Here is a 72089-nt window from a genome sequence, read left to right on the forward strand (position 1 = left end):
CGAGACTCATGATAAGCTCGAACCTCGAAGTGAGAGGTGTATTTTCATCGGCTACCCACAAAAATCCTTTGGTTACCTCTTCTACAGACCTAGTGAGAATGTGGTCTTTGTAGCTAGGAAGGCTTTCTTTCGAGAGAGAGAGAGAGTTCATAAGCCAAGGAGACAGTGGGAGGCAAGTTGACCTTGAAGAAATTCAAGAGTCAAGTGGTGAAGAAACTTCAAACCCTAGCACTCAACTTGAGGAGGAAACTTCTGTTGAGCCAATTGACAAGTCTGTACCTCTGAGGCGTTCCACAAGGGTTAGGAATGCACTTGAGCATTACTATGGATTCCATATTACTGCGGAAGGTGATACAATTATCAGTGATGAGACACTGATAGGTCTGGATGAACCTAACAGTTACGCGGAAGCCATGACAGGCCCTGAGTCAGCCAAGTGGAAAGAGGCAATGGACAGCGAGATACAGTCCATGTATGACAATCAAGTTTGGAACTTGGTTGAGAATGTACCAGGTCGTAAGACTGTAGGGTGCAAATGGATCTTCAAGAAGAAGACCGACATGGATGGTAATGTACACACTTATAAGGCACGACTGGTTGCAAAGGGTTTCTCACAAACTCCGGGAGTTGATTATGATGAGACCTTTTCTCCAGTGGCCAAGATTAAGTCTATTAGGGTTCTGTTAGCCATAGCCGCATTTCATGACTATGAAATATGGCAAATGGATGTCAAAACCGCTTTCTTTAATGGAAAGTTGGCTGAGGATGTTTACATGAGTCAGCCAGAGGGTTTTGTCAACACAGAGTACCCTAATAGAGTGTGTAAGCTTGAGAAATCCATTTATGGGTTAAAGCAAACACCTCGCAGATGGAATCTTTGCTTTGATGAGAAAGTCAAGGAATTTGGCTTTTCTAGGAGTGAAGATGAATCTTGTGTATATGTCAAGGCTAGTGGGAGTATAGTTAGCTTTTTGGTATTGTATGTGGATGACATACTACTCATAGGAAATGACATCCCAACTCTGCAGGAAGTTAAGTCCTGGCTTGGGAAGTGTTTCTCTATGAAGGACCTAGGAGAAGCTGCCTATATTCTAGGGATAAGGATCTTGAGAGACCGGAGTAAAAGACTAATTGGACTTAGTCAGAGTACTTACTTGGATAAGGTGTTGAAGAGATTCGGCATGCAGGACTCCAAGAAAGGAGAGTTACCCATCCAGAGTAATACCAGATTGAGTAAGACACAAAGCCCTAGTACTGAGGCTGAGATAGCAGAAATGAGTCGAATACCTTATGCTTCGGCTGTAGGATCGATCATGTATGATATGACGTGTACTCGACCTGATGTAGCCTTTGCTTTGAGCATGGTTAGCAGGTATCAGGGGAACCCTGGCAAGGCACACTGGACTGCGGTAAAGAATATCCTCAAGTACCTACGGAGGACTAAGGACTGGGTCCTTACCCTCGGTGGGAGTGAAGACTTGAGAGGTGTAGGGTATAGTGATGCTAGCTTTCAGACTGATAGGGATAATTTCCGCTCTCAGTCAGGCTGGGTCTTTACCTTAAATGGAGGAGCAATTTCTTGGAAGAGTTCCAAGCAAGAGACAGTGGCTGATTCAACTTGCGAATCAGAGTATATAGCAGCTAGCGAGGCAGCAAAGGAGGCGATATGGTTGAAGAACTTCATTGGAGACCTTGGAGTTGTACCAGCTATTAAAGAGCCAATGGAAATTTTCTGTGATAGTGAAAGTGCAGTTGCCTTAGCCAAGGAACCAAGGGATCACGGGAGATCCAGACACATCGACAGAAAATACCATTTCATCAGACATCGAATAGAAGAAGGACTCCTCGTGGCAAAGAGGGTATCATCGGATGAGAATCCAGCAGATCCCCTCACGAAGGGACTGACTCGGGTTAAGCATCTCCAGCATGCTCGGAGCATAGGGCTGAAGGATGATATTAGATTTAGTAGTTAGATAACCTTGAAATTTGTAAAGTGTAATTGACATTAGATGATGAATAAAAGGTGTTTTATTTATGAGTAAAGTGTTGCTATCTCTTGTCGATCGTTTACTATATTTCTTTTGCATGTTTTGACTTCCAGAATAATTATGTTTGGTATATCATATTATTCGAACCTCCACAGTCGGTCATATGTCGGAAGTAGGTATGAATCAAGACTGTCATGATTGGTTGCAGAGGTCTAAGTTGTTGGACATGGCTACAACACTCATGAGTGCTCATAAGTTCTGAGCATTGGACTCAACCCACGCTCACAGGAATCACTTCATGGAATTTATCTTGAGTGATCGTGAGACGGTAATATCATATAAGTCTTCAAACCTAGAGATATGATTTGTTACCTATGAGTTGGTTATGCATTGATTGTACGTTAACGCATTGGTAACTCGATGTTATAAAACGTGATTTTGTGTATAATTCAATGAGTGGTAGAACAAACATATGAGTCGAAGTTTATTTGTTCCTTCTTGGATTAGAAGCTGATATCTGGGCCCCTCGATGATTTTGTTTTGACCTATGTATCGGGCCCGGTCAGAACTAAGTTGATGTGTTCAATTAAGTTCTTTGTCAAACAAATCGGAAATCGGGAAACAAACTGCTGGACAATAAGTAAGACATTGTTCCATGTATTTGTCCGGCTGATATCTAGAACAGAGGATTATATGATCACTTATCTTAAATGGCGTATCATCATCTTCTCAGTTCCGAGAGACCTTGAAAGAGCTACGATTGCCGATCGGTTCCTGAAGTATTGCAGTTATAATTATTAGACTTATCCAAGTGGGAGACTGTTGGATAAGGTGTCTAAGTCCATAACTATTTCTGGTATGTACTTGACCCGACCCGGCATGGTCCATTTGGGTTGCATGGCACCATGCAATTGGATAAACTAAAATGAGAGAAATAACACTTATGGTTTATTAATATATTATAAGTTCTAATATATTAATAATATTATTTAATTAGTTTGATCAAGAATTAATTTAGAATTAATTAAGTGATCAAAAGATAACTAATTAAATATATGGGTAGATTATGTAAATCTTCCATATCTTATATAGTGGGCTAAGAGGCTCCATGGATTATCAAGTTGGGTTCCACCCATAGGATGCTCCATGGGAGTTACAAACCCATGGGTCATGGAAATGAAGAGTCATGCCACATTAGGGTTTACATGGTGTAACCCTAGATGTGACACACTATATAAGCAACATGTTCTCCACCAAAATCGGCGACACTAAGAAACAAGAGGGCTAGAGCCGATTTTGCAAGTGTAAGATTCTCTCAAAGTTTACTCCTTTGCATTTGGTGTTGTGTGAAGCATTTGAGGCATCACACTTCGGGTGCTAGGTTCACAAGGTTTCAAGGATCATAATCAACAACAAGGTAAGTTATTCTATCTTTCATTCAAGTTAAAAAATGTTCCCCATGTATGCTAGATAGGAATATAACCTTGGAATTCAACTTTGCATGATTATTAGACAAACATAGATCCAAGGTTATTAGGGTTGCATGTACACTTAGGAAGTGTTAGAATGCTTAAAACCCATCATAGTGGGCTTGGGAAGCCTACATAGTGTTGGGCCTTAGTTTTGGGCCTTAGATATGGACCAAGTTGGTTTAGGGGTCGAATGGTCATTTTACCCCGGAAGGGTTATTGTATTGGACTAAGTGATGTTTGGTATTGGTAGTCGGGAAGCCGAAGGGTCAGCAGTTCGGGAATTGCCGGTTAGCAGCCAGAGGAGTATCGGCAGGGTTCAGCAGTGTGAGGTGAGTCTCCTCACTGTGTACATGGGTCAACGGCCACAATGTCGGCCCATTATGTTTGTGTATAGTAGGAAGACTCGGGGGTTAGCCGTAGGCATTATTATGATATATGTTCCGGATTACGATCCGTTGTCGGGCGAGACCCGAGGAATGTAGTATGCTAGTTATACTTGTTGTCTGTGTGATACTTGTATGTTCCTGGTAGGGAGGTGAGTGTGGGCGAGGTCCCGTATGTCATCACTATCCGAGTATGGACGGGGTTTCGTATCTCATTAGTAGCAGAGCAGGGGCGAGGCCCGAGTTAGGAGGGAGGTGAGTGTGGGCGGGGGCCCGTATCTCACTCTCAGCAGGAGCGTGGACGGGGTTCCACGACTCATCAGTAACAGGACAGGGGCGAGGCCCAAGTTAGGCGAGGCCTTAGAACAGGAGCATAGTAGAGTATGTTTAGCTATTTGTTATGTGTTATGTTATATGTTTGTATGTGTTTAGAGGGCGAGGCCCAGAGACAGGCGGGGCCTAAGAGAAACAGACTTGTATACCGAGCGGGGCTCGAAGCCAGGCTGGGTCGGGCGGGGCCCGATGTTGCGGGCGAGGCCCAGTGTTTGCAGTATGTCGATATGTGTGGTATGTGGTAGGTTGGGGAACTCACTAAGCTTCATTCTTACGGTTTTCAGTTTTGGTCTCAGGTACTTCCGGTAACAGAGGGAGGAGCTCGGGGTGATTGCATGGCACACACCGTATTTGTTTAGCCTGGGATGTTTTACTCTGATATAAAAAGAATATGTTTTGGGATTTTACTCTGATTGGATATAACACTTTTGTTTATGAATGTAATGGTTGATAACTATGCTTTTATTAATGATTTAAAAAGAAATTTTTGGATCGTATTTTTAAGGATGTTACAAGTTGGTATCAGAGCCTTGGTTTGAGGGATTCGGATACACTCTCGGGTGTGTCTGAACTCAAATTCAGGACTTAGTATGAAAATTTTCAAAAGTAAAATCATTTTATAAAAGAGGTTTAAAAAGAGAAAAAGAGAAAAGGGTGTGGTGCATGCAATCAGTCGAGTTCAAGTAAGTTCTCCCAAATTACCCATACAAGTTTGTGTTATGCTATGTTAGAACTGCATGCTAGATTAGGACTAAGGATCTAGGAGGATGCCTTATGTACCTGTTAAATGTGTATGAGCTTTATGTGTTGCATGTTAGCACAGACTCCTGAGTAGGGAATATAGCAGTATGATTGGATTATGTGGTTAGATTTTCCTTTTGTCTGAATGCTACTTGCTTTGTGCTTTGTGGGACTCTGAGTGATGGGAGTTAGCCATTAGGTGAACACGTTAAGTCACATGCGATCAGGGTTGAATAATCTCAGAGTTCTGGATTTGGCCCTATTGCGCAGCTCTCGTCTGAGTCTAACCGTTGTAGGGACGAGTCCTTTACTCGAAGGATTATCTGAGCCTCGTCATATGTGATGGTATTCAGGTAGTGGCTAATTGGCATTACGAGGATACCTTCAGTAGCTGAGGATTGGGTGCGGGTTGGAGGTTAGCCTAGGGCAAGCCTAGGATGAGGGTAGTGTTGGGAGCAATAGTAGTAGTAAGGGACTTGGTGGAGTCAATGCAATTCTTGAGGAAAGTACGGATAGATGTGGAAGGTAGTAGGGGCCCATACTACTGAAAGCAGAGGATCTGTACTCGATTCAAGAAGGGCCGAGATAAAACCAGGGAACTTGTAGTGCATGTGTGGTCCCTCGGTAGTGATGTGTATTTTGATGGTTGTTATGGTATGTTTTCAGAATGGTGACGTTGCGTGAGAGACCAGTGGGCAGATCAGGCACCGGAGAGGGATCAGGCTTAGGTTTAGGAGCCGAGCAGCTCGAGGAGCGGACGAGAGAGTTTATTTCAGCTGAGGTTTCGCGCAGTATTCTAGACCAGACTCCTGTGATCTTTGGTTCGGTCAAGGAGGGTGTTTTGGAGCTTCTGAATGAGAAGTTGGGAGCTTTTCGTACTGAGATAATGGCCATGATGGGGGCGCGTTCGCTGACTTTCCAAGAGTTTAGAGCTTGTGGAGCTCCGGATTACCATGGGGCCAAGTGTTGGGTTTTGAGCATTCTAACACTCCTATGGTGTACATGCAACCCTATAAACCTTGGATCTATGTTTTCTCTATTATACATGCAAATATTAACTATTCCAAGGTTTCATCCTAACTAGCATATTATGAAGCACCTATACTACAAAGTTCTAGTTAGATGACATACCTTTTGATGTAGCTTGATGTCTTCAAGCTTTAAGAGCTTAGCCCCAATAGTGTGGAAGCCTCAAATGGAATCACAAATCACCAAAACACCTTGGAAGAACTTGAGAGAATATGTATGCACACTAAAATCGGCCCACTCTTATTTTCACACACTTGTCAATTTTGTGAGCCAAGGACCCCTTTATATATTATGGAGGATTAGGGTTACATCCATGTAAACCCTAATACCCATGACCTTTCATTTACATAGGATCCATGGGTTAAAAGCTCCATGGACCATCCATGAAAGCTTAGCCCAACCTAAATGAACTTGGCCCATTCCATATATATAAGAGTCCATATTTAATTAGTTCTTTTTTATCACTTAATTAATTCTAAATTAATTCTTGATCAATACTAATTAAATAATATGATTCCATATTAATATATTAGAACTCATAATATATTAATATAAATCATAAATATACTATTCTCAAAAGACTATCCATATAAATTGTGCCGGTGAAGTGCAACCCAAATGGACCATGCCGGGTCGGGTCAAGTACATACCAAATATAGTTATGGACTTAGACATTAATCCAACACCAAGGACCCCATCGCTAGCAGCAGGTGGTTGGCCGATGTCGCCAACGCTTTCCGTACGAGCCGATGTCCCGAGGGGGACAAGGTCCGACTTGCCTCCTGTCTTCTGAAGGACAGAGCACGGGATTGGTGGGAGGAGGTTGGTCATGCTATTGGGGATGATGCCACGTTGGACGCGATGACATGGAGTGACTTCTCGACCAGGTTCAGGGCCGAGTTTGCACCAGTGATTGAGGTGCAACAGTTAGCACGAGAGTTTCAGGATTTGCGGCAGACAACAGAGTCAGTGACGGAGATCACCGCCAAGTTCAGGGAGAGGGCTCTTCTTGTTCTGCAGTATGTCGCAGACGAGGAGATGAAAAAGGCCCGATATCACGAGATGCTGAGGAGTGACATCAGGGAGTTTGTGAGCAGGTACAGCTGCAAGACGCTGGAGGATATGATTGCTCGATCCAGGGAGAGGGAGATCGATCTGGAGCACCTCAGGAAGAGGAAGTCAGAGGAGGTTCAGGTAGTTGCAGGTTCAGGCAAGAGACCCAAGGGATCGGATGTGAGATCGAGGGATTATCAGGACCGCAGTCGTTGTGGCAAGTGTGGCAGGACGCATGAGGGTGCATGCAGGAGTAGCAGTGGTGGGGAATCGGGCTGCTTCAAGTGCGGCCAGACTGGTCATTTCAGCAGGGATTGCACTGCTACCACCACTCAGGGATCAAACCTGATATGTTTCCATTGCAGTCAAAGGGGCCACAAGAAGGCCCAGTGTCCGAGTTTGCTTCCAGCAGGACAGGTGATGGCACTTGCCCCTGTAACCATGAGGATCACCGATGGCCGTCAGGGCCGAGCAGAGGCGCCTGCGGTGGGGAGCAGGGCTTTTCAGCTGTCTACAGTGGAGACGCGTGCAGCACCGGACGTTGCAGGTGTGTACCTTTTTCCTTCCTGTCATTTTTATTCATGATTATATCGTTATAGTACTGCATCTACGTTAGTGAATGTATGTTAGAATTTTATTTTTGTTCGTGTTCGGATCATATGTCATCTGCATACCATGGATTTTCGGGCGATAGATCATAGTGGTACCCCTTTTGAACCGGTTCTCAGGATGTAGTCACTGTAACAGGTGTGAGTGGGGTTCGGGAAGTGTTCTGTTAGTCTTCAAGAGCGGTTCGGATTTGATGCTAGTGAGTTTTGGATCACTAGCAGCAGTAAGCGTCGGATTATTAAAAGACTTGTCATGGGATAATAGGAAGGATCAGGAATCCTTTCCAAGCTGTGAGTTGTAAGTATGTAGCAGGATCAAAGTGGGGGAGAACCCTCCAAGTATTCAGGAGCAGTAGCATGCTAAATCTGGAGGAGTTAGTGACCTTCGAGAAGAAAGGGAAAACACTCCGAGGGGCTGTGTAGGTAGAGGAGTGCATGAGTTGGGAGTTTGGGAAACTTCCCAACGTTGAGTTTGTATAATCATGTTAGCTGAGGGTTGGTTTGGGAAACCAGGTCGGAGGATCGCCAGCAGAACTCAAGTGAGTCGGGATATAGATTATGCGAACGTCTGGCATGGGATGCTTCCGGATTAGTAGTCAGTGGCAGAGACATCATGGAGAGTGTGGTAAGACTGCGGGATAGCCGCAACATTCGTTAGTAGCCAGTTAGAGGAGTATGGGCGAAGGCTCGTATCTCCTAAGTCGGAGGAGTGTGGGCGAGGGCCCGTATCTCCTAGTTAGCATAGTTTAGGCGAGGCCCGTGTCTCCTAGTTAGCAGGATAGAAATCAGGAAAGGATAGCTCGTTGAGATATAGTATGGAGTTGGCCTGCATAGCCCTAGAGAGGTGAGACCTTGGGAGAGGCCGCTCCAAGATATAGTGGGTGAGACCCGTGGGCGAGGCCCGTATGTTGGTAGCAGTGCAGGTGGGACCTGGTAGAGACCTTAGGGTCAAGATAGAGGATCGAGGATCCCAGGACTTGTAGAGCCAGAGTGGCAGGTTAGATGGAACAGTTTAGATAGTCGAAGTTTCCTTCGGGAGTCGCTGAGAGCGACTGAGCGATTGAGCTTAGGTTCGGTAACCGGTGGGAGTCCGGTAACACAGTTAATGGTAGAATAGTTGGGGACCAGGGTGGTCTCGGTTCATCCGGAAGGCGGATAAGAGACAGAAGAGCCTTCAGTCAGGGGCAGTAATGATAAGAGAAGTTGTCGTGGGACAGCTAGTTGACCGAGAAGTGCTACGCCTCTCACAGCAGGGTTAAATAATCTCAGAGGGAAGGGTTTGACCCTGTTGCGCATCTCTCGTATGAGTCTAACCGTTGCAGGGATGAATCTTTTACTCGAAGGATTATCTGATCTATTCGTTGGGATAGGATGTCAGCACCAGAACATAGTAAGAGGAAGCATTCAGTGGGTGTCAGTGAAGTGACCAGCACTGGGAATGGATGGAGGTGTAGTTACAGCAAAGGTATGTCCTTCACAGAAATAGAGAAGGTAGTTGTTAGGTAAATTTGCCTTGGGAAGGCCAGTAGACGCGCAAGGAAAAGGGGTGAACCCCTAGGATGTCCAACATGGGTACTCGGGGAGTACCGAAAGGAAGGTCAGTTGGATAAGAGCCATGTTCTCAGGATGGTTGGTGATTAGAGTGCTCTCGAGGTCGTATCGGCAAGGATTAGTCCTGTCAGGATGACCGGGCGGAAGGTCAATGGAAGTGGTTCTTCGGGGATCGGACCCAGCAGGTGATGCATGCTTCGGGAAGGAATTGGTAAGTACATTACAGGATAGTGGTCATAGCGCACTTCGAGGACGAAGTCTAGTTTAAGTGGGGGAGAGTTGTAATGCCCTGTTCTGAAAGTATTCGTTTATGGATTTCAGAGCCCGAGATTAGGGGCGTTTCAGTATTTTATGGGCTTTGAGTTTTAGGCGAGGAGGTTTCGGCCGGGATATGTTTCTAGAAGCGTAGGGATTCTCACCACCTTTTCATGGATATAAAGTTCGTCGGAAACGGACTTAGAGTGAAGGAGTTATAGCACTTTGAAGTTATTGACATTAATGGTCCCTTAATGGAAGAAGTTGGCAAGAAGGACAATGCATGCAAAGTGGAAGGTACGTGCGTACGCCCAGCGTAAGCTGGGTTACGCCCAACGTATAAAGGGAAATGGTCGCGGGTGCCTTTGGCGTACGCCCAGCGTACAGGATGTATGCCCAGCGTACGTCCAGAGTCCAGAAACCCTAAATTTAGGGTGTACCACTATATAAAGAACATTATACCCTCAATATTCAGCATCCATTCCACCCTAAAGAGCTGCTACGAAACCCTAAACCCTCTTGAGTGTTCTTAGAGCTTGTAAGGCCATTTTGGAGTGCATATTAGTGTTCTTGGAGAGGAGTGATCATCTTGGAGTCTCATTGATTAAGGAGGAGCTTTTAGATCCAAGTTCTCCAGCTCAGTTACAAACCTCAGAAGGTACAAAGCTTCCATCTTTCCTTATAGAAGTTTAGATCTAGGTCTATGGAGCTTTGGCCCTTTTTAGGTCCAAAGAATGGACCTTTATGATGAAAGCTAGTGTTTGAGCTTAGGGTTGCTACCCTCAGAGCTAAAAAGGTCCCATAAGCAATAAAGTCTCCATCTTGGACGTCTTAATGAGTTCATGCATGAGATCTAGCCCTCTTTATGGAAAAAGAAGGTCATTTTGGGAGTTTGGACTTGTGTGGGCCAAGTTAAGTCACAAAGTCAGTGACTTTATGAATTAAGACATGGAAAAGGACCAGGATATGTAATTGTAGCCTCTGGAGTGGAGGAATAAGCACTTAATGGAAAAAGGACTTAACAGGGGGGTTACGCTGAGCGTACGTGCAGGTACGCCCAGCGTACTCACCATTGGGCATGTATGCTTAGCGTATGCAGATGTACGCCCCGCGTAATCTGTCTGTATGGGCCATGTGTTATTGGGCCTCGGTTTGGACCATGCTTTGGGTTCTTGGGCCTTAGTGGGCCATCAGTAGTCAGATAATATGGGCCAAGGAAATAGTTGGGCTTAGAGTAAGGCCCAATAGAGGGAATGGGCCCAATTTAGCAAATTGGGCCATTAGTGGGCCACTAGTGGGCTTGGGAAGCCTACATAGTGTTGGGCCTTAGTTTTGGGCCTTAGATATGGACCAAGTTGGTTTAGGGGTAGAATGGTCATTTTACCCCGGAAGGGTTATTGTTTTGGACTAAGTGATGTTTGGTATTGGTAGTCGGGAAGCCGAAGGGTCAGCAGTTCGGGAATTGTCAGTCAGCAGCCAGAGGAGTATCAGCAGGGTTCAGCGGTGTGAGGTGAGTCTCCTCACTGTGTGCATGGGTCTACGGCCACAATGCCGGCCCATTATGTTTGTGTATAGTAGGAAGACCCAGGGGTTAGCCCTAGGCATTATTATGATATATGTTCGGATTACGATCTGATGCCGGGCGAGACTCGAGGAATGTAGTATGCTAGTTATACTTGTTGTCTGTGTGATACTTGTATGTGCCTGGTAGGGAGGTGAGTGTGGGCGAGGTCCCGTATCTCATCACTATCCGAGTATGGACGGGGTTCCGTATCTCATTAGTAGCAGAGCAGGGGCGAGGCCCGAGTTAGGAGGGAGGTGAGTGTGGGTGGGGGCCCGTATCTCACTATTAGCAGGAGCGTGGACGGGGTTCCACGACTCATCAGTAACAGGACAGGGGCGAGGCCCAAGTTAGGCGAGGCCTTAGAACAGGAGTATAGTAGAGTATGTTTAGCTATTTGTTATGTGCTATGTTATGTGTTTGTATGTGTTTAGAGGGCGAGGCCCAGAGACAGGCGGGGCCTAAGAGAAACAGATCTGTATACCGAGCGGGGCTCGAAGCCAGGCAGGGCCTGGGGTCGGGCGGGGCCCGATGTAGCGGGCGAGGCCCAGTGTTTGCAGTATGTGGATATGTGTGGTATGTGGTAGGTTGGGAAACTCACTAAACTTCGTGCTTACGGTTTTCAGTTTTGGTTTCAGGTACTTCCGGTAACGGAGGGAGGAGCTCGGGGTGATCGCATGACACACACCGTATTTGTTTAGCCTGGGATGTTTTACTCTGATATAAAAAGAATATGTTTTGGGATTTTACTCTGATTGGATATAACACTTTTGTTTATGAATGTAATGATTGATAACTATGCTTTTATTAATGATTTAAAAAGAAATTTTTGGATCGTATTTTTAAGGATGTTACATAAACGTTTATTAGAAAACTTGGAAATAGAAATAGAATTATGTTTATTTAAAACACGTAATAATGAAGATCTTGGGTGACCCAAACAATGACGTCATAGATCTTGGGATAAAGCAATGAAGGTAGAAGGACTGGTAACTAAGGTGGATGGCAAGGAAAGTGGATAAAGCTCTCCGGTGTTGTCAGAGGATAGGAATCCGCGTCCGGTAATCCTTCACAAGAAAACCAAAATGGTCAAATTCAATAGAAATCAGGTTATTTGTGGTAAGACGACGGACAGATAGTAGGTTTTTGATAAGTTTTAGTGCATGAAGAATATTGTTGAGTTTTAAATGTGGATACGGTGATTTAAGGGTTGTATGACCGGTGCCATGGATTGGTATTTGGAAACTGTTACCAACAACTATATGGTTTCATATGCTATTATTAACATAATTTGAGATGTTACTTGTAGTGTTGGACATGTGATTGGTGTCTCCTGAGTCAAGATACCATTGTTGGTCTGGATTTAGAGTCATGATGTGCATTGCCTGTTCAATGTTGGTGGGCGTGTATGAATAGTCTGAAGCGATATATGTCTAACAAGGCAATGCACCGATGATCCCTGTTGGTGGTGTGCCACGGTGTGGGGGCGGTTTGTGGGTAAAGTTGGATATGGAACAGGTGGTGAAGTCCAATTCATCCAGGGTTGTGGATGAAAGTTGTTGTCCCGTAATTGTAGCTAGAGAAATTACGTCTGTGACCACGCTCCCGACCACCCCTGATAGCGTTGCATTTGCGATCATAGTGATCAGAATAGCCATGGTTCCCTGCCCGATTTTGCAGATTAGGATCTCTTCGTTCGCACCGTGTGATTGTACCTGGACAGGAACCATAATGGTGACCGGCGGTGGAGTGGCACAGTGTTGTCGATGGTAAGAGCAGTGGCCGCCGAGTGTTAGTTGGCTTTTCTTGTCTCCTCCGGAATTAATTTTGACCTTGTAGTATAGAATTCAGGGAGTGGTGTAGATTGTTGTAGGAGAGTTGCAATATTTTCATAATTGTCATTCAAACCAGCGATGAGTCGTAGAACCAACCAATCACTAGTGACAGCCGTGACAGGAGCATCAACATTTGCAAGTTGATCTGAGAGATTTTTTAGTTCTTGTGCTGACATATTTGGAAAAGAATCCAGCTTGATGGTTTAAAGTTTTGTTCTAGATAAAGAGCCCTTGTGGGTTTGTTGTCAGTGAAGATGGTTTCCAAAGCTTGCCAAGCTTTTTCTACAGTAGTATTTGGGGTGAGAATTGTGATTGGTAGATCATTGGAAATTGTACTGTAGATCCATTGGATCTATTGTACATCCAATGTAAAACGATTGAATCAAGTCTCTTCCATAGTGTTGTATCCGCTGCTACACATTTGTCTTTCTCTTTCTCTGTAGGTTTTAGTGGAGTTGCTTCGGAAAGAATGATGTGGTCGATAACATCATAAGCACGACAATGGGTTTTGAATAGTTCTACCCAGGAGGTGTAGTGTCCGTTTTCCATCTCCAAGACAATGGGGATGAAATTCTTGATATTGGGTACTGTCAGAGAGCTGACAAGATGAAGAGAGGCCATGGAGATTGTTAAAGAAGTAGGGGAGAAAGAGATCGTGATAATGTAATACAAGGGAGTAAGAGGGTCACCGATTGATTGAAGGAGGGGGAGGAGACGTCGGTTGTGTCTTGAAGAAGCAGGAGTAAAGAAAAGCCAAACCAACCCTACTGCCATGCATGCTATTTACAAAGATGGGGATGACACACATCCCATTGGTAACAAACAGGGGTCTCGGCAAGAAGCAGGAGGATCACAGGGAGCTCGTCGAAATACCTCACGAGGTGGCAATAATGTGGGTGGTCGAGGACGCTCAAACAATAGAAGTGGAGGAAGAGGAAGGAACAATCACAGAGGTGGAGGCTCTTCCCCGCAGTACCCTTCACAGATGAGTCGTCAACCTCAATGGCCATGGCCTTGGGGTACATGGTCCATCCCTCCGTGTTCGTTCCCTACTGCACCATGGATGAGACCAAACAGTAGCTCACATCAAGGAGTCCTTGGTCAGGGTCCAAAGTCACAACAGGCATACACTGCTACTGGTACATCTCAGTCAAACTCTCCGCAGCCACCATCCCTCACTGACATTGAATCTGCAATGTACACTCTGGGATTGAATCCACCAGATCCTAACTGGTATATGGATACAGGAGCTTCCTCCCATATGACATCAGGTACAGGTAATCTCACATCTTATTTTAATTTGAGCAACAAACAAAATATCATTGTTGGAAATGGCAAGTTAGTTCCAATTCATGGTTATGGGCATTCTACTCTTAAACATCCTCATTCTCAGTTCACCTTGAAAAACGTCCTCCATGTTCCCCAAATTGTAAAAAATCTTGTTTCTGTAAGAAAATTTGTCAATGATAATCACGTGTCTGTTGAATTTGACCCATGGGGCTTTTCTGTGAAGGAATTACAGACGGGAGTCCAACTAATGAGATGTGACAGTCAAGAGGAACTCTATCCGGTCACCACTAGAGCTGCTCCTCATTCTGCTTTTTCTGCTTTCGCTCCAAGCCTATGGCATGCTCGCTTAGGCCATCCAGGAGCTCCAGATTTTCAATTTCTTAGATCAAATAATGACATTCAGTGTAATGCTCTTGATAATAAACGTTTATGTCCTTCTTGTCAATCTGGGAAGAATGTTAAATTACCATTTGTTTCATCTACTTCATACACTGTTATGCCATTTGATATTATTCATGCTGATATTTGGACTTCACCTGTTGTGAGTTCCATGGGTCATCGATTTTACCTTGTGATGGTAGATGATTTTACCAACTTTACCTGGTCATTTCCTTTAGCCAAAAAATCCCAAGTCATATCTGTGTTTAAAACTTTTCATGCCTTTGTTGAAACACAATTTACTTGCAAAATAAAATCCTTACAGTGTGACAACGGGGGTGAGTTCAATAACTCTTTGTTTATGGAGTTTTGTAAAACAAATGGGATTGTGTTTCGGTTCTCGTGTCCTCGTACATCACCACAGAATGGAAAAGCAGAACGTAAACTGAGAACACTAAATAATGTGGTGAGAACTCTGTTAACTCATGCTTCTATTCCACCATCGTTTTGGCCTCATGCCTTGCAACATGCCACATATTTACACAATATTTTGCCAACCAAAATTCTAAATAATAAATCTCCCTTAAAATGCCTTTATCAAAAGGATCCCTCATATTTAGAACTTAAGGTTTTTGGTTGCTTGTGTTTTCCTCTATTTCCATCTACTACCATTCACAAACTCCAACCCAGGTCTTCACCATGTGTATTTCTGGGACATCCGATCTCACAACGTGGCTATAAGTGTTTTGATATGTCAACAAACAAAATAATTGTCAGTAGACGTGTCATGTTTGATGAGACCAAATTTCCTTTTTCTTCACTTCATAGAACATCATCTAATTCTTATTCATTTCTGGATGATGACATTTCTCCATATGTGTATCAAGATGAACACATGGTCTCATCTTCTCCTGGTGTTTTCCAGCCTACCAACTCTCCACCAGCGTGTACCCCACCTGTTTCACCATCTCCTACACCTCCTAATTCACCTCAGGAAATCCCTCTCACACCTCCAATTCCTCCATCTACTCGACCTGTCACACGAAGTCAACATGGAATTTTTAAACCCAAAATTCCCTTTAATATGTCCACTTCGGTCTCTCGTTCACCTTTACCAAAAAATCCTCTTATTGCCCTTCGTGATGTGAATTGGAAACATGCTATGGAAGATGAGTTTAATGCTCTAATGAAAAATAAGACGTGGGAACTTGTACCACGACCACCAAATGTTAATATTATCAGGTCTATGTGGATTTTTGCTCATAAAGAGCGTTCTGACGGTTCACTTGAGAGGCATAAAGCCCGTCTTGTAGGTGATGGAAAAACACAACAAGTTGGCATTGATTGTGGGGACACATTTAGTCCAGTGGTGAAGCCTGCGACTATCAGAACTGTGCTGGGTATTGCTTTATCCAAATCTTGGTCTATTCACCAATTAGATGTAAAAAATGCTTTTTTACATGGAGAACTGAATGAGACCATCTATATGCATCAACCATTGGGGTTTAGAGACAAGTCACATCCAGATTACGTCTGTCTATTGAAGAAGTCCCTATATGGGCTCAAACAAGCCCCACGGGCTTGGTATACACGCTTTGCCAATTATGTTCAGAAAATGGGATTTGTACACAGTGTGTCAGATCACTCCTTATTTATTTATAAGAATGGAGCAGACATGGCATACCTGTTGATATACGTCGATGATATCATTCTAACAACATCATCTGATAATCTACGGGCATCTATTATCTCACAACTCAATTCTGAATTTGCTATGAAAGATTTGGGTCCATTAAGCTATTTCTTGGGAATTTCTGTCCACCGCCATCAACAGGGTCTTTTTTTATCTCAACGGAAATATGCAGCTGAAATTATTGACTGTGCAGGTATGTCGACTTGCAAACCAACTGCTACACCGGTTGATACCAAACCCAAGCTTAGCGCCTCGTCTAGCCCTCCATATGTTGATCCGTCTCATTATAGGAGTTTGGCAGGAGCCCTTCAATACCTAACGTTTACTAGACCTGATATCACGTATGCAGTCCAACAAGTATGCTTATTCATGCATGATCCCCGTAATGAACACATGAATGCTTTAAAACGCATTCTCAGATATGTTCAAGGGACTTTGGAGTTTGGTTTACACATTTATCCCTCCTCCTGTTCATCTCTTGTCTCCTTCACAGACGCTGATTGGGGAGGATGTCCTGATACAAGGCGGTCCACCTCCGGGTATTGTGTGTATCTTGGCAATAACTTGCTATCGTGGTCCGCTAAACGTCAACCTACATTGTCTCTATCCAGCACAGAGGCAGAGTATAGGGGCGTAGCCAATGTAGTTTCTGAATCTTGTTGGCTGCGAAATTTGTTAATGGAACTACATTGTCCAATTCAGAAGGCTACCATTGTTTATTGTGACAATGTAAGTGCAATATATTTAACCGGGAATCCAGTTCAACATCAACGGACGAAACATATTGAGCTGGACATACATTTTGTGAGAGAAAAGGTGGCGAAAGGACAAGTTCGTGTGCTACATATCCCATCTAGACATCAGATTGCAGATATTTTTACCAAAGGGTTACCATTAGTTCTTTTTGAAGATTTCCGAGCCAGTCTCAACATACGTGCACCTCCAGTTTCGACTGTGGGGGTGTGTTAGATATCGAAGATATTTTGTATTTATTAGTATATAATCTTTGTATATTTAGAGATAATTATGATTGATTAGGTATCCCTTAATTTGAGGAACTTCCATTCTGGATTGGATCCTGGTGTTGTATATGTACTGAGGTTTTCTAATGAGAAAAGGGAGCGTTTCCGTTTTCAGGCTGCTAGGATTGTGAGGGTCAAATATCGTTCTCAGATACCATAAGAGAATTGGCCAAAGAATCTCCGTAATCTCATTAGTCATCACTATAAATAGTTACATAGTGGATACAAATATTAACAGATGACTACCCTGACTACTAGATAATATACATAACTGATACAAAGGTTTCCTAGTCTAATAAGATATAAACTACAATCATAGACCAAGGTCTTTTACAGTGAGGTCACATCTAAAATGAAAACATTTAATTGACCAACAAACTGCAACAGTTTTCATACACATGTTACATTGTTACATATTACATACACTGGCTACTGAAACACAATATATAACAACACTACAAGTCTACACTACCACACATTAGTCCAATTAAAACATACAGGGTCTTTTAAACCAAGAGTTTTAGAATCCTACACTTCATTTTCATCTTCCACGTCATCATCATCATCAACATCAACATCAACATCATCTTGTTGAAAAATCCACTGCTCAAGTTCATCAACCTCCTCATAATCATGCATATAAATATCATCCAAATTATCCCACTTATCAGTCCCAAGCTCTTCCCCACGTGTCATCAAATGCAAAAACGGTCTATTCAAACCCAACGACTCAACCAGCTCATGATTCATAGCCGCCGCCACCCCCAACCACCTCAACCCAGGAAAATACGGTCTCTTCAACCACTGAAAACCAAGCTTCGAAATCCCACCACAGTTATAAATATCCAACGACCTCAAACTACTCCCATGCCACCTGTCACCATCTGCCATCGTCATCGACGCCAACGCCATCACCGCCATGTCACCGATGAGCGGACACTGTCGCATCCTTAGGTCAACAAGCGGAATCCGATTCTTCACAAGCAAAAGCACACCCGCATTCGTAAGATCCGGTAAATTAGACAAATCCAACTCCCGTAATCCCCGATTCGACCCATTGTTAAAAAGAGAAGAAATACACCTACATGTCAACCTCTTACACCCTCTAATTGATAACTTAACCAAAGTGCTATTTTCACCTTTATTTAAATACGACAAACCCACGTCGCTCACATCTGTTCCATCTAACAACAAAGTTTTAAGCTTCGGAAGTTTGCTAATGGATTCAACCGCTTTATCACCGATGTTTCTAGAGTCTCTAAAGTCAAGCACACTGAGATCCGTATTAAGTGCTAATTGTAAAACGGCTGAATTCGTTAAGAGGTTACAACATCTTAAGCTCACGAGAGTCAACGCGAGGGAAGTGGCGTACATGTCGTGGAAAACAAGATCGGTCATGCGGGTCCCGTTGAAGACTTTGAGTTTGTATAGGTTTTTGCACGCGTGGAGTAAAGTTTTGAAACCGGTATCGGTGACCTGGCAGAACCCCGCGAGACATATCGCTTCGATGCTTGTACATCTGTCAGCCATGAATAAAATGCCTTGATCTGTAACTCGTCTGAAGAAAGTTGGATTGAATTCTTGGCTACGGATAAGTGAGAGGTGTTTTAATCTTCCGTGTTTGTCGAGTAACTGAAGGCCTTCGTCTGTAAGGTCGAATGTGAGTCCGGGTTCTACAATGGGTTGATCGCGAAGGTCTAAATGGGTTAAGTGGATGAGAGCTGATGAGATTATGTTGATCATGGTGTTGGAAATGTAATCGACTGAAAGGGAGAGTTTATGGATGTTTGGAAATATGGGAGGGGGGATGTTAATGTTATGATTTGGTTGATGATGTGGCGATGTTGTTGGGGTTAGCAACTCGGTTACCATTAACTGAGTTATGTATCCGATTTGAAGGTAAGTGAGTTTTGTGGAAGCTAAAGTCCATACACGTGCGAAATCGGGACGCCGAAATATTGAGACATCAAACATTAAAATAAGTTCCTGAGAAAAGAAATATAAAAGTTGAAGGAAATAAATATATTGATTAAAATGGAGCTAACTTAATGGTCCCATAAGTGTGATGTTTTTATTGCATTTAAGAAGTGACTTTGGTGATGAATTTGAAACCTTACTTCCAATTGAGTGCAACCCCTGAGTAACTCTTCTAGGTCACAAACATCATGTAAGTGTCCTCGATTATCAGCTATAGAACTCACATACAGAGACCTGGAGAGGATGTTATTAATGCTGCTAATTAATTGTGTAAACTTGAAATTTTTTTATCAATAAACATGTTTAGATTCTGTAGGATCTAGCATATGAATTTGAGTCTATATTATATTGGTGGTTTGTTTACGAAGTTAATCTGACGATAACTTATCTAAAAGGCAAAACAGTTTATGTAAATGTTGAAAAAGAAAATTAGTTTTATGATCTCAAAAGTCAAAATCTACATCTTTTAGTCATGGATTAACCTCTTTGTTTGGGATTTGGTAGTAGTAATCTGGATCCCGTTGTAAAATATAATTTGGAAGTCATTTAAACAGCTATAATAAGAAAGAACAATAAAAAAATTGAACATCAAAAACCTCATCTCTAACTATCTATGTTACACATAGAGGAAGTAATAGAGAATTGAGAGGGATTACAGTGAACCATTTGCCAGAAAATGTGTTCATCAAATTATTCTGAAAGATTTTACTTTCAGTTTGGAAGATGGAATTAGTCCTCTTTCGTGTGAGGGAAATAAGGATTTGCGTATAATTGACGATAATTCAAACTATATTTGGATTATTACAGGTTCGTATAGCGAAAACCTAGAAAAACATATTTCGGATCAGAGAAACCTAATTTTTGTGGAATCAAACATAGTCGTATACATGATGACTTAAGGAAATAGACAACAACCTTAGGTGTTTGCATCGTGCTCCGACCTCAGAAAGAAGCCTCCCGCTAAATTTGAAGCAATTCCGAAGCGACAGTTCAAGCAATCCAGGCTGAAGAAGATAATCGATCGAAGATTCATTCAGCCTCCTACAGTCTAGTTTTAGGCTTCGAAGCGAAGCGTTCGGTAGCAACAACCCTCGTAAACGATCAATTGGGGGTGCAATTTCCTGGGGAAACATATTGGTTCCCGAAAAAAAAAATCAATCAATCAATCAAAGTGAAGATTAAAGGCAGATCATTTAAAAAAAAAAAAAAAGTTTCTATCGTTATGTATATCAACAGAATCAATATATTACCATCAATGCTGCAATTTCCTTTTTCTATAAACGAAATAACAGTTATTTTACAATTTAATGGGATAGAAGTTCATTACGAGAAGGTGGAAATTTGGGAGGAATTTGAAAATTTCTTGAGCGCAAACGCGAAAGCTTTGGCAAGTGAGGGAGATGGCGCAGATCGAAGATACATCAAGTTTCGTCATTATTGTGGCGACGACTTCCGACGAGAGTTGATCGAGACACATTTTTCCACCGTTCTGCTCCGCCGGCGATTTGTTCTTCACTTTCACCCTCCGATTCGAGGATTCCGCCATTTTATGCCACTCACACACAGATCCTTATCTTCGGCTGAAAATCAGGTGGGAGGAAGGGATTTAGGACAATAACTGCATCGGATCTAAAAAGTGATTTCATATATAGATGTTTTGAAGAAAAAAACCAGATATATTGCGTGTGCGTGTATTTTGACTATTTTCTTATTTTTTGTTTTACTTTGTTTGTTTTGTTAATTCCCAAAACGATAATACTATGGATTAAATATAGGGGAAAATACAAATCTAGTAATAATCCTTAATTACTTATCAAAAAATAGCAAAAAAAAACCACTTAGCCAAAAATAGCCCACAATAGAGTAGTCAACCTACAGTTGACTACTATTTTCCGCAGTCGACTCCTCTTTTCCCCTAAGACTACTCTTTTCCCCTAATGGGCTACTGTTTCACGGGTCCGTTTATTTATTAGTCCAAACAGTGGCGGACCTTAGTGGGACATTTGGGGTCCCGGGCCACTGCTCAATTACCGGCTCGCAGTGTATTTTTTTTTTTTTTTCTATTAGGTGCACCCGCTTGAAGTACAAGGGACACCCCTACTAAAACAGTCTGCGTCCGCCACTGAGTCCAAAGTATATAATGTAAAAAATTTCAGATTAGGTCATTTTTTTCTATTTTTTTGTTGGTTTGGCTACTTTTTTCTCTCAATTGAGCACCCGAAGAACAACCAGGTTTGTCTACTTTTCATCAAAATTTTACCGTGTTTGTGATTAGGAGTATGTTTTGTATATGGGGTTAAGTTTTATTTGAAAAAAATCGAAAAAATATATATATAAAACTGTAGGTTTCATACGAAACCTACGGTGTACAAGTGCCCAATGCACAGTTTGTGCAGTGTCAACTTGTACACCTACGGTTTCGTATGAACCGTACGGAATTTTTTTTTTTTACAAAACAGTAGATTAAACCCCAAAACCGTAGCTTTTTTGACAAAACAGTAGATTAAACCCCAAAACAGTAGACTTTTAAAAAAAAAAAAAAAAACATATTTTTTTCCCAAAACCGTAGGCTACGGTTTGGGAAACCGTAGCTAAACTGAGAGGAAACCGTAGGTTTTAAAAAACCTACGGTTTTGTTTCTTAGAAATGAAAAAAAAAATTTATACAAAACACGAAACGTAGACGAATTGGCGAAACAGTAGACGAATATAGAAACCTATGGTTTCGTGGGCTATATTTGGACATTTACTAATTTTTGGCTAAAAATTGCTAATCACTTCCTTAATTTGGCTAGATTAGTAATTACCCCTTAAATATACCACTACAATTATTAAAAAAAATTAAGCTAATCTTTTTTTTTTTAAGTTAACATTTTTATTAAAATTGTAATCGTTTTTGCCAATGTCCTAAAAACTCGCTATGGCCTCATCAAGTGGTATAATGACAATTGAATTCATATATAATAATTTGCTTATGACATTGACATTTATTCGGTAATTTTTCTTGTATATCCAATGATATGTTTGGATAGTTGAATAAATGTCATAAGCCAATTATTGTGTATGAATTCAATTATTGTATATGAATTATCTAAATTATACCGATAAAAAAATTCGTACTGATAATATTAAAGATAATTGATCGACTAAAGTTGTTAACGTGGTTAAATATTGAGCACCGTGACTTCAACATTTGGGATTAAGATTGAGAATTTTGGAATCAAGATTGAGTATTTGGGTTAGAGTTGAGCATTTGGCCTAATGCGTTCCGGGTCTCTAAAACATGACTAAATACATTCAATTGGATGTGTTGGTGGAGCTGAATGCGCTCCAAACTTAGCTAAATGTAATCATTGTCATGAAGAATGTATTGGGTTGATCAATGGGTGTCCATGAATGTGCTCAAGGAAGAGAATGCGCTCTAGGCTCTGCTAAAGGTCATCTATCATCATGAAAGATACATGAGATTAATCATGGAAGCTCATGGATGCATTGCATACATGAAAGATGTGTTTCTAGGTGCATGGCGTCTTGTGATTGGTTGACATCCATTTGAACCTATGAATGGATGGGTTTGACTTATCGGGCTATAAATAGGGGTTGCTAGTTAGAATTCATAGATGATCTTTTGTGGTCTTCACATAGTCTTTGTGAGGTCTTTGGTCCGTCTTTGATTGTATTGTTACTTTGTTTGAGCTCATGAATAAGAATAATTGTGGTCGTAGGTCACACTGAAAGAACCACATTATATATTATGATTGTGTGTGCTTTCTCATTTACTTCATGGCAATCATTCTTAGTTCTTGGAACCAAAATCTCAATTAAGAAACATATAAACGTCGCTTCTAGATGCCTTCGTCAGCTGGACTTTAATAATAACACAAACAATGTTGAATATGATGGAACCAAATACATTGATATTTGAAATATTTATTTGATCAAAATGATTTCATTGTTAACAACAAACAACGATTTATACAAGAGATTTATAAGTAAATGATGAACGGACCGGACTAATTTCCGCTAAGACACTATTTCTACAAACAAAAAAAAAAAAAAACAACATAAGCATGCTCTTGTATCTGAATTAAAATGTTTATATTAATTTAGTGAATATTTGTTTTTCGGGAATTAACAACATTTGATGTGTAAAGTAGTAGTATACTATAAAGTATAAACCATATACTACATAATTATGCATGATGCATCATACAATGTATATATCATATAGTGCATACTATATATTATATATTATGTTATATTTATTACATATTAACGAATACTTTTACTGATGTGGACTATACATTACATGACTCTAAAGATTGGCATAGTGGGAAATACTTGCATCCTTGGTTTAAAAAGTTACACGTCTATTATCAACTTCCATCAACTAATTTCTCAAAATTTTCAAATACCCTGATAATTCAGAAAAAAGACCATACACTGCATTCCGTTTTCCACAGGTTTTCCCTATTTTATCATCATCAATATACATTTTGAGCATCTTAATAAAACTATTGTTGCTTCATGATGGTGTTGTTGAGCTTTTCCACTATACTCAAAAGCGTAGCATTCCCTTCACAAGCTTCCCTCAATACCATAAACCTCCTTTCTATCTCAGGGAGTAACAACAAATCTTCTGCTTGATCCAGTTTTTGATAACTTGTTGCCTTTGTATATTGTATTAGTTTGACCATCATACCCTATAATAAATATCATTTACACAACATATATAAATTTATAACCATACCCCTCAAAATTTATAAAATAAAAAACTAAAACATACCTCATGCTCTGATTTACGTGAATAGTCACGAAGGATAGATTTGGCCAACTTATTTCGCAATGAAACTTTATCACCAACATGATCACCAAATATGAAATACGATAAATGGTGAATAACCAATGTGAATGAAACTGAATTTCTTGTTACTGATTTATCAAGAGCTCCACAAACCCATGATTTCACATATGCTTCCAGAATCATTTCATCATCCTGTGTACATAAATAAAACTATATTATACATTTTGGAACTTCAATTTAATTGCATAAAAAACTAAACAAAAAAAATCTTACTTACCTCGGGAGGTTCTAAGTAACCTTCCTCTTGGGATAAACATTTCTCTAATGGTGGCAAAAGCTCAAGAGCTCTAATATTTGATAATGCATTCCAAGTAGAAAGTCGAATTTGCCCTCCAACACATCTATGCAAATACATTGAAATTTGTCTCCCATATAACAAATTACCATATGATGCTCCAGCAAAATTCTCCACAAGAGTTTCTATAAATGTGGTGTAACTATCGTGTATCTCCTGGTCAAACTTCAAAAAGTCAACGCTATTCTTTGACCCGATTTCAGAAATTTTTTTATCAAGAATTTTCCCGTAAGACTCCTGTAAAGTGCTGTAAACATCCCTAGTTTTCTCCTCTTCTAAAAGATCCAACCCCGCGAATAAAGTTACAGATAAAACATGAAGTTTCCAAATGACGGGAACGCCCTTGATGGAATTTGAAGAAACGTGATTGGATATTGCTTCAAGACCTAAAAGAAAGAAAAGCCCGGATCTTGCACCTTCAGGGAAGGTAGGTTTGACCGGAAGGTTGACCAAGTCAACGGTGCAGATCGGACTGAGGAACCAATGATTGGGAAGTGGTAGCCGTTGATGAGCCCATTCGGTTACCATAGTTGACTGAATCGATTGGTCAACGTCTTCCTGAATGGTGTCGAGTGAAAATCTGGTCTTTTTGGAACTCGGATCGCTGGGTTTGACTTTTGATTTTGACTTTGACTTTTTTATATTCAGCCATCTGTTCTTATAATGAGAGATTAAATTCTCACTAAATGTTAACAACTCCTCTTCAGTATACTCCCACTCAAATGTTTTTTGATCAAGGGAATTACGAATACTGACATCAAGAAACTTGAGATTTGATGGTTGTAGTAAAGTATCAAGTGTTTTGTCCATTATACCCCTGTCCCTGGGTCCCACGAGTAAAAGTAAGTCAAAAAGACAACTTATTCTCTCCACTGTAACTTCATTTGTGGGGTTTTTAAAATATATCTCAACTAACTGTAAAACCAATCTTGCGTCCATTTGGGCAACCAAAATGTTTGAGGACCAAAAACCACCGCCAGCTGCCCCCCATCCGACACCGACACCTGGCGCGGGCCCGCCTCTTCCGAACATTTCAACAGATTGTGAGAGTTGACCAGCAGAAGAAGTCAACTTCATGAAAGTTGTCATCTCAGATGTACAACACTCAAGTATGCCATCAGTAAGAATTTTCTCATGGATTGTTATATTGTCATGCTCGATTGAGGAAACTTTGATCTCAATGTTGTTTAGGTTAATCAACTTATTGATTAAGACAACAACGCTTATTAACCCATTAAGGCAACACACAGAGGCTAATGATGTTTCTTGGTCGCTTTCATGTCTACATTGACTCAGAAAGTCAAAGAAGGAATCTTTGTTGACTTTGTTAAAGCTCAAAAGCTCATTCTTGATTATGTGTAGTCCAATCTTTGGGACAAAATCGGGTAGCCATGGAAGCTTCTTAGAGTTATCTTCAGGAAACACACTTTTGAGAACACCAAAAAGCATGTGGAAAACAGCCGAAATCACCCATAACATGGGAGTCAACCCTTCTTTTTTTAGGGACAAAAAGGTAAACAACTCCGGATTACTTTTTAGTGATACCCATTTAAGTGCCAAATCAATCATGGGACCCACATTGCTCCAACTCCAAGTCTCTGAATGATCAATCTTTTTTAAGTAAAAATTTGGGAGTGTTCTTGTTAAAGCCTCCAGGACCATATATGCTTCGTTAGTGATGGAAAGGAATTCATGAATGACGTTTTTGCCCCTCAATTTCTCAAATGAGGGAACGTCTAACCAAATGAAAAGGGCAGGGAACATGTCCGCAAAATAAGATGCACAATACCCGTACTGTAAGCAGACCTTCCAAAACCTTAGCTGTTCAATGAGCAAAGTTGACCAAATTTTGACCTTTTCGGTTTCTTTATTCATCCAGTCATCAATACCCAAAGCACAACGATACAAATGCCACGTCAGCTTCTGGAAAGTTCCATTGTCTACAAATTCCTTACACCTCCCGGATTGAGCCAATACCTTTTAACATAACAAGATTTTTTTTAAAAAAAGTTATATAATTTAAAGAAACAGATTTTGTGATTTTTAAGATGATTACTGATTACATACCTTTATAAGTGTAACGGATTTTATCTTTATAAAGTCAACTCCCATTTGGTTAGCTGTAGTGAATCTGTGGACAATAAGTTGAACTAATCTCTCACACTTCATGATTGCATCTGCACATGTAGGGGAATGCCTTGCTATTGCAACCAGTATGGAAATTAGGGTTTCTTCCAAAGCTGTTGAAGGATCAGACTGAAAACCATAACATAGTATCAAGAATGCAGATATATCTTACGAGTCAAAAGTCAAAGAATGTTTGACCGAAAATTCAAACTTACCTCAAATAGATAGCGAATTCTTAGAAGGATACCCATTCTAACTAACCCTGCTAAAATATCCTGTGTAGCAACCACAATGTCATCTTTTATTGTGTATTCTTCTTCTTCATCATCCTCCTCATCCCTCATAATTTTATTAAAAGGAAAAATATTTGAGGGTTTAGTGTTGTATTTCCAAAATCCACCATGAAGAAAACCAACATCAATTTTGGGTCTACTTCTAAAGATGGGACCCGTATAGATGTCCTTTTCATAAATTCCTGTTTTCTGAAAGCAAATTGAATGTTGTTAGCAATCAAGAGAGAAAATAGTCAAAGATAAGTTGACTTAAGTAACTTTACCTCAGAGATATTAAAAAAGTGCTCATTGAAATCATAGCTAAGAACACACTGAGTGACTCTTGCACATGCGATAACCACAGAATTATGGTTGTCATCAAGACACATCCTACAAGTATACAAAAAGGAGAAAGGTGAAGTTTGACTTTTGAGGTCAAACATATCAAAAATCAACTCAATAATAGAAAGTTTAGGATTCACCTGAGTGATAAAGCAAGTTCAGGTTCTGGGCCTAGTGCAAAAGCCCAAACAGCCTCCCAGTCAACAATATTATTCTGATTACCAATTTTCAAAGTTGACCCTGTTTGGTTTCTGCAAATATTATCTTGTGCTTTATAAAGAACAGATGCAAGAAGATGCAATGCAAGAGCCCGTTGTCCAGGGACCTAATATGAAAATATCATGAGAACCAAGAAGAATTATATGAGTTCATATTGTGTGATCAAGATTCATTAAACAGACAATTACTCCATATTTCCCTAATATGTAAATATCACAAATGAAAAAGAAGAATATTAAGAGTTTATTATAATTTATAATTAACAAAACATACCACGCTTCTAGTGAGAGCTAGTGCTTCTTTAATGGTGTAACCAATAGCACTAGGGTCACCCTCAGTTCTAAGAAAGTCACGTTCTGCAGCATTTTCACTTCCATAAATACCCTTAGCAGATTCATTACCTACAACATGATTTGGAAACAGAACAAAAAAAAATAGTCATTAACAACTAAGCACATCTACACAAAGAAAAGAATTCACCAAAAAAAAATCTAGTTACTATTACCTGGTGCCTGACCATAATCATTTAGAACATCACCATCTAAAGAAAACCTTAAATCCCTTGCAGCTTCAACATTTGTGCTCCATGCATCCCATAAACTGCTGGCATTTGACTTACTTTCTAATCCAGTTTTTGAATGATTAGGATTTGTTTTTATCATCTTTTGAGCATTATCAGTCTCTGAGATGACTGATTCTTTCTGATTCTTGGCATCAATGGAGGCAATAGCAGAGGTAGAACTTTTCTTACTCATTTTATCTTGTCCCCTTTTTTGCAATATCTTTATCAATGCAGGATCCATCTTCTTCATTATTTCAGCTTGAGCCTCTGTAATTTCATCAGTGGACATCTTCTCCAACCTTGCACGATTTTCAGCATCAATCTCACTCTCCATACTTGTAGAACCATGAGATGTTGGCATACTTAACTCCCCTACATTCATCATAATCTCATCTTTGGATTCTACCTTTACTTTTCTTGATATGTCCTTTGACTTGATGCTTGACTGTGTACCATTGTCAAGATTACTTTCGACAGCATCAATACCAACATTGCCTGCTTTTTGCTTGTGGCTCTTTGGTACATCTGAATTTATGTTACCTGATTCCTTTTTTGGATCACTTGGTTTTGCACTACCATTATACTTGTGTTGTTTCTTGATAGTATTATCATCATTTGTGAGTTCTTGCCATTGTTTAAGATCCAAACCTTTTTTTTGTTTCCTTTGAATGGGTTTAGCATTAGCAGCAAGCAGATTAAAGTTTGTATGATCTTCATCTTCTCCGTCATCTTCCTCATCTTTATCATGGATGCTTGAACTGCTAGTCCTTGGAGCCCAATGCTTAGAATAATAAACTTTGTATCAGTTTACCACACCAAAAGTTTCTTAGTAAGAGATAAAAAGGGTCCAATGACAAAGAACTGAAGAAAAACTTGATGTTACGCTTGATTGTGTGTTTATTAGTGGCAAAACCTTTTAAAAACGAAGATGAAAAAAAGGTAGCAGGATGCTAGATGTTGATGCACTGAACTCTGCTTTTATGTGCTATAAACAAGAACACATTACTATTTAGATTTTAAAGTGACATATATTTGAGATGATTATCACGTAAAAAGTTTTAACCCAAACATAGTGCACATTAGAAATCCATACAGAATCAATCATATACTGAAGTTACTTTAGTTACATATAAACACAAAAATAAATCAAAAGAAGTAACCGGTTCTATATTTTCATTTGAAAATGCAACTTATCTGAGAGAATATGAAAACAAACTGAACGAAGTGGAAAAAAAAAAAAAAAAAAAAAATGGAGAAATGGAAATCATCTTACAGGTCCGTGAGAGCGGTGTCGAGCAACCGGAAACGGAAGAACAGTGACTTGAGGTTGTGACACCTGCGTGCTGAAACCTTTTTCAACTATACCACCTATTATGCTTGATGCAACATCTTTTTCACCGATTTGGAGGCCAAAACTCTTCTTCTTCTGGCTAGAAGTTGAGTTTTCCCCATTTCTGTCTGATTTCTTCATTTTTTTTTCAAATATATGTGAGAAACAGTATGGCTTTGTGTAATTATAACGTACAGATTGAGCTTTAATAGAAGAGAAATAATGAGCGGCGCTACTGGCGGAGAATGGGGACGACAACAATCACTCCAGTCGGGGTCCGGCGAGGGTTTTGACTAAACGAGATTACGAGAAGGGAATTAAAGGTCTTTCTTATAGCTTTCCTTTGAGTGAATTACAAATCTCGTCCCTGTAATTGTTTCCAACCTACATATTTCATCCTTAATTGTATATTTTTCCATTTTTTTCAAATATATGGGAGAAACAATATGGTTTTGTGTAATAACGTATAGAAGGAGCCTTAATAGATGAGAAATAATGAACGGAGCTGCTAGCTAAACATTAAAATATCATATTTCTCTAATTTAATTTCAAGCTATCATATTTATCCATCATAAACTTTCAAAATACTCCTATATTTGTCCAAATTTTTATTATTAATATTTTTAAATATTTTATAATTAATTTAAATCATTATATACCCCTCTTATCAATTGACTGGCTAAGGAGATAGGGGATTTCTTATTCAAAAAAAAAATGCATCACGAATATTTTTCTTTGTTGTGGCTTCTTTTTTGGTTGAAGATAATCATGAAGTGTTTCAAGAAATTGAAGGTTCATCTGATTTTGATGAATCAACCGATTTATTTGAAACTCTTTTAATTTTGTTGTTGGTATGGTTATTCACAATTAAATTTTCGAACTCTGACCGGGGAACTAACTGCAAATAATTATGTAAATATTTAGACCTTTAATTTGTTGTTGTTATGATCATTCACATTTAATTTGTTGTTGGTATGATCATTCACAATTAAATTGACATTTAATTTAGTGAAAATTATTGATGAATTTGACGTTTAATTTGGAAGTTGAACTCTAATCGTAGGAATTAACTGCAAGTAGTTAGCATTATAGTTAATACTAAATTGAGAGTTAGATTTAGTTTTGTATGACTAGTAATGGGGTTTTTGTTTAGAATCAAAATATCAAACAAAGTTCATATAATGGAATTTCTAATTGTTTAAAATTAAAAGGGCGTATAATTCCAAATAACACCAATTAGCGTCAGGATAATGAAAATTCCAATTAAAAATCTTTCAAATAAGGTTAGTAAGTGGTTGTTTGAGATTACTTCTCAAAATAGCTTATTAGCTTTTTGAAAAGCTAAAAAAGTGTTTATGTATTTAAAAGTTGCTTTTGAAACAGTTTTTTAAAGCTTTTTGTATAAGCAAAATATGATTCAAACTACAAGACAACTTTAATTGTACCTAATTCTATACAAATTTATAAACTTCAAATTACATAACCTATCAATTGATAAAAAAAGGGTATAATAGTCAATTTATAATAAATAAGGATATAATTATAAAATGTTTAAAAATATTAAAAATAATTATTCGAGCAAATATGATATTTTGAAAGTTTATAAATGAGAAATATGATATATAAACATTAAGTTGGTCAAATATGATATTTTAATGTTTAATAATTGTATATATGAAATTCTTTCTAAAATAAAAATACTATTAAGATCTTGACATTTTACGGTTTTTTGACGTATAAAATAACTAAATAAGATAGGGTGTGTTCGGCAAAACTAGTTGGTAGCATTTTATTAAATGTTACGTGAGATAGCTTTTAGATTTGGAGTGTTTTGTTTAAACTAAACGCTAAAAGTTTGTAGTGTCAAATGATGTTTTTTGTTCAAAGCGTTTGTCATATGCTAGCAGCTATAAGCTCACAAGCGCTCCATGACTAACATGTAACGCCCGCAGATCCGGTCTAGTCAATTTAGAGACGATGAGCATCAAAAATGAGTTTTTGATGGAAGATTATTTAGAAGGATTAATCTTAACCATGTTGTAGTATATGTTACAAGGATTCCGTACATATAAAGAAGGTCGAAATTCGAGTTATAATGAATAAGTTATGGCCCGTCGAAGTTTTACGGCAAAACCGGCACGGCACCGGGAGACGTAAATAGTGAATTTACGGTAGAAGACTTTTTAGCCTTAGTGATCTAAACAAAATTTGTAGTATACGTTAAACAGAAAACATACAAAAAAATAACGCTCAAATCTGACTTCGTATAAAGAAGTTATGAATTTTCTAAGATTTGGCATAGTAGTGCACAACCCGAAACTCGAATTTTAGTTCGAGCGGATTTTGGCCTACGCGACCTAAATGAGAGTTGAATATCTCATTAATAGGAACTCAAAGGTAAAAATACAGACGAAAACGGAGTCCGTATGTAGAAGTTATAAATTTTACGCGGACATTTAACAGTATAATCTTCTCCTACTGTTAAATTTAAGATCGGTCGAGAATTAGCCGACGGAATCTAAATGAAAGTTTTAGATCGTGTTTTTACCTACGCGTGGATATAAAGAATGTCGAGAGTAGAGCTCGTATGTTAAAGATATGGACGAAACTTGGTCCCTACTCTTCGAGCGCGATAAATTCGATACAGTTTAGTAAGTCTGAGATAGAATGAGAATTAGCTGACGGCGTCTAAATGAAAGTTGTATTACTCGTAAATACCAACGCGTGGATATAAAGAACATAAAAAATGGAGTTCGTATGAACGAGTTACAAATTATAATAGCATATTTACGTATTAAAATAAAGTATAAATCATATATACGTACACACATATATACAAATGCATATATCATTAGAAAGGTATCGACGATGCAGTTATTATAAGACTAGTGTTGAGTACTTTCGATATTAGTTTAGTACAAATATCGTTAAATCTATTTAAAATAGTATTAGGAATGAGTGTTTAGTCGTTTATATAACTATAAGGTCATTAAGTAATTATGGAGGGTAGTTTTTGTAAATTCAATTACTATAAATAAGAGGCTTGGGCTCTCATATTTCTTGCACCATTCTCTTGATTCAAGAGTCTTTCTCTTCTTATCCCCCGAGCATTTCGGTCCCTCGTGATTCGACTTCTCTTTCTGTAGTTTTAGTATAGTAAGGTGAGCGCTGAAGCGCTGCACGAATCTTTCCTAGAAAGATTCAGCGACGAAGTTCTGCCCCTGCAGAGCCCGACTCCTAGCTAAAACCCTCTTGTAAGTAAGTTATGCTTACCCTATTTTAATATAACTTATATTTAAAATTAGTATTGTTATTATGAACTTATAATAAATATTTGAGCTATTATTATGACTTATATAAATGTCGTTATAATATCTTTTTAACTACTTGTGGTACGGGGAATCTGATTTAAAGGGCCGCATAGGGTTGTTGGATTTCAGAAGTGCTATATGCTAAAATGGTCCTGCCCTCTGGTGTTTTATGTCTGGCCCGTGTCTGTACATAGTGGTTGAAAAATATTGTTTAAACGCTTATATAATAATAATAATAATAATAATAATAATAATAATAATAATAAGACTAATAATTAGTCACGGTAAATATTAGACTAAAATCTGGTGGTATTAATACTAGGTTTCGTCGAAGGAAATTATTTTTAAGAGGCGAAGTGTTGTCTGAGTTCGGAATCGCCACCTTAACAAGTGAGTGCATAGTTACTTTCATCTTACACATAGATATGAAGTATTTTATATAAACTACGTGCTATGTGTGTATATTATCTGTATACTTGCTATTTATGTCGGATGAACGATTTTATACAAGTTTTATATGATTTAAACCGTATATGTATTTATATCTACATACTATGTTAGGTAACACATGGGTAGATGAAATATGAGTTGGACGATAAGTTGAGAGGTAATATAGACCATGAGGTAAGGGTGAGAGGTGGACGATGTGAGAAGCCTTTTTCCCAATGCTAGCCCCGTCATCTAGCAGAGTATGGATGACAACCACGGACTATTTTAGACAGTCCAGTGGAACACTAGCAGGCTCGCAACCTGTAGGTGTTGTGAACGATGTGTTCACCGGTGTACTTTAAAAACCCACTGACCTGTATCGCGAGTGGATTCTCGAAAACGATATTGTCAATAAAACCCTGGCAGATGCGCCTAAAGGACTCTACCGGCAGAAGCGCCTAATAGAGAACCTCATAACCTCGGCAGATGCGCCTAAATGACTATATTGGCAGATGCGCCCCATAAAGAATGTCACAATTTTGGCAGCTGCGCCTAAGTGATAATATTAGCAGTTGTGTTTGACAGATGTGTCATTAGCAACGATGGATTTCGTGCCTATTCCTTAAGATATTCCTTAGGAATGAATAAACGAGGAATAGTTGATTCTTAGGGTAGATCCTTAAGAGTAAATAAGATAATGAGGATGGGTAATTGGGTTGATTGATTGTTTGATGATTAAACATAATGATTATATTATTGTGGGTTGAAAACCCTATGTACTCACCAGGTTTCCCAACCTGACCCACTCAAGCTTATTTGTATCACATGTGTCGATATGAAGCTACTTTACACTGAGAGATTAAAAGAGATGTAGATCACTAGTGTAAATGAATGTAAGTTCTGTTTATGCTTATGTTTCTGTATTGACGATGACATCCCAATGTTTTGAAAATGAATAAAAATACATTTCTTCGGAAATGCTTTGATAACGAATTTATCATGTTTTTCTGGGAACAAATTCCCAAAAATTTTATTAAAAGAGGTAATCTGATTTTTAAAAAGCATAAACATAATCGGTCTTTTCTGACCGTGAAAATGGGGATGTCACATAACACGCCTAAGCGAGCAAATTGGATCTTGAGTTCAATGTGATAATGTTAAGTTAGGTTAAAATTTCACTCATTGTTCGACAATTTTTTTGATATAGAGTTCAAACTCGATTCAAGAATATTTAAGTTTGACACAATGGTTCAAATATTTTTGAAAATACTCTCATGTGAGCAACTATAGACATATACATTCTTTGTAGGAAAACTTTAGAGAAACCTTATATTATTTTCAATATTTTACCTCAAAAATTATTATGAAAAAATTATATATGTAACAACTGATAATTTATTTATTTTAAGCTACGATTTTGATAGTCTTTAAAAACAGTTTGAAAACCATTTAAAATAAAATATGTGCCTAAAACGTAGTAATACTTAAAAAAAATTATCAGTAAAACTAATCGTAAAAAAGTATATGATAACAATAGGCATAAGAAACAAATGTAAAATGTAAATATTATTTCAAACATAATATCCAATTGTTACTAAAACCCCAATAAGACCAAGCACCATCAATTGCCACTACCAGTCAAAAAGTAATAATATAGTGTGGTGAAATATGCATTATGTATGTAAAATATATATTCAGTTTTATATGAAGTCGTGTATGTAATAATATATTGTAACTATGTAAGAATAGTAGTGTATTGGTGTATAATTGATAGTGGATAGTGGTGTGATAGTTTTACGTCAATATGTGAATAATATTGTGTAATAATGGCATATTAGGTTTTTTTTAACCGGCAATTATATTAAAACGGTGACCCTAGCAAGATGCTAGGGACCGAAAACATACATCTTACAAAGGAAGCATAAACAACAAGATATAGCCCAATTATATACAACTCATAGGTGACATACACCACTTATCCCAATCGACGCTATCACCTCTATGCTTCCTATATTTCCGCCAAGTAAAAACAATAATTTTAATAGAATCCAGAATCTTCGCCGGTTTCGAAGTCACACCTCTGAATATCCGATCATTCCTCTCCTTCCAAAGACTCCACAGTGCTCCATATAGGATACAAGCCAACATCTCCTTCTTCTTTGGGCAATGACCCCAAGTCCGGGCAAAATCTAAGACTTCATTAACACTTGAAAACTGTCTGCCTGGAAGGCCACACCAACTGAGCACCAAGTTTATCGTGTCTCTCTCCAAGGGACAAGATGTGAGAATGTGATTTGTCGTTTCCACAGTGTTCCTACACATCCCGCACATTGTGGAAGGTACTAGGATGTTCCTTTTTTATAGCTCGTCTGCCGATGGAATCCGACCCTGTTTCGCACTCCATATAAAACTCACTACTTTTTTTGGGGCTGAGTTCAGCCACCAAAACTCTTCATCACTAATTGGATGTGACGCCATATCCAGTCGACTTCGAAGTTTAGCCACATTAAAGGTCCCATCCACCACGAAATCAAATCTCCATGATATTCCCCTATCATTTGAGTATAAGATATCCTTCGCGTCCATATTTAGTTTCCATAAGCCGTTCTTCACCCTATCAATGCCTGAACAGACCCCGTTCACCTTATGTTTTGAAAAACAGTACCAAGGTCGGTTTGTGTGATTATGAATCCCCATAATGATTTGAGCCCAAAAAGATTGTGGTCTTGATTTGAACTTCCACCACCATTTTGCTAGCAGGGCCAAATTCAGATTTCTAAGAGAGCCCAAACCTGCCCCTCCTACTTCCTTTGGAGCCTTCATTCTATCCCAATTAACCCAATGAACTGTTTCCTTTTCGGCTCCTCCTCCCCATATGAATTGTCTTTGGATCTTTTCTAATTCTTCAATTACACCTGTTGGGGCCGCGAACAGAGAGAAGTAGAACGTAGGGAGATTTCCTAGAACTGATTTCGCCAAAGTCATCCTTCCACTAAAACTCAGAGTCTTAGCCTTCCACATTGAGGGTTTGGAACGGAATTTATCTACAATCGGCTTCCAGGCTTTTTTCATGTTCATATTTTCTCCAATTGGAACCCCAAGATAGGTGAATGGAAGGGATGATGGGGCACAACCCAATGGGTTTGCCCAACTGCATACCTCCGAGTGTGCTACACCAACACCGAATACCTTTGACTTGTTGAAGTTTACTTTCAATCCGGATACGACATGGAAACATCTCAGGATTCTAGCCAAATTGGACATGTTTTTCTTTGACCAGTCTCCAATAAATAAAGCATCGTCTGCATAAAACAAATGAGAAATAGAAATGTTAGAGTTGAGAATGGGAACTCCATCAAACACCCCTTTTTCTGTGGCCGCCTCCATCATAACGTTTAGGCCTTCCATTGCCAATATAAAGAGGAAAGGTGATAACGGGTCGCCCTGCCTCACTCCTTTGGACATAGAAAACTACATCGTCGGACTACCATTGACCAATACCGAGGCTCTAGCGGATTCTAGACACCTTTTTCTCCATCTTCTCCAATTTGATCCGAAGTTCAGTTGTTCCATTATCGATTCAAGATACTCCCAGTTTACCGAGTCAAACGCCTTATTGAAATCTGCCTTAAATAATAACATCTTTCGGTCGCTTCTTTTTACCCACGAGCATAATTCATTTACGATCAAAGGACCCTCTAGGATACTCCTTCCTTCCACAAATGTCGATTGCTGTGACATCCCCAATTTCACGGCCAGAAAAGACCGATTTGTTTATGCTTTGTTTTTAAAATCAGAGTAATCTTTTAAAGAAATCAGTTGCGGAATTTGTTCCCAAAACAAAATGTGATAAGAATTTATCAAAACATTTCTTTAAAGAAATGTATTTTCATTAAATAATAAAATCTCGGGATGTCATGTTCCGATACAGACCAAAAGCATAAACAGTATAAAATAGACCTTACAACAGTCATTTATAACTACTGATCTATAATCCAAAATCTCTCGTCAAGTCCACCAACTTATACTCTTGTGCCATTACCTGTAATGCAAAGAAAACTGAGTGGGTCAGGCTTGGGAGCCTGGTGAGCATATAGGGTTTTCAACCCACAATAATATAATTATTATATTCAATCATCAAACAATCAACCCAATTACCCATCCCCATTATCTTCCTTACTCTTAAGGGTCTACCCTAAGAGTCATCTATTCGTTCACTCCGTATTAGGCACTAAGACAATAGCTGCCAGGATTCTTTATTTGGCACTAAGACAATAGCTGCCAGGATTCTTTATTAGGCACTAAGATAATAACTGCCAGGATTCTTTATTAGGCACTAATTCCATAGCTATCATCGTCTATCTATCAGTACTAAATCCATAGCTACCAGCGTTCGTCTATACGGTACTAAATCCATAGCTACCAAGGTTCATCTATACAGTACTAAATCCATAGCTACCGAGGTTTATCTTTACAGTACTAAATCCATAGCTACCAGCGTTCGTCTATACGGTACTAAATCCATAGCTACCAAGGTTCGTTTATACGGTACTAAATCCATAGCTGCCAAGGTTCATCTATACAGTACTAAATCCATAGCTACCAAGGTTCATCTATACAGTACTAAATCCATAGCTACCGAGGTTTATCTTTACAGTACTAAATCCATAGCTACCAGTGTAGGTACTAAGTCCATAGCTACCAACGTTTGTCTATACGGTACTAAATCCATAGCTACCAAGGTTCGTTTTTCGTCTCATCCTCAAACTCATCCGTCATCACACACCAACTAATTCGTCTACCCATGTTCTACCCAACATATTTGTAGATATAACATACATATACAGTTTAACTGATTTAAAACCTATATAAAACATCCATTCCACGCTTATCTCAAATAAACAACAATATAAAAACACATAACACGTATTTAGTAGCAAATATTTAATACTTATATGTTAGAAGAAAGTGACTACACACTCATCCAAAACATATACTTAATACATTCAAACAATACTTGTATTAAAATCGTGTTTATGAAAGGGACTATACACTCACACATATAAACAACAATATATATATATATATATATATATATATATATATATATATATATATATATATATATATATATATATATATATATATATAAACACATAACACGTATTTCATAGCAAATACTTAATATTTATGCGTTAAAAGAAAGTAACTATACACTCACTTGATCAGAAGATGATCGGACAACACTACGGCTCTAAGAGTAGTAGCTCTTCGGTAGATCTGGAAGATCTTCACAAAAATTGGCTTCTCGCTGGCAGAGCTTCGGCTCGAGAATTGCACTTCTCGGGATCTTCGGGGCTTCGGGACTCGCTTCGGGTCTCGGGATGATACAGGGGCTTCGGGGGGGGGGGGGGGGGGGTTAAAATAGGGCTTAGAGAGAGTATCGGGAGTGGGAGAGTAAGAGATGAGCAACCAAAATCGGCTGACCCTCGATTTCTATTTATAGGGTGAATTTTCTGAGTTCACCTCGTGAGTTTCTAATATTCACCTCGTGAACTAGCTCACCTCGTGAGTTTCTAATATTCACATCGTGAGCTCGATACGTCATTGCGTTCGTCATGGCCACTTGCCCTGGAAGACGTCCATCATCTGTTCACCTCGTGAGTTTCTAATGCTCACCTCGTGAACTGACTCACCTCGTGAGCCACATATGCTCACCTCGTGAGCTCTGACACAGCCTTGGGGTTCACGCCTCGAACTTCAGAAATTCATAACTTTCGCATACGAGCTTCGTTTTCGACGTTCTTTATATCCACGCGTAGGTGAGATTATGATCTACAACTCTCGTTTAGACTCCGTTGGCTAATTTTGATTTTATTTTTATTATATTATTTTTAGTAGGCCGGGACAGGAAAACTCCGTTATAAATTCATAACTCCTTCATCTGAATTCCGTTTTCGTCTGTCTTTTTACCGTTGGACTACTATCAACGAGATCTTCAATTCTCGTTTAGATTGTTTCGGCTAAATCTCGCTCGATCTCATATTCGAACTTCGGGTTGTACACTGCTAAGCCGAAACTTCGAAAAATCATAACTTTCTCATACGAAGTCAGATTTGGGCGTTCTTTTCACGCACGCTCTCGATTTAACGTATTCTACGACTTTCGTTTAGATCGCTAAGGCCAAATATCGCTCTAACGTAAATTCACTATTTACGCCGCGCTGTGTTGTGCCGGTTCTGTCGCGAAACTTCGACATGTCATAACTTCTTCGTTATAACTCGGATTTCGGCGTTCTTTATATTTTCGGAAACCTTGAGACATATACTACAACTTGGTTAAGATTAATCCTTCTAAATAATCTTCCATCAAAAGTCATTTTTGATGCTTATCGTCTCTAAATTGACTAGCCCGGATCTACGGGCGTTACAATTGCACCTCATCGATACAACTACTGATACATTCTTTCACCCGATTCGCCAAGGCTTTTGCAACAATCTTGTATAAAGCACCAATAAGGCTTATTGGTCTATAGTCATTTAAGGATAGCTTCATGTCCATGGCTCTCGCTTTTTCAATTTCAGTAATTCTACTCAGATATTTTGATCTGTTCCCAATTTCATGCACCAGCAGTGATCTCAACTCCGCATTTAAATCAATTTGTGCTACTTTACTCCTGCACTCAATTAACTCCCCATTTTCTTTGGCAAAATTGGAGTCTCGCCATTTCTTTATTTCTGCTTTAAGGAATCGGAGTTTAGCAGGTAGAAAAGAATCAGCACATCCAAATCCCCCAAAACTCCGCCCACGCTCTTGACACCACTTCGTGAAATCCCCTGCGATACATCCAAGAATTGAAAAATCTAAATGGTCTCGGGCCAAAATCCTCGCAATCCGTTTTCATCACAATTGGACAATGATCCGACAAATCTCTAGGAAGGACCGTCACCGATGTTCTAGGAAAGGTCTCCATAAATTGGTCACAAACCAGAAATTTGTCCAGTTTGCTCAACTTCCCTCCATCTTCAGGTCTAAAGTAGGTGAATTTTGAGCCTCCCATTCTCAAATCAAATAAAGTGTTTGAACTGATGAATTGGTTGAAATCATTCGCGGATAAATGACAAAATCTCGAGTTTATTCGCTCCTCCTTGTTCCTGACTGTGTTAAAATCTCCAGTAAAAATCCACATTGACACTCTATTTGATTTAATTTGAGCTACTTCTTCCCATAATCTTCTCTTTTCAACCGGGGCCTTCTATTCCCATGACCTCTTCTAAAATCTCGTTCCCGACTTCAATGTCTACGTCAACCAACTTGCCAATCTCAATTGTTAAGTCTATCTCGTTTCTTTATGACCTCCCATGATTCTTGTCGCCCATATCCATGGGAAGAGACTGGCAATTTAATTCCATAGTAGCCATTTCCTCCGCATGATCGAGACTAGAGGAGAGAGAACCATTAGGATTATTATTCAAGTCAATTTGAGAAGGGGAAGAATAACGCCTCTTCTTCGTGAGTGATTCATCAATTATGAGGTCTGTATCCGAAGTTAATTCTCCTTCCGTGTTCTAAACAGACCCAAACGAATTAGGAAGTTTCCTACCCCCAATATTAATTAGCCCATTTGAAAACGGCCCAAAACATCCAGCTTTAACCAAGTCAATTTTTGACCCCATGTTCGTCTCCACAGGAACCTCGCTTTTACCATCATCCTTAGCCGACTCTACATTAAATTCGAAGATTGTTCCTTCCCGCTAACCATTAATGGTAGGGAACGATTGATCTTCCCCATTCCTTGAGGCCTCCACCGGCGAACCAACTTCCGGTCCCTGTGCTTCGCTCATCTGACACCTGTTTTTCGGCGAAGGCCCGTCATCAACCGCCATCGGCTCCGAGGATGTCATTCGTGCGCCCCCAATACACCCATCGTGTCGTATCTACCCTTCTTCTAACTCGACTTCTTCTGGTCCTTTGCTCGCGTTATCATCATCCAAAGTATCACCTATCACCAGGTTATCATCTTCATCATCGATAAAGGCCAAACTGATCCAAGGTCCTGCAGGGAATGGTGACCAATCGAAATCGTATTCAACAAGCCCCACCTTTTGAATGTTCCCATTTGATTCCACCAACACCTCCTCGTTAATTTTTGTCTTCTTGTCTGTTAGGATGCAAATCTTGCCATGCGAAACATCCTGCAAATTCAACGGGATCTCCATGGGTCCAATGAGCTGACCTATACTCAGTACGATTCGAGTAAAATTTTCTTCACTCCACATGTGTAGAGGAAGTCAAATTACTTTCAACCATGTAATCCTTTCCAGATTCCCACCGTAAGAGCTTCCGGTCTTGAATTCACTGAACCATTTACCCCATTGTTTTTCGTCACGAAGGAACTCCTTGACGTCGACTAGGTTTCTGAATACCGACTGACAGTCCTCCCATGTATTTCATTCCATAAGCACCGTCTTGGCCCAACCTGTACTTCAACGGTAAATTCCTTAGATGCTCTATGCTACGAACAGCCCCGATCAGAGTTAATTGACCAAGTATCCATTGTGCCCAGAAGGTGTCGGTCTCTAGATTAATAGGTTTGTTTGTTAACACCGGGGGGGGGGGGGGGGGGGGGGGGAGGGAGGCAGGTCTTGTTGAACCCTTGATGTCACTGTTGCAAAGGTTCTGCCATCACAGAAAGAGTCTGTAGATTTTCGTGGGGGATTTGGCCAGTTTCCGACTATGTTCCGCTTTTTCGTTGGCCCTTCTTTCCTTTCAAACCTAGCCACGTTTACCTCCAACCTTGACCCCATACATTTGATACCTTGAAGGGAATACTCTAGCCTCATCTCGTCATCCACTCCTTTAAACCTGACAAAAGCAAAGTTCTTCCGGTGTATATCCTTCTTTGTCGCCATATAAACATCCGAGATGTCGCCATATCCAGAAAAGATCTTTTTAATAGTCTCCTTACCGAGTCCCATCAGGAAAGTTGGAGACAAACATAGTGCTTGAATTTTCCAGTCGCTTCCTGCCGGATTCACTCTGTCTCCGACGAACTTCCGTCCAGGCGTCCTTTGGTCTCCCCATTCTACACTACCGAGCTTGAGATAATTAATGAAGCTGCATCAATATTAGGTGCATGTAGTCTTTCAGCCTTTATTTTCTATGTCTATTAATGGATCTTCTCATCCAAAAATTTATGAAAAAGAGAGTTCACTTTTAAATGTCTATTGAAGTTTTAAACTTCTAATAGCATATCACATATCAAAAATACTATCCAAGATGATGATACCCCAAGTTATCTAATCTCATGTTGTCAATCTTTAATACGCGTTTGGTAAGGTGAGAGGGGGCGAAACAAAACAGAACAATATCCTTTTGAGTAGCATCTACCTGGAACAAAAACAAGATACCCAATAATTCAAATGAGACAATTTTGTAGAATTCTAGTGTCCTTCAAAAGCGTGGAACAAAATTAACGAGGCGGTATTTACTGAAAAGCCCTTGTAGCCTCTTCGCATAATCAAATAATCACAACGTTAGAGCGAGCTGTCTCCTTCACCATCGAACCTCTGTTATCAATTATATTACTCTATCCCCTTCATCTTCTGTTAAATTAATATTTCTAACTATCCTCAACAATTAACATCAAGTTGAGCATCAGGTCACTTTTTCACAGTGAATTCATCCAAAAAATCTCTTTCCACTACAACCATAGGAAGAAGAGGTTTGGTGCAATTGAATCAATTCCACACACTCGAAGATATCATTACGTTCCCAAATCATCCTATTCACAAAACCTAGATTCTACCCGATTATGCAGAAAAAAAAACAAGTTCAAACTCCTACATAAAATAACCACAACAAATAATTGATTTTCTTGAACCAAAAACATACACCCAAAAGCAATGTAATACCATAACGAACAAGCAGCAACATAAACCAAAAACAACGAATTATTGTAAAGAAAGAAAGAAAAAAAAAAGGTCAAACATTAAAATTTCTTTTCATTAGTCGAAATTTAGATGCTAACGAAACCATGAAGAGCATATGTACACTTTAATTTTTCGACTTCTGTCTTTGCTCGAATCCAATTAGATGTTAAGATGATTCAATCCATCCTGCAATTTCAAACATGCATCATATCAAAAACTTAGCACCTTAACCAATTCTGTGCCAAAATGGAGGGAAAAATAATGATTTTTTATTCGAACTTCTACTTCCATGAAAACGAGATAGATATAAAGATTAATGGTGAAACAAATATGGTAAAAATGGGAAGACTTACTTCTAAAGCCACCGGATTCGAATGAAGCCATGGAGGGGGAGGCCAAAAGAGCTGAGAGTTAGCAGAATTATTAGCAATCGGCCCAATGCTACCACTCTCCAAATCAAACACACCCACACCACGATTCTTCATCAAACCATCATCTTCCCTACTTAGCCCAGTGAAGAACACACAATTACCTTTGCATCCAGGGAAATCAGAAGCAGAAGCTGAAAACCCACAATTATCGCCTATAAACAGCATTCGATCACCCAAACTTTTCACCTCGATCCACCTCTGTTCTTCGTGATCCAACTTGTACACCTCAAGTTTCACAGTTCTTTCACTCATGAAACAATCGAAATCTTCATAAAACTCGTTGTCATCATCATAATCGAAATCATTGTCAGGTCCAACGCTCAAAAACTTATCAACCATGAACAATTCCCCCATGGATTCCAACAGAAACTTCTTATCCCCGCCGAACACAGAATTCGCTATGACCTTCAGTGTCGTCTCTGCATCCATAACCAGAACAACAGTCCTGCCGGTGATATCCACAGCGTAGAACTCCCCTTTATAGAATATAACGTCGTCGTAAGGCGACGGCAGATCGTTGATTATGTTCCATTTCTTCTCTCCGATTTTCAACAGAGCCAATCTTCCACTAGTGTGAATCGTCAATAACATGAACCCATTAACCCCCGACCTACAGAACGCAACCTTCTCCATATAAAGGGTTACGGAATCCCCAATTGAATTCGCATGAGGACGATAATTAATGTACTTTAAGACATACTCTTGGCCTAATTCCGTAACCCTGAAATTCAACAAATCAAGGGATCTAGGGAAATTAGGCAAGAGGGGGATGAAATCGGATCCAGTTAACGGATTCATGAGATGAGTTTTTGGGGGTTTGTCTCTTTCGACCTTGATTAGCCATGGAACGTGGGTTTGTTGAGAATCAGAATCGGGATCAGCTAACTCGACACGGAAGATGGTCCGTTTGGAGAGGCAGAAACCCCAGGTGGAATCGGAGATTCCGGTTTTTGGGAGAATCGGAAAACGGGAAGTGAAGAGTTGTATGGAGGATCGCCAGGAGGTGCAAACAGATCGGAAACGGACAAGATCGGTCTCGGAGTTGAGGTGTTTGGATATGAGATCAAGAAGCTCTCTCGGAAGTTGAGACCAGTCTGCCATTTTTACATGAATGATAATGAAAACAAATCATGAAATGGAGAGGTTTCATTCACACAAATTACAAAACAAAAACCAAAAAGAACATGTGATAAATTATAAAATTCTTTAATTTGATTTTAACAAAAATGTTTGGTAATCTTCTAATTATTTTATTTGCTACGAAATTACGAAGAAGCTTGTAGATGTGGTCCTTTTCTTGAACTTTTTGTGATTAATACAAAATATCAGAAATTTCAGGAGGAAAAAAAAAAAAACATTAATTAAAGATTTTTTGCCTCACAAAAGAGAAACTGGAACCTACATGCATACATGTCTTTTTTTTTAATGCAACTCTTATTTAAATATGATTATCTATTGATTCCTAATTATTGGAATATTATGTTATTGATGATTTTATATAGTTGTTCATTAATATCAGTTCGAGTCGCGTGCAGTTTAAGTAGACAATGTGGAATCTTTTGGTTCAATGTAATCTTAAGACTTTAATGTAGAATCTTATTCTATAATCTAATTCTATAATCTAATACTATTATTATTTCTATCTTTGTTTAGCTATCTAACCAATTTGCAAAATAATTTTAGAATATAATATGAAAAAAAAATGATAATCAACATGTATCATTCATTGTATTCGTATGATAAAATCTGAAAAAATATAAATTATTTATTTTATTAAACTAGGTAAAATTTCTTTGTTTCTTCAATAAGAAATAGTCAAATAGATTATAAATAATTTGTAGAAAAAAGGCCCAATTCCTTTCCTTTAAGTTAAAGGAAAGGAATTGGGCCTTTTTTCTACAAATTATTTATAATCTATTTGACTATTTCTTATTGAAGAAACAAATAACTTTTAATCGTTAAAGGCTTTAACGATCAAAGGGTGTTTTTTTTTTTTGTGTTCAATCTATTTTTATTCATAAAATATTCAATAACATTAATATTTTTTTTAAAAAATAAAAATTCTAAATCAGTTTATGTTTTTAATTTCTCAAAAATAATTGTGAGACCGTGATTTTATACAACAATTCTTCCATTCAACATAACTTAAATTATAAATATTTTTTTATCATGTTTATTTTATTTTCAAATGCTATTATTGTATGCTATTCATCTTCACCACTCAACAACCGTTGAATCAACTTATCAAGTATATGATTGCAGCAATTCATTATTCATGCACCACGTGTGTTTGGCAATAAGGTTTTAGGAGTTTGAATATTTTATTTTTGAAAAAAAAAAAAAAAAAAACCTCCAATTAAAATTTTATTTGGGAGTAGAGAGCTTAAAACAAAAACTTGGTAATCCTTTTTAAAGAAGAGTCTCTGACTCTCTGCGTAGTAAAACAAAATTAAAAGGTTTGCTCCTAAAAAATCACATTTTTATCGAATGCCATTTTATTTAAAAATATATATTCCAAAAAATTTATAATTATTTTTTATAAAAAGTAAAAACTTATACAACGAATAAAAGCTATACCTTTTAGGTATATTTGCTGAACATACCTATAAATACAAAATTTTCATGTGTTAAACGGTTATTGCCACCCTCGTGTATAGAAGCATTTTCATAGCGTTAAACAAATTGCAAAAAAATTGAAACATGATTATTAATTTAAGAAGGAATTGCAAAAAGATCCAAAACAACAAATGATTTTCCATCCACTTAAAACCTTTGATTACTATGGCGGATTCAATACTTCTTACCAAAAAAAAAAAAAAAAAAAAAATTATTAATAACATTTTTTGGTGTCAAGGTCGTTGAAGCCAAATTATGAAATTAGGTATCTATTTGTCTGGTACCAACCAACAACCAACAACCAAACTACTTTAGATGCTCCCAACTCTTTTATTAATGGTAATCATATCAAAAGTGATTACATTAGAATCTCTACTACTCATAATTAAACAAAAACAGGTGCTGAAAAACTCAATGACGCTCTGGAGCATTAACAGTTGCTTTTCCAGCAGCATATGTCCATGGCCTGTCTGTTTCAGCAGGCGATAAACAGAATGTTGGAGTGGCAAATGGCGATGAGTGTTGGATTGAAAACGGACTCGGGGACATTCGCTTTTGGACAGGTGTCCCTCCTAAACCTCCTCTTTTATTGAAAATCGACAAAGATTCCGAAACAACACAAGCATCATCATCTACAAAGATGACATCATCAATTCTTGCCATTATGTTAAACGCCAAACTTTCAGTCACCCTTGAGTAGCTTTCTAGAATCGACTGCCCAACATCCTACAAAAAACATCATATAACCATCATCCTTGTTTACTTATTTTTCATATTACTATTACTACTATTATGTTTAAATAATTAGTAATTAACATACCCTGTTATATTGAATCTTGGACATATCCAAGGAAGTTTGTGGAAGCCCAGGAAAGCGGCGTCTTAAGCTATGTAGAAGGGTTTCTGCTCTTTGTGCTAGAGAATTGTTCTTATCATTATCAGCAAGTAGACCCTTCACTTTTTTACTCCATGATGAAGATGAACGTTTGCTTTTTGGATGTTTTTTATACTCTTTTAGTCTCCATGCATGAATGGCTGCTTCAATACGATTGGCTACTTCAAGAGTATGGTGCTCTGATGACAAATCAAGGCAATCAAGAAGACATTCAGGGGAGAATTTGTCTGCACTTATGTATCGATAGATGATTTCACCCAAACACTCTTTTCCATTCTGCACCACAACAATTTTTTAATCTTTACAAAAAAAAATAATAATAATAATAATAATTAGAAAACTATACCTTAGGTAATGTTTCCAAGTAAGCACTTGGGATTTCCATTTCAGAAAGTACATTGCTATTTATGGCCAAGGCTGCTTTAAGTATCTGGTTTGCACAATCCCTGCATTGGTGCAGCTTCTTTCTGGCATCCTCTGATAACCCTTTTGAAGGAACTTTGGGATAAGGTAACCACCATTTTTCTTCCTGCCTAACTGAAGGTCTTGCTGCTGAAACACTTGATGGATATGCATGAGTATCACAAGTCTCAGCTTCAGCTAAGACTATCCCACGATCAACATAACAGAACTCCCTATCGCGAAACCCATCAAGCATACAAATTAACATAGCATCCAGCTTTTTCAATGCAGGGAGATTCATATGCATATCGGATCGTGGATGTGGGACCATAACTTCATATGTTCCTCCACCAGGGAAGTGTTGGATTGAAGGGACAAGATCTACAATGGCATCACTTACTGATAAAAGCCATTCCATTTCCCTTTGCCACATTACCTTCTTCTGTGGCGCCAATGGCTCCAGCCTCCATAATTCTCCAAACACGGATGCTATTGTTTTTCAATCATTTACAGATTCCAATAAGAAAAGGGTAATAGATTAGGTGGTTTAGCAGAGAAGAAGAGAAAATCCACTGACCAGATAGATTTGTTATGGCATTTGAGATTGCTAGGGCAGTGCAAACTCCTTTGCCACCTCCAGACATGTCTTCTCCGAGAAGAAGCTTAGCAAAACGTTCCTTCATCATGTCGATCTCTGTAAACCATGAAAAGTTGCAGATGAGATTAAGATAAACTCACTGACATCAATTAGGGGGGATGTTCTTGGATCTAATAAACAAGTAGCAGTAGGCCAAATACAGAAATTTGTCTCCGAGTATAACAACGGATAGATATACGAATTCATCTCGAGTTGTATAAAAAGTAAAAAACCCCAAATCACTGGTCAAACTAATGGCTCAATCGATATGAAAATATAGATGCCGAGAGAGAAACGCAAACAGTAATGTCCGTATAAATGTGTGATCAATTTGTTTGTCCCCTATAAACATAGAGTGACAGTGTATTTGCAATTTATATCAAAAAATCACATCACAATCAGCAATCAAAATAATAATGAACCTACAGAAAGAAATGGAGACTGACCAGATAAATCGGTATCATGTTGTTTCCTATGCTGCTTCTTTTCCCAACCTATCACGTCATCCTTTCCGCTAGACAGCGGGAAGGCGAACGGCGTTGGCGGGAAGATGGAATCGGTGACGGAAACAGTACGGAAAGCAGCACCGAGTGGAGAGGATGTCAAGGAACTGGAAGTAGCTCCGCAGTTGTAGCCGCGACCAGAGAAACTGCTAGAACTTTCAGATTCGCTGACGTCAGCGCTAAGACTGTAGCTCTCATCGCAACATCGTTCACTACTACTCCTCGAGTTATTATTGACGGTTTCTTCGTACGACGAAGGTGCACTTGCAGCCATATCATATATTTCAATTTTATAAAATGTTCAATCGATCAGACAATCTAAATGGAACACATTTCCGTGAAATGAGGGATTGCATTGGAGATCAGCAATTCACGACATCTCAAAGGTTTGTGAAATTACAGATCATAGAAGGTGATGGTGATGGTGATGGCGTACGCACTGGCGGTGGTGGTGGTGGTGATGGCAGAAGAACTGGTGGTGGAGAACGGACCGAGGTGAAAGGGGGCGGAAGTCTGAAGATGATCTAAAAGTAGAATGAACTGGGTAATACAGACAGCACACGTTACACAACAGTTCTCAGAAATTACTGTTGCAAGAAAAAATTATATCGCAACCCCTGGGTTATGTGTAAATGACATAATGGACCCCATTAAAAATTAGAACATGCTTTCGCATGAATGGAAACTAATGTGGATATGGTATCAAAGTAACAAGAAGTTTATATAGTATTCATAATCTATAAGAAATACACTTCACAGTGTTTCTTCTTTATTATTGTTCTCGTATTTAGTTGATATGGTCTCGAAGTAACTAGTAATTTATATAGTATTCATAATCTATAAGAAATATACTTGACATTGTTTCCTCTTTATTATAGTTTTTGTATATAGTTAGATATGGTATCAAGTAACTCCCTCTAGAAGTTTATATATCTAGAAGTTTATATAGTATTCATAATCTTATAATAAATGGCACTTCACATTGTTTCTTCTTATATCCAAACATTATTTTGACATAGAAATAGATCGTCGTTGGTCATCTTTGACAATACATACTTAGCATGCTTTTTTTTCAACCGTCTAGTTTCTTTTTTATTAGCATCCTAAGGATAGAGTATATGCTCCTATGTAACCGATACTCTACAATTCTATGGTCAAATTTGTCCTCATGATAGAGACTATAGTGCTTAACAAATCATTCATGAGATTATGGGCGTGTTCGGCAAAATTAGTTTGTAGCAGGTAGCTTGTAGCGGGTAGCTTGTAGCGTTTTGTTAAACGCTACATGAAGTAGCATTTGGATTTGGAGTGTTTTGTTTAAACTAAACGCTAGAAGCTTGTAGTGCCGAACGAAGCTTTCTGTTCAAAACGGAGCGTTTTGTCGAACGCTGGAAGCTAGAAGCTCTCAAACGCTTCGTGTCGAACACATCCTATATATCTCAATCTCTAAATGATTAGGCTTCCAGGATTCGACAATAGTTCTTGTATATAGTTGACATAGCAATCACTACTATACAATATGATATCACTCACAAAAATTACCCACGGATTAAATATATAGCTAATTACCCACATATATGCCATGGATTTCCCAAAATTTAAAAAACCTTAATTTATAAAGCAATTGTGATGGATTACACACGAAATATTTTTTGAGAAAATTTTATGGGAAAAAAATGGCCATTACCCACGTATTTCAAAATCAGTGGGTAATTTGTGGATAAAATTTAGAAAAATGGTAATCATCATATCATCATATTATATTATAAATGAAACATTTTTTCTTTCACCATATTTATTTGAAACTCTCATGTATTTTTCTTTTCACCACATTCATTTGAAACTTTCATGACTTTTCAATTTCTTTCTAATAATGGTTATAAGTTGGTTAATAAGATTAAATAGATATCAAATCTAAAGTGTAATTATATATAAATTAAATTTCAATATTAAAAGAATATTTTTCTACTTATAAAGTTATGTTTTTTAACTTTTAACATATTATACTTAATTTATTAGTTTTAATATATTGTTGGGTGTAAATCATTATCATTTTAAAGCTACAACTTTTGAACAATTTGTATAAAATACTTAAATTATAAATTTAAATATAACATTACAGGATCAACTTAAATATAAATTTTAGTTTAAGTTAAACAACCCATATATTTTTTTGTAAATAGTTAAAAGTGATAAATTGTAGTGTCTTTCTAATAATGATTATAAGTTGGTTAATAAGGTTAAATAAATATCAAACCTAAAGTATAATCATAAATAAACTAAATTTCAATATTTAAATAACATATTTACTTCTACTTATAAAGTTATGTCTTTAATTTTTAACAGATTATACTTAATTTGTTATATTTAATATGTTGTTGTATGTAAATCATTATCAATTTAAAGCTACAACTTTTGAACAGTTTGGACAAAATTAAATTGTTAATTTAAATATAACATTACCGTGTCAACTTAAATATAAATTTTAGTTCCACTTAAAAAACTCAATGAATATTTTGTGAATAGTTAAAAGTGATAAATTGTAATGCTAAATGCAAAAACTGAATTGTAACTACAATATTTCCTAAAGATATTTGTATAATCGTTAAAAGTTTTCAAATAAGTAGCTTCAAATAACTTACAATAATAATAGTTAAAAATAACTCTATATAAATGATTATATTGTTACCTTTAAAATCGAAAAACAATGTTTGATGTTTTAAATAATTATAATGATAGAAATTAAAACGTTAAGCAAATAAATTTTAAAAAATTAATTAACAATAACAACAACAATAAATAATATTAAATCATATATTATATTTAATTTTATTCATTAGTAACTCGCGAGTAGACGTCATTCAAACGGTTGAGATTATACAGTTATAATAGATAGGTCTGGCAATCGTGTCGTGTTCGGGTTGGCGTGTCGCGGATTGGCGGGTTGGCGGGTCAAAATATGTCAACCCAAACACGGCCCATTTAAATATACAGGTCACGGGTTGGCGGGTTTGGAACATAAACCCATATATGACCCGCCAACCCATTTATTTATATGGGTTCACAGGTTAGCGGGTTCGTGGGTCAGATTCCATAAATAAAATTGACAATTAAATATGAATAAATTCTTGATGGTTGATGCAAACATATCCGAATTTTAGACACTTAAGTCTTAAACATCCAAATGAAGATTTAAAACATTCATAGAAACATGTTCAAACTAAACATTAATACAAACATAGATAATTCAAGTGTTAAAGTAATTTATTATATAATACTTATTAAATATTAATACTTGATACATAAATACATTTAAAAAAATAATTTTTTTTATTAAAAATATAAATGGGTTGGCGGGTCAACCCGTTTATTTTTTGAGAAACCCATATATGACCCGTTTAATAAACGGGTTGGCGTGTTGGCGGGTTAACGGGTTGGCGGGTTGAATAACTCAACTCAAACCCATTTATTTCGTGTCGTGTCGCGGGTCGTGTCCAGAATTGACAATCCTAATAATAGATGTATATATTATCATATAATTCAAAATAATCAATATATTATATCAATTTAGTATACAAATTATTATATCAAATTTAACAACGTTTATTGTTATATTTAAGAAAAAAACATATATTTGTAAGATTTCAATTATATAGGCGTTTCTGTGCAACGCGCATGCATTCGCCTAGTTTCTTATAAAACGAGCCATTGTATTTGTGGGTAACATATTACGGCATTACCCACGACTTTCACACAAAATAGAGTAAATTACATGGATGGTCCTTCAGCTTTCCAGATTTTCTCTGATATGGTCCCTATGGAACCTTTTTCCCTGATATGGTCCCTACGGAGCAAACCTTGCACACAAAAGGTCTTTATGACTAACTTTATTAAAATATATTGTTAAGTATATGTGAAAAGACGAAAATGCCCTTTGTTTTTATTTTTTTATATTTTATTTTAATATGTTATTAACTTGAAATAAAAAATTAGGGCCCTTCTCTCTCTCTCTCTCTCTCTCTCTCTCTTTATATCACTCCTCTCTACCTTCACTTCTCTCCCCTTCCTGTTTTTATTCACCACCGGCCAAGGAAGAGGCTGTCAGCCACCGGAACTGCCCCTTCCTTCCTCTTTCTATCGCAATCTAGCTCCACAAACACCCCCTACGGCTGTTGTTGTCCCCCTCGATCTTCACAGCCCTGCCGAAAGGATTGGTCACCGGAAAAACGAACCAGAAGAAAGGAGGTTGTTGCCTCCGATCTGGCCCTTCCATCTCCTTCTCCAGCCGAGTAGCATCACCCCAAACATCCTATGCTTCTGTTCTGCTCGATCCTTGCCTCCCCTTCTCATTGCGTTCTATTGCCGGACAAAGAAAGAAGAACCAATGAGGGAGCTGTCGGAGGAGCCCCTCGCTAGCACCGTCGTCGATGCGAAAACCACCAACTGCCACATTTCCCTTTTCATACTCTAATCAACAGAACCACCGGTGACCATTCCTTTCATTTTCTCGGCGGCTCCTTGACCCTTCGATCCAGCTGCTTCCTTTTCCCCTCGATTGGTGGTCGCCAACGACGAGAAAAGCACCACAAAGGGTCGTTGGAGGTCGGCTGTTCCTCCTCGCAATCTGCTTGACCACCAGAGCTTCCCGATCGATGCTTTCCATTTGTGTTTCTTTTTCTGCTTCTCCGATCAGACAATAAACGGGGAGCATTTCCCCATCGTTTGTGTTGCTGGATCTCTAGTGGATATACCATTGGTGCCTGAGCTAAGGATGATGAAGACCAGAGAAAGAGAGTGTGTGTGTGTGTGAGAGAGAGAGAGAGAGAGAGAAAAAAAAAAGAAAAGGACCATTTGTGTACAAAGAAAAAAGGATATTTTCATCATTTACAATTACTTAACAGAATCTGTTAACAGAGTTAGTTATAAGGGCCTTCTGTGTGCAAGGTTTGCTCCATATGGAACATCTCAGGGAAAAAAGTTTCGTAGGGACCATATCAGAGAAAAACTGGAAAGCTAAAGGATCATCCATGTAATTTACTCCACAAAATAAGAACAAAGAGAAACTTATTAGGGTATGATACACGAATTACTCACGGTCTAGAACCATTTTTTTTTCATTTTTTGGGACTTAAACCATGTTTTTTTTTTCAATAAATTTTTCGACCCTCAAACCTGATGGGTTTTGAGCAATACATCAATCCTATGGTGTACATGCAAACCCTAATAGCTTTGGATCTAGTTTTTCTAATGAACATGCAATTGATAATCCAAAGCCATAAACCCTAGATCTAATAAACTATAACTGAAATAAGGGTTTAGTAATTACCTTTGATTGTTATATAGCAATAACAATCAATTCCTTGATTTGATTGGCTTCAGAAAGCTTAGTGCCTCAAGTGTTGCACCTCTAATGGAGTCACAAACACCACTAAACAATTGGATGAAGGAGAGAAGAGAGGGGAGGCACCAAAAATGGCTGGAAACCCTAAAGGAACACTTAGCCACGTTTTTGGGGTATAGGGGTCCTTTATATACATGTAGGCTATTAGGGTTTACAGCTAGGAAACCCTAATCTGACTGCTTAAGCCCTAAGCAGCCCATGGACGCCTTTAACATATCCCTTGGACGAATTCCTTATGGGCTTCCCATAGAATTCGTCCAACCTATATATTATTAGGTGATCCATAGCCCAATTGTAATTATCTTATAATTACAACTCCAGTCCCCTAAGTTTAATTAATCTCTTTTAGTCACAAAACTAATTCTTAATTAATTATTGACTAATATTAATTAAACTATATGATTTCTCCTTTAATATATTATTCTCATAATATATTAATAAATCATAATTAAACCTTTCTCTCCTTAATTCATCCTACAAATTGCTATGGTGAAGGCAACCCAAAAGGACCAAGCTCACAATCGGGTCAAGTACATACCAAAATAGTTATGGACTTAGACACTAATCCAACAGTCTCCCACTTGGATAAGTCTAATAACTATTTTGCATAACTTCAGAACCTGATCAGCAATCGTAGCTTTCAAAAGCCGCTGTCAACTCTGATCTTATCAGATACGCGTGTCCTTTAGATAAGGGATCATATATTCCTCCATTCTCAAGATATCGTATAGACACAAGACATGAATTTTAATTATTCTCTCTATACTGTTTCCCGACTTCTGATTTATGACGACTGACAACAGACTACAATTGAACACATCAACTTAGTCCCGGCTTGGCCAAGCGCTTAGGGTGTCATCACTAAATCATCGAGAGGCCCACAGATATCGCTTTTATCCCACTTTGGGTAAAAGGAATGGATAAACTTTGACTCAAATTCTTGCTTGCACCTACTAATCGAATTACACACAACAATAAGTTTTATAACACCAAGTTACTGGTGCGTTTACTTATCATCAATGTGCAACCGACCAGCAAATAACAACTCACACGTCTCGGTTTCAAGAATATACAATATTATCGTCTCACTAATCACCCGTGATAAATCCATGAAGTGATTCAAGTGAGCGTGGGTTTAATCCAATACTTTAATCTTATCAAAGCACTCATGAACTCTGCAGCAAACTTGTGTTATGTCTAAACACTTTAGACAATCTACAGACAGATTCATGACAGTCTTCCTTCATACCTACTTCCAACGTATGACCGACTGTGGAGGTTCGAATAACCCAGTTATTCTGGAAGTCAAAACATGCAAAGTGAAACACAATAATAATATTAATCCTTTATGGGCCCAAAACTTTTGAGCGTAAATAAAAACACTTTTATTTAAACACCATATTGATTACTCGTTATTCATTGCTTACTGTTTCAGAAAATCAACTTATTACTCGAATTATAACCACAATTGTCCCATGCTCCAAGCATGCACACTTTGGTTTCCTATGGTCCATACTTTGTGAAATAGATCAATTGAAAAACTTTTCCAATGAAACTCATTTCACAATCCCCAATCCTTATTATTAGTATAAGAATACCAAATTCTTGCCACTTTTAGAATATGTCAGATTCTAATATTTTATGCAATGATTCTTTCGTAATGTCATAGCACAAAAGTCACCAAGACCCGGCTAATGAAATTACAAATTATTCTATCGGAAATTGTTACAAGACAATTCCATAGACGTGAAGTCTCACATTCAAAGTACATTCCTTTGAACATCCTTCTCGCATAAAAGTTTCTAATCTAGACATATTTCTTAATATCCAACTCCCATTAATGGAAACATTTCCATATTTGCCGTATGACAACTCATTCTTAATAGAATCTTATCTATTCATAATAATGTCAATATAGTCCATCCAGTACTATACTTCCAACTACTCACAAGCGACAAATCCTCAGTGAACCTCAGATCGTCCTTTGATAGTTGTTTAATTATTTTAGTCAAAACCATTTCTAGTCCTTTTTCCCTCTTAATGCCCTAGGCATTTGGAAAATTTTAGAATGGTCAAATATTATAGCATATGCAATCGATCCTATACCCGAAGCGTATTGGACACGATGCATAATGTCTCACATAAAGACGTGATACTTTATCAACCTTCTGCCATAATATTTTATGTGCCCTGTTCCCATAATTCGAACTATGAAGAGGGATGCCGTAATCATAATCGAATTTTGAGAATGCACTATGTATCTTTGACTAAATTTATTAACATTTCTCGATCTAAGCTTTAGAATTTTGAAACGAAGTATAATATTCTCTCCCTTAATTATAGCAAAACAACTTTTCAACCCTTGCAACTTTGCAAAGTGAATCTTTGTTTTCTATAATTAATATTGCTAACTTGCAATACTTACCATAATAATCATGCTCCCACTAACATGATGATTATTTTCTTACCAGCATAACACTTATGCTCCCACTAGCTTTGACATGTATTCAGAAAACAATTGAACTTCCAGAAAACAATGCTTATTGAATTCCTTAAGTTCATATTTCTAATACCTAATGCTTTGATAAGCCTTTATCTAAGCTTTGTAAGCTCATACACCTTTGCCTTAGATAGCTCACATGTGTGTCTAAAGAAATTCAGAACTTATGTTACTAAGTCCCAAATGTTCAGACTAATTGCCAAATCTCACAATTCGAACTATGAAGAGGGATGCCGTAATCATAATCGAATTTGAGAATACAATTTTCACAATTGCAATCTTCTTAAAATCTCTCTTAGTGAAAGCATTTCCTTACAATCATTTTCATGAAGGAGGGAAACCTCATGACACTTAGATTTTAAAGTGTATGTGTTCCTATCCATGTGAATTTGTCAAAACGAAGGTTTGCGACAAATCCAAAACCATATGGACTGAACTTGTTCAATCTTGATTTCTTGCCTCATGGTAACACGAGTGCCCACCATGTCTTCCAAGCAACTCACCCTTTCATATCAATGTACTTTCCATTGATCAAGGTGCTTTGTCTTTATGCATTCAAATGAGAACTCATAGAACATGCATAATTAACTCAATTGGAATGGCACAGAAAAAGAGTATGTCATCCACGATAGGCTTTAAACCTCAAGTCGTGTGCTAGTGATGATCAACTAGGTTTAACTCTTGATTTGTTCTTGAAACCTTTCAAGACCATTAAGACACTCACTGACTCCTTGACATATAAGATTCTCTTGTCAAGAAACATTCCTTGACAAAACAAATATTCAAGAGTTAGTGTAGTTTTTATCAAGACTATCACTTCACATAATTGGTTCTATTTGGTCTTTGTCTTATCCAAGACATCACAACTTACCAATCTCAAATGTGCAGGAATAAGAAGACTTTTTCCAATTCCACATTTGTTGAGTGTTATAAACCTACTAAAGACGTGTCACTCAATTCGCAATCTTGGAGTATGACTCTAAGATTCGATATTGGAACGAAGTATGATTGACTTCTTGATTTAACCATTTCCTCAATTCCCGATTCCTCTTCTTAGACATACAAATGTACTAAGACTCACTTAGAGGATCAATTGAGATATGGTTCTTAATCATTAATACTTTATCATAAAACACAATAAAAGGTACTCTCCCTTCTTCTTAGAATAGAGAAAATTTTATCTTTCTGCCTTCTTGATTCTTCTTATTCGTTCTGCCATTTATTGAAACCTTTTCAATCAACTCAGAATTACACTTAGTCTTATAAGTATAATCATATTTACTAAACTTTAGTAAATCATGACGAATATCTTTATCACTCTTGTGGTGGACTTGATCAGCGCACAACCAAGTGTACATGATCCCTAGCCCTTCACTTGACTCTTTGTCAAGGAATTAGTCTAATTTCCAAAATATGAAGTTTCTCATTCATCACGCAACCAAGTTGTATGATTCCAAGTTTCTGTCCAATTGAAACTTGGGCGATGAGAAACTCTCCCTATTTGGTAAATTCTCGACATTTCACAAATAACATAATCAATAATCACACCCAATTCAACATTGCTAAAATTAGAAATACATAAACATCCATTTTCACATATGCCATTGCAAGGATAAATAAATAAGACGAAATCAAAATTCATTTTATTGCGGAAAAATTTGTCCTTACAATGCAATTCAAATGAAAACTATGCTATTTCAATTTCTAAGCAATCTATTCTAACTCTAAAGTAGTAGCTCAAAAATCCGATCTTCAAGCAATGCGATCGAAATCCATTTCTTCACGATCAGATTCAGCTTACTTCTTCCCTTAAGTTTCCTCTCTTTTCTTCGATCCTACAAAACATCAAAATGTAATCTTATCAAATCATGTATTGAAAATCAAAGAATATGAACTTATAGAGTTAGTTATTGGATTTTACCTGAAGTAGAGCCATACGTCTTGACTCTCCCATCTCTTAGATCTCTCAGGTAGTTTGGGCAGCTTCGTCTCCAATGCCCCTTCTCTTGGCAATAAAGCAAATGGACTCCTTTGGCACAGCACATCGGACAATCACAGACTTAGTTTTTTCTGGACTTCCAATGTTGCCAGTGTCCATTGAAGTTTGGGAGTTTGATTCACCAGACAAATTTGCTTGACCAGCACGCCAAATCATTGCTGATTCAGCAGCTATAAGCAAATAGGTGAGATCAATGAGGGTCACGTCGTGGTCCATCATATAGTACTCTCTAACGAACTCACTATATGATTCAGGAAGCGACTAAAGAACCCAGTCAACAGCCAACATCTCTGAGATATCGACACCCATCATCCTTAACCTATCAATGTGTGACTTTATCTCCAAGACGTGTGCACACACGGGTTTCCCATCTTCGTGTTTACTTGCCAATAGGGCTTGAGTGAGCTTGAAATTTTCAAGCCTTTGAACTTGTGGGTTAGGGAGAATAATTGGAGGAGGTGGAGGAAGTGAAGCATGACTCTCATTTCCTTGATCGTATCGTGGAACGTCATCTTCATTTGGAAAGCTTGTTCCAAGGGACGTGGGAAGACCATTGTAAGATTTAGACATCTACAAAACGGGAGAAAATTCAAGTTAGTTGATAAGAATCCTTGATGTAACACCCAAAAGAAACATCAAGGCTAGGATCCAACACAATACTCTACAACCTAGAAGAGGGATGTCGTAATCTAGTTGCAGAATATTTGAAGTTAGGTAAATGACGATTTACCAATTCCCACCATGAAAAAAAAATGAAGTTTAAGTTTTAAATGAATTGAAACTCCTAGATCTTTTGAGATTCATTGAACTTTTCAATGGCATGTTTAATCTCGATTATGCCCTTCTATTTGTGACTGGGATGCTGAGGATCACAAATAAGGTGTGAATAACCATACGAATCTACTTGATGCACTCAATGATACTATCACCTAATCAATGTGTCGGTTAACCACACACACTCCATTGATTTATGATAAACATCGAGCCACCCTTCACTACCAATGTCAACCCCAAATTAGTGTGTCGGTTAACCACACACACTCCACTAATGTTTGACAAGGGTACGAAGTGTAATTCTGTGGATTAGCATACAATTTCACATTTTGCCTAAAGTAACTAGAATTTGGGAATTTGTAAAGCATGTAGTTACTTTGTACTTCATTATACTTATAATGGAAGGTTTCGTCCTATCCTACCCGTTCGGCTAACGACCCTCCACTAGTCAAGAGTGCGGTGGGAAAGAGTGGATACCCATTCAATCGCCATTTTATAGGCAATTTCCTTAAACACCCCTTATAGACCAGCTTCGTGAATGAGGCCTACTAACGGTAAGACTGACTGTTTACTCATACATATATATAATATTAGACTTTTAATGTTATATATAGTATAAGGTGTATTTTACACTTTTAAAATACTAGGTGGTCTAATTTAATAAATTATACTTTTAATTTTAATTAAATGTAAACCAAAACTTTATGGGTTTATAAAATCTCCTTTAATTATACACCTTAATTAATAAATAAAACCATAAGGGTGTGATTTGAACTTTTTCAAAATACGAGGGTTTTTAGAATTTAACATTTCAAAATTAAACTTTTAATCAACTTTTAAATTCCAAAACTTGAGGGCAAGTTTTGAAACATTTCAAAACATTAGGGTTTAACTATTTAAATTTCAAAAACAAAACTTTTAAGTTCAAACTTAAACTATAAAACTTAAAGGGAGTAATTTGAAACTATTCAAACTTTGTCAAGAACATTCTAGATCAACAATACAAATAAGGGAATTATATAGTTTTGACCTAGTCTAATTTCTTGCAAGATAATACACCAAATATTTCAAATAATTAAATTTAATCATATAAGGAAGTAATTATTCAATTAATATGAAATTATCTTTTATTTTGGCAAAGATAATCACCCAATATCATAAAAATCCGATTTCTATCAATAAAAAACGTTTTGGTAATTATCCCACAGCAAAAATAGGCAAGAAACCCGAAAAATCCTCCATCTGAACCTCTGACTCGTCGAGTCAGGCTTGGACTCGTCGAGTTCACTATGGACTCGGCGAGTCACCCAGTTGACTCGGCGAGTCAAGTCGCAAACCTTAAAAAAAATCGATTTTCAGCCAAAATTCGATCAAATAAGCATCAAATTCACTAACAAACAGCCCTATGGTGTACATGCAAACCCTAATAGCCACTGATGGGTTTTGAGCAATACATCAATCCTATGGTGTACATGCAAACCCTAATAGCTTTGGATCTAGTTTGTCTAATGAACATGCAATTGATAATCCAAAGCCATAAACCCTAGATCTAATAAACTATAACTGAAATAAGGGTTTAGTAATTACCTTTGATTGTTATATAGAAATAACAATCAATTCCTTGATTTGATTGGCTTCAGAAAGCTTAGTGCCTCAAGTGTTGCACCTCTAATGGAGTCACAAACACCACTAAACAATTGGATGAAGGAGAGAAGAGAGGGGAGGCACCAAAAACGGCTGGAAACCCTAAATGAACACTTAGCCACGTTTTTGGGGTATAGGGGTCCTTTATATACATGTAGGCTATTAGGGTTTACAGCTAGGAAACCCTAATCTGACTGCTTAAGCCCTAAGCAGCCCATGGACTCCTTTAACATATCCCTTGGACGAATTCCTTATGGGCTTCCCATAGAATTCGTCCAACCTATATATTATTAGGTGATCCATAGCCCAATTGTAATTATCTTATAATTACAACTCCAGTCCCCTAAATTTAATTAATCTCTTTTAGTCACAAAACTAATTCTTAATTAATTCTTGACTAATATTAATTAAACTATATGATTTCTCCTTTAATATATTATTCTCATAATATATTAATAAATCATAATTAAACCTTTCTCTCCTTAATTCATCCTACAAATTGCTATGGTGAAGGCAACCCAAAAGGACCACGCTCACAATCGGGTCAAGTACATACCAAAATAGTTATGGACTTAGACACTAATCCAACAAAACCTTGTATGAATGTATGTGTATATGGTAAAGTTCGTCTAGATCTATTCATAGTAAGTGGTCGTTTGATAAACTGAACCATTTAGCGGTGAATGGTTTCAATGTCTTAATGATTTCAATCTCTTAATAGTTTAGAGAATGTAAGGCCTCTTAACCATTCATAGGATTTTGATTCGTTTAACTGGTGTATCAAATACGTTGAATGTTTACTAATTCAGAGTTTATCAAACAAACTCTAAGAGAATTTCGTTCAATATTATATCTTAATGTCATTTATTTTAATCATTGACCTAATTATTTTTTGGTCCATAATATTGTCATTGTTTGGCAAATAAATATTTTAACAAAAGGTATTTAGTTAATGTAGCCGTTATAGTTGTTTAGGATAGGTGTTATGTGTACACAAATATAAAAATCAACTAGTGGGATGGCTCGGGCGTTACAACAAGTGTAATAATCCTACATTTTTGACACAATTTATATAATGTTATCTTACATCGACTATTTCTATAAGGTTTGTGAAACACGAGGAACAATTCTATAAATTTGGCATATCCTAGAGACCATTTTCTATAACTTTGTGAAATATGGGGACCATTATGTTATTTTGTTACTAGGTAGGAAACACTTTTATAATTTTGTAAAATATATTGACAATTTATATAACTTTTCTATTATGTAGGGCCCATGTTTTAAACAAGGGCACCATTTCTGTTATTTTATGAACCACAAGGACCATTTCTGAAACTTTATGAAGCATAAGACCATTTTGTGAAAGATCTGTATTAGTATCAATTTCTAAAAAATTCCTAATAAATATAAGAACATTAAGCTTTTTTATAAAAAATACTTTTTAAAAAATTATCTTATTATGGATGCTTAAATCCACAATAAAAAGAGATAAATAGAATGTCTTTGTTTAATTTTAAATAAACTAAATGTAAATTGTTAGCGCTTATTTGTGTATTCCATTTAAATTTTAATTGGATAAAAAAATATGGAGAATAACGAATAGCATGGATGAAAAATAAGGATAATGACTTAAAAGAGTAATATATTATTGGTTTTGGACACATTTAGTCATTGAATTTTTTTTGTCCACATTTTACCTTTGAACTTGTTGTTGTGTGTAAATTAAATCTTTATTACCGGATGATGTCATATTTGCTGACATGGCTGCCTATGTGGACACTCATTAAAAGAAAACACTCCTACGTAGATCATCTCTGAGTTACATTGATTATAATACGATGCCTAGCCCTAAATTCAATCAAAAAAAAACTTTCAAACCCATACCCAAAATCGAAGAAGAAGATGTCGACTCCCAGTTTATCTGGTTCCATCACAAAGAAAGAGGAGCTTTGTGATTGTCGACTCCCAGATCGAATATGCACATCCAAGACTAAAGACAACCCTAACAAAAAGTTCAAAGTTTGCCCCAATTCTCTGGTATGTCGATCTTGATTTCCCTCTGTACTTTTGATTTTCCTTCTAATAAATAAAGATTTTGAGCTTCTTACCATCTTTATATTTGATTTCGAAGAAACCAGGTAAGAAGTGTAAGTATTGGGAATGGATTGATGAACCTGTGACTGGGAATCCGGATTTAGAACAAGAACTTGAAGCAGTTAAAGAGGATGTTGCATGTTTGAAGAAAGAAGTTCAAGAGCTGAAGAATAAAGCACATAGTTATAGGGTTGAAATCAGTTGTAATATTATCTGAAAATAGTTGAATAGATTTTGGTATGATGTATTGAATTTTGGTAGTTTGAATGTATTGAATGGTTTATATGGAATGTATTGAATGGTTTGTATTGAATGTATTGAATGATGTTTGCATATTGAATGAAATGTTACATGATACACATTTGAATGTAATTTACATTGAATTTGGCTGCAATTTCAACAACCAAAAGACAAGGACATTGATAATTGAATTTGGCTGCAATTTCAACAACCAAAAGACAAGGACATTGATAGAAACAAATATGATTCCCAGTAGACAATTGACATATGATTCCCATTATAACAAGATTCTTAATAAACTAATGCATTAATACCAATAAAGATTGAAAAAGACAAAACACAATTGACATAGGATACCATATCCGATTCCATTACTTAAAGGCCATCAAAAGTTGCTAGGTTACAAGCAAAGGTAGTAATTACATCAAAATTTGTCCCAATTAACAAAATAAAGTCACCATACATAGTGTACTATTACATACTTCCAAAGCAAAAGAAAACAAGTAACCCTAATCACTCTAAAGTAATTGGGTTGTCCTCAGTCACTCCTTTGCCATCCTTTCGAAAATCCTGCTTCCTGATTTGTATCTTGTTGATTCTCTCTGAAGGCTTCCTTGCTCTAACACCAAGTCTCTTATGCACTCTAACACCAAGATTCACAAGCACTTGGTTAATAGGTATTGGATTCACAGGATCTTGGTTGATAGGTACTTCATTCACAAGATCTTGATTCACTTGCTCTTGATTCACAGGGACATTCTCTTGAATGACAGACTCTTGATTCACAGGGACATTCACTTGAATGACAGACTCTTGATTGACATGCTCTTGAGTCAAAGGATCTTGACTCACATGTGTTGGAGCACTTGGAGCTGGAGTGCTTGGACCTTCTTGTGAAGGACAGTTTTTTGCATTACTCTTCTTTATTGCTTTACTTGGACCTGCTTCAGAAGGACCTCTCATTGGACATGTAGCTTTGTTGTGTCCAGTTTCAATACAAATTGTACATCTGTGTTGAACACCTGCCCTACTTATAGTATGTATTGTATTCGAACCGAGTTCATTTTCTGCTTGGTCTCTTTTTCTTTTCACACATGGCCTACCAGGTAACCTCCTCCTAATAGGAGGTAGTATCTGGTTAACATTGGGCATGTGGGGCCACAAGGTACTATCATTCAGGGGATGTATGGTGTACTTATAGGGCCTAAGAAATGCAGATTTAGTAAACCACTCTGCAACATATTCCTATGAATCAAGATTCAAATAAGATATGGCACATATGGCATGTACACAAGGAATTCCAGTCAATTGCCAACCTCTGCATCCACATTCTCTCTTCTCCAAGTCAACATCATACCTTTCGATGCCTTGCACAACTTCAAACTGTTTGTATCCACTAACATATGGAGCCCAAGATCTGTCATTACAAAAAGTTAGTTAGCACTTGCATGTACAAAAAGTAACTAAAACTATTTGTTTAAATCGGGTGCGACAACTGGTCGTAACAAATTGGCGTCGTTGCCGGGGAAACGGTGCTTTCTAATAGTTTTATGCCCAAAATTTTTCGTTCATGTACACCTCTAGCTTTTGTTCCAGAAATTGAGCGAACTGCAAGGAAACTGAAGAAAGAAGCAAAAAAGAAAAAACAATCAGCTGGTTCATCATCATCTTCAGTACCTCCATAAATCATCACACCACAAGGCACACCCCTGTGGAACGAATCAGAACATACCGAAAAATTCTCATCCACAAGATTCCAAGATTCTCCATGACTCCCCACGATTCGAGTATGGATCATGTGCTTTCAATAGTATGCGCCTAATACTACCTTCCACACCTATCCATGCTTTCCTCAAGATTCATCCTAAATCTTCCAAGTCACCTTCTCACATCGGTACTCCAAGTACCTGCTAAACAGCGTAACCAAACCCACTAAAGCACTTCCTTGGCTCTCCTAGGTTCCTGACCTCACCCTGTCATTAGCTGCTGAATAACTCCCACTAATGTCAGCTAACTAATTCATGAATACAATCACATGCAAAAAAAACTTAGATAATCTCTTCGAGTAAAAGACTCAACCCTACAATGGTTAGACTCAAACGAGAGTTGCGCAACAGAGTCAAATCCGTCACTCTGAGATTATCCAACCTTTGCAGCATGTGACTTAACATATTCACTTAATAGTTAACTCACATCACCAAGAGTTCCACAGAGCACAAAGCAACCAACATTCGTGTAGTAACACTCCAAGCCATAAAAAAATAGGGACATCCCAAACGTACTTACTACTATCCATGGTAGGAACCTCCACTCTCACTGTCGGTTGCCTTATGAATGCAAACCAAGGCTCTGATACCAACTTGTAACATCCTAAAATTATAAGGGAAAATTTTCATTTTTAATTCAACCAGAAACATCAATTATCCTTTTTCCAATCATTCAAAAGTATTTCATATAAAAACAGTTATCAGTGTACAACCCCAAAATCATATATGTGCAGAACGATGGGTGGATGCGCTGCGATCATGTCGGGGCCTTCTCTTTCGAACCAATGTGCCTGAAACCATAAACATACACCGTAAGCATAAAGCTTAGTGAGTTCCCCAAAATACCACATACCATATATATCATATATACAACGAGCCCCGCCCAGAATCCATCAGGACCCTGCCCGGCATCGGGTCTTGCCCGGTATTCATCAGTCCCCGCCCATTAAAGATATGTTTGTTACATGCGATGGGCCCCGCCCAACACACTCATCAGGACTCGCCCGGTATACATACAAACACATACAATACATGCAAGAGTCACAAAGACATCTATCATACTATAACATAATCAAATGACATTGGTGCCTTCGACCCGCCAAAAACTCCGAGGAGACTCACCTCGACCAGTCAATAACCAACTATGCTCACGATTTGATGCTATGAAAGATCCACACACACTAATTAAACCAAAACCATTATCCTAACTAATAACTAAGATAATACCCCTCGAACGAGTCAACAACTTCAACCATTCCAAGAATGGGCAAAAGACTATTTTGCCCCCCAATAAGTCCAAGCCACTCAAAAGTTGACCAAAAGTCAACATGTCCACAAAAGTTAACGAAAGTCAACAGCTGTCAAGTACGCCTTGCGTACTTAGACTTACTCCTGGCATACACATGTTTAGCCCAGTACGTGCAACGTACTTTGGAGTACGCCTAGTGTACCGGTCAGTTCCCATTTCTCAATCCAAATGACTTAATCTATTAAGTCTATAATGTCCAAACCTCATATCTACTCCTAAATAAAGTCTTAATACGTAAAGTTGGCAACTTTACTCCTTTGCATGTATTAATGGGACCTAATACCCATTTTTATCCATCTAAGTCCATAATATGGACACCAACTCTTGCATGGTTCATCAAAACCCATCAAGAGGACATTTTTATGCCCTAACCACATCAGAAAAGCTAAGATCTAACATTCTAAGCTTCCAAGAGTAGCTCATACTCAAAAGGATGACTCAAGGGATCATATTAAGCTCAAAACAAGCCCTAAACTAGATCTAACACTTGGAGTCATCAAGATAAGAGCTTTATACCTTCAAATACTAGCAAAGTTGATGAAGACTCTGGATCTTTAAGCTCTAATCCAACCAAAGCTTCACCACCAAGATCTTCCTTCTTCAAAGAGTACCAAAATTCCAAAATATTACTACCAAAGCTAAAAAAACACACAAGAACAAGCTAGGGTTTCGTGGGGAGACTTTAGAGGGAAAAAGGTTGATGATAAGAAGGTCTAAGAGAAAGATAAAGCGTTTAAATAGGATCCAAACCCTAAAAATTAGGGTTTATCCCAAGTGTCCCTACGTCCAACGTATGCCACGTACGCCCAACGTACGTGGTTGCCTTCCACGATCAAACTTGATCCTAGTACGCCCAGCGTACTCGGCTTAGCCCAAAATCCTCATAACTTTCAAATGGTCATAAGTTTTTCGTACCAACTCCGATTTCGACAATCTTTATATCCACAGAAAGGTCTTGGAGAGCTATACAATCATATCCAATTAATTTTGACTTAAAACACCTCGAACTAAAATCCTTAATTCATGAAAGGCCTGAACCATCATTTTTACCATTATACCCTTGGGCTCTAAAGTACACCCAAACCCTTGGATCACATAATCTACATTACCCATGTCCAAATGGGTCCAAACCTCTCTTTCCCTAAAGCCTGAAGCCTTATGGTAGATGATCTTCGGGTCACAGCCCCAAATTATGAAACGATTCAAAATAGGGCGTGACAAAATCATAGTTGAAACCTCTAATCTCCTACCTTTATTATTGCATTTTCTTGTTTCTACCAAGGTAATATCTAGGCTGTAACATCCATAAAATTTTGAAAATTTTAAAACTTTAACATAAGTCCAAAAACCATCATTTATTACATATTGTTTTCAAGATAGGTTTCACATCAGAGTTTTTACCAGAAATCATAACACAAAATACGAGGAGGTGCATGATCAAGCCTTCGCCTTTCCGCGATCATCTGAGGCACCTGAAACATAACCAAAAACTGTAAGCCCAGAGCTTAGTGAGTCTTCCCCAATACCACCACATAACATAACATACCACATCATGTATAAATGAGCCTTCAGCCTGACTGGACCGCCTCGCAGGGCCTTCAGCCTATTTGGACTGCTCCCGAGACTTCGGCATGGCTGGACCGCCTCGCACGACCTACAGACTAATCGCACCGCTCGTCGGGCCTTCGGCTGACTGGACCGCCTTGCAGGCCTTTAGTCTATCCGGACCGCCTTGGGTTTGTTGGCCTACATCACAAAGCAGGACCGCCTCAACCCAATCACACACACACATCTACATATACATAACTCATAATTACATAGTCAATTAACTGGTAATCACAAATCATACAGATCAATAAGCATAGCATCATCTATCTACCAGGATACAGATCTAACAGATTATAACAGCCTAGCAACATCCTATCTACCAGGATAACCATCCAAAAGGGGCCGACATTGGTGCCTTCGACCCATAAGCACAGTGAGGAAAACTCACCTCACAAGCAGTGTTGAACCGGAAAAATCCAACTGCAAAACTCAGCTCCGGACTCAAAAGCCTACAACCACCATGTGACCATTTCTATCAAAACTCGAAATACCCAAAATACCCTTAAAGTCAAACGTGGTCAACCATGGTCAAATTCAACATCAATAGTCAAGGTCAACAGTCCATGTTGACCCAACTCGTCGAGTGCATGTAACAACTTGTCGAGTTCCTACAGTATCCAGGGAAGCGGGAAAACCCGATCCAACTCGCCGAGTTGCCAGGGTAACTGGTCGAGTTTTCCTAGCTTAACTTATTCAGTCCTTTTTCATCCATTCTAACGCTGAAGAATGTAAATCTGATACCCAATAGTTGGGAAACCACGTAAAGTTGCTAACTTTACGTCCATGCATGACACCAAACGTCCAGATCTGAAGTAATAACTTCATGAAATGTTCAAACCCAAGAATGATCCCAAAATGAGCCAAAAATGACGATAAACTTCCAAGGAAGAGATCTACGCAATAGATGAGCAAGTTTTCGACTTTTTACCTCAGAAGAGCAGCTAAACTCAAGAAGATTATGGATCTAAATCTTCCCCCTTCAAGATATGCACCACTAACTTCAAGCTCTTCAAAAGAACACCAAGAAAACACTCTTCAAGCTCACACACACTCAAATATGGAAGAGAAAACACGATACTAAGGTTTCTGGATAGGGGAGACGGGTAAGGAGGCCACCCAAAGGGTATAAGGCCTTTAAATAGGGTGCAACACCCTAAAAATTAGGTTTTCTTAATCAGCCACCAACTCGTCGAGTTTTCCCTCTCCAACTCGTCGAGTTGATCCAAAAATATGTGCGGCCCAAAGACTTTGAACACGTCGAGTTGAGGCCATCAACTCAACGAGTTCCAAGGAAAATTTGCCTTATTAATAAAAATTATCATACCTGGGAATCAGGATGTTACAACTCTCCCCCACTTGAACTAGGTTTCACCCTCGAAGCCTGATGCGGTGAACAAATTCTGATAATGCTCCTGCATCTCAGCCTCTGGCTCCCAGGTCCACTCGGATCCCCTCCGATGCTGCCACTATACCTTTACTAAAGGTACTTCCTTGTTACGCAGAACCTTTACCTTCCTTTCCAGAACAACCACCAAAATCTCAACATAGTTCAGGCGCTCATCAACCTAAATGTCATCCAATGATACCATTGCATCCTCATCCAGAACGCACTTTCGCAACTGTGAAACATGGAAAGTGCTTTGAATCTGACTGAGCTCCTCCGGAAGATCCAATCTATATGCAACCTTGCCAACCCTGGCAATAATCCGGAATGGTCTGATATATCGAGGGCCCAACTTCCTCCCTCTTCCTGAAGCGAATCACACCCTTCCAGGGTGAGACCTTCAGCAACACCATGTCACCAACCTGAAACTCCAACTCTGATCGGTGTCGGTCGGAATAACTCTTCTGCCGACTCTGAGCAGTCTGCAATCGCTGCCTGATCTGTTGAAATCATCTTTGTAGTCTGCAGAACCACCTCGGTCTGACCCATGACCTTGTGGCCAACCTCGCTCCAACAGACTGGGGTACGACACCTCCGCCCATATAAAAGCTCAAAAGACAGAGCACCAACACTGGAGTGGGAAACTGTTGTTGTAGGAGAGCTCTGCAAGAGGTAGGTAGGAGTCCCAACTCCCACCAAAATGAACGACGCAGGCTCACAACATATCCTCGAGAGTCTGAATGGTCTGCTCGCTTTGGTCGTTGGTCTGCGGATGATAAGTTGTGCTGAAATGCAGCCTCGTGCCCAGTTCCTCAAGGAACTTCTTCCAGAAACGGGAGGTGAACCACACATCACGGTCTGAAACAATAGAGACTGGAACCCTATGGCGAGCAACGATCTCACGAATATACACATCGGCCAACTTCTCGGTCGACGAGCTCTCACGTATTGCCAGAAAATGGGCATTCTTGGTCGATCGATCCATGATGACCCAAATAGCATCAAAACCCTTTCCCGTCCTCGGCAACTTCGTGATAAAATCCATCGAAATTTGCTCCCATTTCCACATGGGAACCTCTAGAGGCTGCAGCTTTCCATGCGGCCTCTGATGGTCGGCCTTGACCATCCTGCAGGTCAAGCACCTCTCAACATACTAAGAGATCTGTCTCTTCATGCACGACCACCAATAACCCAACCTTAAATCCTGATACATCTTGGTGGGCCCCGGATGGATAGAAAAACGAGACTTATGAGCCTCCTCCAACACAATCTGTGTGACCCCACCAGACACAGGAACCCACACCCGACCGCAACGGGTCTGTTGGATTAGATGTCTAAGCCCATAACTATTATTGGTATGTACTTGACCCGAGAATAGCATGGTCCATTTGGGTTGCGTATCATCAAGACAATTTGTTAGGATAGACTCTTGATAGAAGGTTATATATATGATTTGTTAATATATTATAAGTTATAATATAATAATATGAAATCATATGTTTTAATTAGTATTGATCAAGAATTAATTTGGAATTAATTTTATGATCAAAAGAGACTAATTAAATCTATGGGGACTAATTATGGTAATTAGTTATATTTATATGTGTTGGGTTATGATCCATGTTGGACCAAGTTTATGTATGGATACATAAAGAGTTGGGTCACATGAACCATGGATCATAACACCCATGGGTATGGATTTGGGTTATATCCATGACCCTTGGAATCCTACATATAAATATGTTATTTCATAGCCAAAATCACCACTAATGTATTCTTGGAGGATATGGATAGTTTTGGTGTGTATGAATTCTCTCTCAAGTTTCATCCTTTGTTCATGATGTGTTGTGACTTCATTTGAGGCTTCCACACTATTGGGGCTAAGCTCTTAAGGCCAAATACATCAAGACTTCAAGCTACATAAAAGGTATGTTACCCTGACTAGTATCTTATATGGTTTATGTCAAATGCATGCTAGTTATAGGTTTAATGCCTTGGAAACCATTTGCATGTATAATTAGTGAAAACATAGATCCAAGGTATTTAGGGTTGTATGTGCACCATAGGATGTTGTAGTATACTAAAACCCATGAGTGGTATCAGAGCCAAGGCTTGTTTTCAATTATACTTGATGCAAATTGCTGAAAAAATCGATTTTCTGGTTGTCTGGACTGTGGACTCGCCGAGTCCACTGATGGACTCGCCGAGTCCTTGAACAAATTCATCCTACTCGACGAGTAGGTTCATATACTCGACGAATAGGAGGCCCAGAGTGCAGATTTTCGACTTTTAAGGCTGGAATTGGACTAGGATCATTACCCTAAACTGTTTTTGAACTTATAAACCTGTTTTTGATGTGGTAATGATCATTCTAATCCAATTCAAAAGATAGTTGTCAATAGATTCATGTTTTGTATTAGTTTAATGGTTAGGCTAATTACATGAAAATTGTTTGATTTGAATTGTCTTGTTCATATGAGTTTAATCTAGATCATAGTTTTTCTTGACATGCTTGTTAGTTGAATTAATAATCTTGGTGTTTTTTTAATGGATTCCATAACTTGTCCTCAAGTTATGGAAAACCAAAAGTTTTTGTGTTAAATCTTCATTAAAGCCATAGGTTACACAACTTGAAGAGTCATTTTCTCATCAATAGTTTTATGAACTCCATAACTTGTCCTCAAGTTATGGATGTTCAAGAGTCTCTTTATTAAAGTTTTTAAAACCTATATTAAACTCATATGTTATGAAATTGAAAAGTTTTTTGAATTGTTCAAAACTTGCCCACAAGTTTTGGAATTTGTAAAGTTTCCCCCCATGAATACTTTAATTCCAAGTTAAACCCTTAGAATTTTAAAAGTTAAAATTCAACCCTTATACTATCATAATATTAAAGGTTTAATATTTATATATATATATATATATATATATATATATATATATATATATATATATATATAAGAGTAAGTCAGTCTTACCGTTAGTAGGCCTCATTCACGAAGCCGGTCTGTAATGGGGGTATAAGGTTACTG

General features: G+C 38.1%; 4 protein-coding genes across 5 annotated transcripts; all 4 read right to left on the reverse strand.

Moving 5' to 3' along the window:
* Positions 1-17536: 17536 nt before the first annotated feature.
* Positions 17537-20825, reverse strand: LOC145166265 (F-box/RNI-like superfamily protein). Of its 2 annotated transcripts, none has more exons than XM_079085206.1 (4): positions 20497-20825; positions 20085-20290; positions 19310-19403; positions 17537-19178 (listed from the first exon to the last, which is right to left on the reverse strand). In XM_079085206.1, exons 1-4 carry the CDS (start codon positions 20713-20715, stop codon positions 17721-17723), a joined length of 1977 nt encoding a protein of 658 aa, XP_078941332.1. In that variant the 5' UTR covers positions 20716-20825; the 3' UTR covers positions 17537-17720. The 2 variants fall into 2 exon arrangements, with proteins under 2 accessions (XP_078941332.1, XP_078941333.1); XM_079085207.1 differs by having other exon boundaries at positions 20420-20544.
* A 2665-nt stretch (positions 20826-23490) lies between these two features.
* On the reverse strand, positions 23491-29467 carry IYO (RPAP1-like, carboxy-terminal protein). Its single transcript, XM_079085208.1, has 10 exons — positions 29123-29467; positions 27793-28630; positions 27561-27688; positions 27209-27393; positions 27011-27116; positions 26670-26936; positions 26395-26583; positions 24250-26304; positions 23955-24164; positions 23491-23871 (listed from the first exon to the last, which is right to left on the reverse strand). The coding sequence occupies exons 1-10, from the start codon at positions 29318-29320 to the stop codon at positions 23683-23685; spliced, it is 4365 nt and encodes a 1454-aa protein (XP_078941334.1). The 5' UTR covers positions 29321-29467; the 3' UTR covers positions 23491-23682.
* A 13304-nt stretch (positions 29468-42771) lies between these two features.
* LOC145166267 (F-box SKIP23-like protein (DUF295)) lies at positions 42772-44500 on the reverse strand. The gene is made up of 2 exons (XM_079085209.1): positions 43205-44500; positions 42772-43037 (listed from the first exon to the last, which is right to left on the reverse strand). Exons 1-2 carry the CDS (start codon positions 44381-44383, stop codon positions 43011-43013), a joined length of 1206 nt encoding a protein of 401 aa, XP_078941335.1. The 5' UTR covers positions 44384-44500; the 3' UTR covers positions 42772-43010.
* A 1705-nt stretch (positions 44501-46205) lies between these two features.
* Positions 46206-48918, reverse strand: LOC145166269 (rop guanine nucleotide exchange factor 1-like). The gene is made up of 5 exons (XM_079085210.1): positions 48279-48918; positions 47773-47889; positions 47140-47684; positions 46719-47069; positions 46206-46624 (listed from the first exon to the last, which is right to left on the reverse strand). The coding sequence occupies exons 1-5, from the start codon at positions 48607-48609 to the stop codon at positions 46310-46312; spliced, it is 1659 nt and encodes a 552-aa protein (XP_078941336.1). The 5' UTR covers positions 48610-48918; the 3' UTR covers positions 46206-46309.
* Between the last annotated feature and the right edge of the window lie 23171 nt (positions 48919-72089).

Source organism: Lactuca virosa, chromosome 3 (assembly GCF_052849685.1).
Source record: "Lactuca virosa cultivar CGN04683 chromosome 3, Lactuca_virosa_CGN04683_v6, whole genome shotgun sequence".
Lineage (NCBI taxonomy): Eukaryota > Viridiplantae > Streptophyta > Magnoliopsida > Asterales > Asteraceae > Lactuca > Lactuca virosa.

Coding starts and splice junctions, on each gene's coding strand:
- LOC145166265 (XM_079085206.1), bottom strand. CDS start 20,715: ATGGCGGAATCCTCGAATCGGAGGGTGAAAGTGAAGAACAAATCGCCG. Junction 19,404..20,084: donor GCACGATGCAAACACCTAAG/GTTGTTGTCTAT, acceptor CATCCTCTCCAG/GTCTCTGTATGTGAGTTCTA. Junction 19,179..19,309: donor GGGGTTGCACTCAATTGGAA/GTAAGGTTTCAA, acceptor TTCTTTTCTCAG/GAACTTATTTTAATGTTTGA.
- IYO (XM_079085208.1), bottom strand. CDS start 29,320: ATGAAGAAATCAGACAGAAATGGGGAAAACTCAACTTCTAGCCAGAAG. Junction 27,689..27,792: donor TGATTATGGTCAGGCACCAG/GTAATAGTAACT, acceptor ATCATGTTGTAG/GTAATGAATCTGCTAAGGGT. Junction 24,165..24,249: donor GTTACTTAGAACCTCCCGAG/GTAAGTAAGATT, acceptor TTATGTACACAG/GATGATGAAATGATTCTGGA.
- LOC145166267 (XM_079085209.1), bottom strand. CDS start 44,383: ATGGCAGACTGGTCTCAACTTCCGAGAGAGCTTCTTGATCTCATATCC. Junction 43,038..43,204: donor CGAATCCGGTGGCTTTAGAA/GTAAGTCTTCCC, acceptor TTGAAATTGCAG/GATGGATTGAATCATCTTAA.
- LOC145166269 (XM_079085210.1), bottom strand. CDS start 48,609: ATGGCTGCAAGTGCACCTTCGTCGTACGAAGAAACCGTCAATAATAAC. Junction 47,890..48,278: donor ACATGATACCGATTTATCTG/GTCAGTCTCCAT, acceptor CATGGTTTACAG/AGATCGACATGATGAAGGAA. Junction 47,070..47,139: donor ACTTGGAAACATTACCTAAG/GTATAGTTTTCT, acceptor GTTGTGGTGCAG/AATGGAAAAGAGTGTTTGGG.